Source organism: Juglans microcarpa x Juglans regia, chromosome 6S, assembly GCF_004785595.1.
Source record: "Juglans microcarpa x Juglans regia isolate MS1-56 chromosome 6S, Jm3101_v1.0, whole genome shotgun sequence".
In the NCBI taxonomy this organism is placed as follows: Eukaryota; Viridiplantae; Streptophyta; class Magnoliopsida; order Fagales; family Juglandaceae; genus Juglans; species Juglans microcarpa x Juglans regia.
In genome coordinates this window covers 20,050,147-20,110,069 of record NC_054605.1, presented here as the reverse complement: position 1 = coordinate 20,110,069, position 59,923 = coordinate 20,050,147, and the positions used below count along the sequence as shown (strand labels likewise).

At 33.9% G+C, this 59,923-nt stretch overlaps 5 protein-coding genes and 1 non-coding gene across 12 annotated transcripts; 3 read left to right on the top strand and 3 right to left on the bottom strand.

Annotated features, from left to right (window-relative positions):
* The first annotated feature begins 23,606 nt into the window (after positions 1–23,606).
* Positions 23,607–36,139, top strand: LOC121237200 (sodium/calcium exchanger NCL-like). Of its 2 annotated transcripts, XM_041133825.1 has the most exons (9): positions 23,607–24,216; positions 27,901–28,086; positions 28,760–28,941; positions 29,789–29,934; positions 30,058–30,334; positions 30,459–30,767; positions 31,281–31,546; positions 32,034–32,041; positions 36,103–36,139. In XM_041133825.1, exons 1-7 carry the CDS (start codon positions 23,817–23,819, stop codon positions 31,527–31,529), a joined length of 1,749 nt encoding a protein of 582 aa, XP_040989759.1. In that variant the 5' UTR covers positions 23,607–23,816; the 3' UTR covers positions 31,530–31,546; positions 32,034–32,041; positions 36,103–36,139. The 2 variants fall into 2 exon arrangements, with proteins under 2 accessions (XP_040989759.1, XP_040989761.1); XM_041133827.1 differs by lacking the exons at positions 32,034–32,041; positions 36,103–36,139 and having other exon boundaries at positions 31,281–31,829.
* LOC121237201 lies at positions 33,154–36,084 on the bottom strand. 2 transcript variants are annotated; one of them, XR_005934878.1, is made up of 5 exons: positions 34,757–36,080; positions 34,478–34,591; positions 33,928–34,081; positions 33,630–33,834; positions 33,154–33,529 (listed from the first exon to the last, which is right to left on the bottom strand). XR_005934878.1 is itself a non-coding variant. In XM_041133828.1 (3 exons), the coding sequence occupies exons 1-3, from the start codon at positions 35,378–35,380 to the stop codon at positions 34,069–34,071; spliced, it is 756 nt and encodes a 251-aa protein (XP_040989762.1). In that variant the 5' UTR covers positions 35,381–36,084; the 3' UTR covers positions 33,936–34,068. The 2 variants fall into 2 exon arrangements, 1 of the variants encoding a protein (XP_040989762.1); XM_041133828.1 differs by lacking the exons at positions 33,154–33,529; positions 33,630–33,834 and having other exon boundaries at positions 33,936–34,086; positions 34,757–36,084.
* A 6,156-nt stretch (positions 36,140–42,295) lies between the features above and the next one.
* LOC121236421 ((-)-germacrene D synthase-like) lies at positions 42,296–45,601 on the bottom strand. Its single transcript, XM_041132845.1, has 7 exons — positions 45,344–45,601; positions 44,703–44,988; positions 44,032–44,413; positions 43,644–43,862; positions 43,357–43,495; positions 42,981–43,229; positions 42,296–42,855 (listed from the first exon to the last, which is right to left on the bottom strand). Exons 1-7 carry the CDS (start codon positions 45,488–45,490, stop codon positions 42,562–42,564), a joined length of 1,716 nt encoding a protein of 571 aa, XP_040988779.1. The 5' UTR covers positions 45,491–45,601; the 3' UTR covers positions 42,296–42,561.
* Positions 45,602–50,767: 5,166 nt separating this feature from the next.
* TRNAI-UAU lies at positions 50,768–50,841 on the top strand. Its single transcript has one exon. It is a non-coding gene; the product is annotated as a tRNA-Ile (tRNA).
* A 153-nt stretch (positions 50,842–50,994) lies between these two features.
* Positions 50,995–54,843, top strand: LOC121236796 (protein IQ-DOMAIN 1-like). Of its 5 annotated transcripts, none has more exons than XM_041133257.1 (5): positions 50,995–51,144; positions 51,826–51,950; positions 52,983–53,210; positions 54,002–54,115; positions 54,209–54,843. In XM_041133257.1, exons 2-5 carry the CDS (start codon positions 51,876–51,878, stop codon positions 54,521–54,523), a joined length of 732 nt encoding a protein of 243 aa, XP_040989191.1. In that variant the 5' UTR covers positions 50,995–51,144; positions 51,826–51,875; the 3' UTR covers positions 54,524–54,843. The 5 variants fall into 5 exon arrangements, with proteins under 5 accessions (XP_040989191.1, XP_040989192.1, XP_040989194.1 ...); XM_041133258.1 differs by having other exon boundaries at positions 51,812–51,950; XM_041133260.1 differs by lacking the exon at positions 50,995–51,144 and adding an exon at positions 51,241–51,541.
* Positions 54,844–56,599: 1,756 nt separating this feature from the next.
* Positions 56,600–59,327, bottom strand: LOC121236795 (transcription factor TCP4). Its single transcript, XM_041133255.1, is given in 3 exon segments — positions 56,600–56,902; positions 57,014–57,346; positions 57,349–59,327. Coding segments are annotated over 2 exon segments (1,251 nt in total). The 5' UTR covers positions 58,306–59,327; the 3' UTR covers positions 56,600–56,902; positions 57,014–57,052.
* Between the last annotated feature and the right edge of the window lie 596 nt (positions 59,328–59,923).

Below are 59,923 nucleotides of genomic sequence, written 5' to 3'. Positions count from 1 at the left end.
ATAACAAGATGGGAAAAAATCTCGAATAAATAGGAACCGAAACCACATAAATCTCGAATAAATAGGAACCTAAACGACATACACAAATGGCACTTCAAAGACCAACGATGTTATGTGTGTGTGTGTGTGTGTGTGTGTGTATGTGTGTGTGTTTGTGTGTATACAATGCAATCAAAACTTACAATGTCTTTTGTGTCTAAACAAGAATTATCCTCCTTATCAAGAGATCTAAATATATAAAAGACTCTCCACTATTCATTTCAAGACCTGTAAGTGCCTTTATATATATATATATATATATTATTATATGTCACTACCTTGGAGACGTTTATTTCGCATTAAGTAGTTATTAATTATTCATTTAGTTTGGGTTGTGTGGAACAGTATTATCCAACGTTTAGAAGAATTGTTTGCTTCGTTAATATAATGAGAAGTGGTAAGATTGTGTTAATGAGTTATGTAGCATTTGTTTTCAAATAGTAATATTAGTTTTATAAAAGTTAAGCTTTGAAACTATTTTTTGAAGATCATGGAAAACAACCGGCGAAGAAAATCTCGTATAAAGATTTACCTGAAGAGAAAAAAGAAGAACTCCGTAGAAAACAGAGAGAAAGATATGCTAAAAAAAAAGCATCTCGAAGCAATTCCATCCAATTAAAAGATTCAGCTTCATTTGGGGGTGATCAAATGACTACGTCAATTGATGAGCCTTCAAATAATGATGTCCATCATATAAACATCATTCAGGATTTCACTGTTCTACAAAAAGTGTCAAAGAGACAACGAATTTTTCGCGCTGGTGTTGACATCGATGAATTGGTTTCGTCTCATGAAGTATGTGTTCCTCCTAGTGTTAATGTCTGTATAGTTAATTCAGAGGCAACTTCATCATTAAACAATGTGGCGAATCGTTCTGATTGTCCGAGTGATTCTATGGATTTCCTGACACGTAAATCAGGAAACACAAACATAGATGAAACGATCGTCTCTAATCAGTTTTTGATTCAACAGATTTTCTTGAAATTATTTTTTCATATTTCTTATTCAAGCAGCCTTATATTATTTTTTATTGAAATTTGGGAACATCCTATTCAAATAGGCTCCATGTGTTGTTCGGGAAGAGTCAAGTTTTGAAACAAGTATACCATCATCTTGTAGGGGTAAGAAACAAGTATAATTATATTATTCGTTCTTATTCCATTGTCAACTCTTGACACTCTTCCGACAGGGTCCTTAGCTAGATCATTCAAACAATTCGATGGGTTTACGCCTATCATTCAAACAAGTATACCATCGTCGCTTTGTTGGACGTAGACAACTATTGCAAGTTGTGCCATCTGAAGCATATTCCTTGCCATATGTGCCTTGTTGCAGACATTGTAAGGCAAAGCGATTCTATCATGAAACAAACGGATTTTGCTGTGCAGATGAGACAATTTCTTTGGCCACAAATGATGTCCCTAATCAGCTTTATGATCTTTTTACCTCCGATGCAGATGAAGCCGCGCATTTTAAGACCTATGTTCGGACTTATAATAACAAGTTCGCATTTACATCTTTTAGAGTTAAATTCGATAGAGATCTTTGCAGACGAAATAGAGGGATTTATACCTTCCGAACTCAGGGACAGATCTATCACTATATCGATGATTTAGTCCCTTTAAATGGTCGTCCTTCTTCTCTCTAATTGTATTTCTATGATACTGAGCACGAATTAGAAAATCGTATTTCTGATTCAGACAGAATGGACCCATCAATTATAGCTCAACTCATCGATATTCTTCGCATCAATCCATATTCTGTCTTTTTTCGATCTCTTGGTGATTTGTCAAATTTGGAAAATCAAGTAATCCATATAAGATCAGATGCTGGCCTAGATCAGCGTTTGTTCAATGCCCCGACATCTTCATAAGTTGCAGCAGTATGGGTTGAAAATGAAGATGCAGATCAGTTGGGAGGACGAGACATTTGTGTCTTTAGTCATTCTGGTGGAAGTCATATAGTTCAGTATTATTTTGGCTGCTATGATCCACTTCAGTATCCGCTCTTATTTCCTTTTGGGGATACTGGTTGGCACCAAGGTATTAAAAGGATCAATAGAGGAAGCACATTAATATGTAATGAAACAATCCGATCAATAGATCCTCACCAATCAATGTCAGCAGAAAAATTACTTACAAGAGAACAACAAGATTAGAGTGTAATCTTAATCTTCCCATTTTGTACTTAGTTTGTACACGTCCAATTTTGTAATATTGCATTCCCCTTCAACTTTTGTAGCATTAAACAGAAAAATGAAGGATCCAATTGTTTCGTGCCGTGAATATTATTGCTACAAATTACAAATCAGAGAAAATTTCAGACCAATTTTGTTGCTGTCTGTTGTCTGTTGCAACAATTCGTTGTTGATATGTATGTTAAGATCGAGACGTCAAGATTAGATTATTTCCGTAGCAAACAACAACATATTCGATCTGAGTTATATCAATGTATTGTTAATACCATTACACTAGGGGAAACTAACGCTTCTAATGTTGGAAAACGGATTATTCTGCCTTCGTTGTTTATTGGAGGTCCAAGAGACATGTGAAAAAGATATATGGAAACAATGTCTTTAGTTCAGCGTTATAGTAAACCAGACATTTTTTTAACAATGACATGCAATCCAAATTGGCAAGAAATTTCAAATGAATTACGTCTACATGAGGAGAGTCAAAATCGGCCTGATTTAGTTGCTCAGGTCTTTCGTGCAAAATTAGAAGAATTAAAGGATCGATTATTCAAGCAACAGATATTTGGAAAAGTTTCAGCATATGTTTATGTTATTGAGCACCAAAAAAGAGGCCTTCCACATGCTCATTTTTTAATTATATTTCAAAGAGATTGGAAACTCTATGCTCCTGAATCTTTTGATGAGATTGTATCGGCAGAAATACCTGATAAAAATACGAATTTGTACTTGCATAACGCCGTTGTCAAGCATATGATGCATGGACCATGTGGAGTGTTGAATCCAACAAATGTTTGCATGAAAAAAAAATGGTTATTGCAAAAGCCATTATCCAAAAAATTTTGCATCAAGTACGACTGTTGGAAATGATTGCTTCCCAATATATAGGCGTTCTGACAATGGAATAATTGTCAAAGTGAGATGTCATAATTTGGATAACCGTTGGGTTGTTCCATATAATCCGTATTTGCTTGCAACATTTGACTGTCACATTAACGTCAAGATTTGTTCTACTATAAAAAAAGTCAAATATCTTTATAAGTACATTTACAAAGGGCATGATCGTGTTGCTTTCAATTTGGTTTCTGAACAAAATAATCAACAAATTGATGAAATCCAACAATTCCAATTAGCTCGATAGATTGCTCCGCCTGAAGCTATGTGGAGAATATATGGCTTCGTTGTTAATGAAATGTACCCAGCAGTGTATAGCTTACATTTACATCTTGAGGATCAACACCAAGTAACTTTTCGAGTAAATGAAGACTTAATCAATGTTCTCAACTCTGATCGGTCTGCAAAATCGATGTTAACAGAATTCTTTGCATTAAATCGAGTGGATGAGAATGCCAGAACATTGTTATACAAAGAATTTCCAGTATTCTATATTTGGAGCCAACAATACAAAGAGTGGACTTGTCGAAAAAAGAAAACTGTTATAGGTCGAATTATTACAGCAAATCCATTTGAAGGTGAGAGGTATTATTTGCGGATATTGCTAAATCATGTAAGAGGACCTTTGTCATTTGAAGATCTTAGGACAGTTGATGGTATTGTGGCTCCAACTTTCGTGAGGCAGCAACTATACATAGTTTGCTACAGAGAGACAGTGGTTTAGAAGATTGTTTACAGGAAGCATCTCTATATCAAATGCCGTCTAGTTTGAGACGGCTATTTGCAACTATATTAGTTTATTGTAATCCAACCAATCCGAGAGAGCTTTGAGAATGTTTTGAGCAAGATATGTCAATTGATTTTAGGTCAACTGAAGATTCTATGTTGACTGTAAGAATGCAAGTTTTGCGCTCAATTTCTTTTACACTTGAATCAATGGGGAAATACATTAATTCATTTCATCTTCTTGATGACGACATTTGTTTTGATGAAGACCAATTCGAATCTAGGAAAATCGATGATGAATTGGCTATTGAAATTCCAGAAGAAGATACTGCTGCATCAGAAATCCTTAATAGTGAACAGCGACATGTCTATAATTCAGTTTTGGAAAATATTTTTTCAAACAAAACTGCTACATTCTTTGTTGATGGCCCTTGTGGGACAGGGAAGATATTCCTGTACAAGGCACTTCTCGCTGCAGTAAGATCAAGAAAATTAGTGGCACTTGCAACTGCTTCATCTGGTGTTGCTGCATCTATCCTTCCTGGAGGTCGAACAGCACACTCGCGCTTTAAGCTTCCACCAGATACTGATGAACATAGCATGTGTTGTGCCAGTAAACAAAGTGTCATTGCAAAGCTACTACGTGTAGCAAGGTTAATTATATGGGATGAGACCCCTATGTCAAGAAAATAACACATCGAAGCATTAGATAAAATGTTACGAGACATTAATGATTCAGAGTTAACATTCGGTGGAAAAGTTGTCGTTTTTTGTGGAGATTTTCGCCAGGTTTTACCTGTGGTTCGTAAAGGAACAACAAGAACAGGTTGACGCCAGTTTGGTTTCTTCTTATTTGTAGCCTACATTGTTCAAATTTTGTTTAACTGAAAATATGAGAGCAAGATTGGATCCAGTTTTTTCAAAATATGTGTTGGAATTAGGCAACAGAATGCCACCAATCACAATTGACGAAACTGTAAAAATTCCTAATGGCATGCTTGTTCCCTATGAAAATAACTGTACTTCTTTGGATCATTTAATAGATGTTGTTTTCCAAGATATTCATGAATATTCAATAAATATTTCAGCTATGATGAATCGGGCCATATTAACACCGAAGAACAGTTATGTTGATGAAATAAATACATTACTGATTCATAGGTTTCCTGGTGAGCTTAGGTGATATTATAGTTTTGATGAAGCAATAGATGCATCTGAACAATCAGTTATGGATGATTTTTTAAATACTCTAACCCCAAATAGACTTCCTCCTCATGAATTGTTACTAAAGATAAACTGTCCCATCATGTTGCTTAGAAACATTAACCCTTCAGAAGGACTATGCAACGGAACACGTCTAATTTGTCGGGCTTTTGATCGAAATGTAATTGATGCAGAAATCGCAGTTGGGCACTATAGCGGAAAAAGAGTCTTTATTCCAAGGATCTCATTTTTGCCAAATCTTGATGAAAATAGTGGTTTCTCATTCAAACGAACCCAGTTCCCTATCACATTAAGTTTTGCAATGACTATAAATAAGTCACAAGGGTAAACATTGGATTTTGTTGGGATATATTTACCTCAACCTGTTTTCTCACATGGTCAATTATATGTGGCTTTATCAAGGGCTAAGACTGCATCTACAGTAAGAGTTTTAATACAGTCAGTGTCGACTGAACGATCAGAAAAGAACTTTACAAAAAATATTGTCTATACAGAATTATTAAGATTAGCATGTTCAGATTAATGTTCTACAGGTAATGATTCAATTGTATAATTTGAGTTTAACTACTTAAACAAAATTATGCATTTTATAGAATTCTTTTTTCTGTATGTTTAGTATTGTGTACTTTATTTCTCATTGTAATTTTTTTTTAATTTAGTATTGGGTTACTATACTTTATTTTTGATCTAATGTAGAAAGTAAAATTTTGGATAAAGGCGAAGATAATAATAGTTGACTTGCGCCAGATATTTTTTCCATGTCATGTATTGGTTGTAATAAAGGAACTGGATATGATTACAATGATAGCTTCCTTTGTTACTATTGCAAACACCAAAGTATTTCCCAACCACGATATGTATCATTCAAATTTTTTGTTCTGTTTGATAATTTATGTGATAGATTTAATGTATAGCTTTTATTGATTCTAACTTAAAATGATATTTCCATCAATTTTATAGTTGTCGAGCATATGTTCAACTCAACGATGGTACAGGAAGACTATCTGCTGTTATGTTCGGTGAAGTTGTAGAGGAAACATTCGGTTGTTCGGCAGTTGAGCTAATGAATCATACTGGTGATGTATGTTTTCTTATTTTCTATTACCTTTATTGTTGTGAGTAAAAAAGTCCGTCTTAGAATTTTTGACATATTTACTACATTAATTTTCAGCATATATATTCTTTAAATTTTTATTAATCATGTAAGGTCATTAAAAATTTCTTTTGCAGGAACATTTGCCTTATATAGAAAATCTTGTAGCATAAGTTTCACAAAAAGAGTGGATGATTGAACTTTTAGTAGATCCCAATCGACTCAACCAACAACAGCACAAGAATTTCGATGTCATTTCTATTGATGCAGTACAAGAAGACACAAAATGATGGATCATAGTAAAAACATCAAAGGACTCATATTTTGAATTGATGTTTTTGTCGGGTTTGTTGCTAAAACTACCGATGTCATAAATATGTGTTAGACTATGTTATATTTTGAACTAATGTTTTTGTTGGGTTTGTATTAAACTTATCGCAAGTAACTTTGCTAAAACTATCAATGTTATAAATATGTGTTGGAGTATGTTATATTTTAAACTAATGTTTTTATCTTCTAATCTATGCAAGCATGTAATTATTATACTCTTCTTAACTATCATTACCCTTAAATATTTGCTAGATTTCACATTTTTTCTTATATGTCTTAATTTATTGATTGAAATAAACTTTTTTATGGAATATATATTATTTATTTCACCTAACTAGGCATTTTGACATAGTATATATATATATATATATATATATATATATATATATATGTATGAAAAATGTTAAATATATTTAAAAAAAAATTATAAAAAATTTACTTTTCTACATGTTAGTTATTTATATATTAAAAATTATGAAATTTAAAATTTAAAATTTGAATTTTAAAAGAAAATTCACAAAATGAATCTTGTAAATAAAAATGTAAATAAAACTGTAAGTACATATAGTATTACTCTATATATATACATGAGAAATGATATTTCATAGATTGCCTAAGCGTCGTGTATTTATTTTAAAAAAATAAGTAAATATGAGATTTATATAAAAAAAATTAATTTATTATTATAAATCGCATTCTTTTTTTAAAATTAATTCATGACGCTTATATCACACATAACTATATTTAATAATATTATGAGTTTAATTACCCTCGATCTGGAGTTTCACTGCATTCAGAATTGTTCCTTTTGTCAAGACCCATTCCATTCTACTGTCTTATTCACTCGATTATTGACATGTCACCAACCTCAAGAAATCCAAATAAAAGGCAGGAAAGGATTCCCACCACCCCCACAAGACCGTAGAGAGGAGACGGGCGGGTGCCCGCCGACCTTTATCTGACTGAGCACACCTTTTATATTTTTGCTAAAAAGTGATTAGAGAGGCTGAGAGAATATCTTTATATGGTTTGCACGAAAATTATTGTTATTTTAAGATTTATACACTATATATTACTTACGTGACATAGTTTAATTTATAATATAAATTTTAATATTACAAATTAACTCTTATAATTTAAGTGATGTGGATGATATATTTTACATACCGACTTGATAATAGAATAATTATTATACGAATTTTCTCTCATGAACACTTAAGAGTATGCATGTAGCCCTCACGTACACTTTTGTCAATGAGAAATTCCATGTAAACTATGTCCCAAAATCCCATGTTATAGTATTTTGAAAGAATATATTTACATAATTTTCAAAATAGAGTTTTACTCGATCGTGTTTATAAACTACATCATCTATTCTAAAAAAAAAAAAAAAAAACACTACATCATCTAATCATAGGTATATATGGGGTGTTACCTGCTCATGCGGGGGCGGGATAGACCAATCCCCACACCTTGCCCCCGTATGGATGGGGATGAGGTTTTCACCCGCGCACCCCGCCTTGGTGCTGAGGGGTGAACCCCTCATCCATCTCGTCTCCACCTACTACAATAGTGTCTATAGCTTATTGGACCCAAAAATTATTCGTAGGCTCAAAAGTGACCAAAAATATTTTTTTTTTTTATCCAAGTTGTAAATTTAAACTTGTCAATATGACCATAATTTAAAAACCAATAACATAATTTTTAAATTTTCTAGTACATATTTTGTGTAAGTTATAGTATGGCTTATAATGACCTTTATATAGGAGGCAAAAGCAATACAAGTGTCTCACTTAAGTAAGGCAATACAAAAATCTCATATTACTTAAGACACTTGTATTGCCTTTACCTCCTATATAAAGTCCATTATAGGCTACACTATAACTTGTACAAAATATACACTACAAAGTTTAAAAACTAAGTTATTAGTTTTTAAATTAAGGTCATATTTGCAAGTTTAAATTTACAATTTGGGTAAAAAAGAAAGAAAGTATTTTTGGTCACTTTTACTCCTAGGAATAATTGTATATTGATTCAATTATAAAAAGAGAAATGAAATATGCAAGCCTCAAATGCACAAAGAGAATAACTTTGGATCGGTCGGTCTAATAATCTTCAAATAACATCCCTCCAATGAGATGTTGACAATTAAACTCCATTCTAATTTTGACGTGTCTGCACCTCACGTGAAAACTTGCACCACGAAACCATCCTCTTCCCTCTCCCGCCGTTTCATTCTCTCACAGCAAAACCCACCCCCTCTTCCCCATCTTGTGCTCATGCATGAAAGTCGCTGCCACCGCCGCCGACCCTACGTCAAAACCCACGGAATCCGCTGAATTCATCTCCCCCATCTCCCATCCTCTCGCATGAAACTCACCCCCAATCATTTCGCAGATCTCAAATTGCCGTAGCCATTGTCTAGAATACTCATCACTGGAAGACTAAAAGGGCAATCTTTTTCTTTCTTCGCTCTCTTCCTGAGTCCACCCTTAGGGTGGCTCGTGAGGGACAACTCTTTAAGATCACTGGGGTACCAACCATTTCTCTCTTCCTTTATCTTTATTCTTTCCTTTTGATGGGTTAGTTACGATTTTTAGCGTGGCACTTTTCTAGTTTTGGTTTGTATTTGGTTGTTGAGAAAATAAGGCAGAATGAGGTTTAATATGAAATTGGCAGTGTTTAGGTAACTTTTAGTTTCATTTCATCAAAAAGCAAAGTAAAAACCATCAGTGTGGAAACTCCCGTTCAAAATAGAGAGGAAAATAACACATTTCCTTCTAACCAGTCATGGGTATTCTTAAAATGTTGAGTTATTCCTACTGGGCTCTCTCTCTCAATTGAAACTATTACTGGAGTTCTTCTTGGGTGCGTCTTTGCCTTCTTTCATTTGTCTAGTTAAATTCTCTGAGTTGGAGGGGTTGGCCTTATTTCGTACCATTGGGTTTCTTAAAATGTGGGTTTAATTTTTCATAGTATGAAAAATCTCTTGCATCTGTTGGGTTCATTGTGGCGGTGAGGAGAAAATGTTGTTCAAAAGCTTTCACTCGGGGCTCGAAAACAATTTATGAGGGGATGAGGAAAATATTTAAGAGGAAATTCAGTATAATGAGCTTATTGTAGTTTCTCTAGAATTGCTGATATGACGCACATTTATTGTTGACTGTTTATGCCTCAACAACGGATGGATCGCTTTTGAGCGGAACTCATGCACAAACTCAACGCAACTCCTTTATAAAAGAAGTAGATTTCATCATGAAAAAGTGTGAAAAATTCATTTTTTCTTGATGAGACTTGTATTTTTACAAAAGGCTTGTTCAATGCTTGTACGTTTGGGACTTGTACATAGCATTAATTTATTTATAAATTTTATTTTTTATATACCAAGTACATTGTTAGCTTTTCACATCAACTATACTAAAAAATAATTGTTGTTTTAATTTTAAAAAAATTACAATGGATAACACTATTAGTAGCGTGTTAATAGAGGACTTATGTGTAAACTACTCGTTCAATTAAATTAACCAACAAGTGTATATGCGGAGGATCACACACATATTATTTGTACTTGTAACACTTTTAAAGTATTATCAAAGAAAAAGAAAAAGTCTTCTCTTTATCGCTCTTTCGATAGCGTATGAGGAGAAGTGTCAAAGTTTCCTTTCTTTTAGTGGAAAGGGTGGCTTTTTGTCTGCTCTAAAGAATGCATGTGAGTACCGTGATTCTATTATGGATGAACTAGGCGAGGCATGGCAAAATCTAAATCTTCTTGACGACAAAAATGTGGGGATAGAGGTTCAGTTTGACAGTGCAATTGGTCTTGGAGATAAGGAGGTGAGAAGTTTGATTGGCAAAGTATGTATGGAACGATGAATAGGAAGAGAGGTACTCCGATCTACTATGTTGAAGTCATGGAAAGTTGAGAAGTCTATTTTTTTTAAGGAGATCTCTATGAATACTTTTGTCATCACCTTTGCTATTGAGAAGGAAAAAGATTGAATTATTGAGGGAAGACCATGGTTATTCGATACCTGTCTATTTGTCCTTAAGCCTTTTGATGGAATTACTCAACTATACCAATTGGAGTTTGATAGTGAACTTTTTTGGATCCAATTACATAACCTTCCCATATTTTGCATGAACCGTAAAGTTGGGGAACAAATTGGGTTGTCATTGGGAAAGGTTCATGATGTGGATGTTCCTGGGGATGATATTGGATGGGGAGATTCCTACAAGTGAGGGTTGAAGTGGAGTTGAGGAAAGCAGTGGCTAGAGAAAGAACCCTTAATCTTAATCACAGGAGTATGTCGGTTTCTATAAAATATGAAAAACTCCCCAAAATATGCTTTAGATGTGGGAAGATTTTTCATGGAAAGCAGGGTTATGATTCTGATTTTTCTTCCTCGAATCGGAAAAAAAAGAATAGCCTATTCCTCCGTATCTCATATGGGTTTCATAATTATAGGAATTGGCTCTATAAGTGATATGGGCCTCAATGGTGTCAGACGTAAATGGCATGCAGACTTTGTCAGTAAGGGGGATCATTGCAGCAGTGTTGGAAATTGTGTAAATCATACTTGCCATATTGATGCAGATAGTTCAAGGTCCCCTTCGAAGATTGATGATGGAGTTCAATGCAGGTTGCCTCAGAAACAGTTAGTAGTTAACATAGATTGTTATGGCAAGGAGGTTGGAGAAGTAACTGTCATACGAAATAAGGGGAGCAAGACAGATGAGTCAGGGGTATTTATGTAGGTTACATGCCTAGAGACAGTACCAGTTTTAAGGGAGTTACTCATTCAAGTAACTAATGCTTGGAAAGAATGTTGGTGGTCTGATATAATCAACAAAAGTAAAGTCTTTGAAGAATAAACTTGTGTGGAAGAGGAGGGCCAGAGGATATAGGGTAAAAGGTAAGTCTGATACTCATCAATTAAGCTAAAAACGTTTTAAGTCAATTTTGGTGGGTGAAGTATGTGAAATGGAGTCTAATAAACATATTAAAACTGATGTGGGTGATTTTCAAACTGAAATTAAGATTCTATTGGCGGAGACTACGGAGCAGCCCCGCCGGGAGCCATGATTGCCTTTAGTTGGAATAGCTGAGGGCTTGGAAATAATGTTTTGAATACCGTTTCGGTGACCATTTTGGTCGAGACATTGAAACAAGATATTTCGATACCGGTACCGTTTTGAAATAGTCTATATATTAATAAATTATATATAAATATATAAAAATTATATTCCAAAATAATAGTCTATATATGAATAAATTATATATAAATATATAAATAAATTATAAATAGTTTAATCAGAATTGTGGATCCAAAAATGAGGAAGAAATGAAAAAAAAAAAAAAGAAGTAAAGGTCGAAATGTGAAAAATCAGCAGGCAGCAAGTACAGGCTGATATGATCGAAATTTTGATCGGTACGAAACTCAGCCTTTCTCTATACCGGCTACCCGGCCGATATGACATATTTCGGCCATACTGGCCAGTACGAAACAAAATTATAAACCTAGCTTCGAAACTCTCGAACAGTTCATGATCATTACGAAATAATAACATATAAGTGTCCCAAAATCTTGTTCTTAATGGAAACTTTGTTGAATGGTTCTAATTTGGAGGGTCTGAGGAGAAGGTTAGGTTATGAAGGTTGCATTGAGGTTAATTTTGTTAGGAGAAGTGGGGGCTTGGCTATACTTTGGAAGTCTGACATTAACTTTGCATTACATAATTATTCTTTAAGATATATAAGTGGCTGGATCACAACTAAGGTATCATCATAAAAATGGCTTTTCACTGACTTTTGTGGCCAACCTGTTGCAAATAGAAGGAAAGAATCATGGGACTTGTTAAGGATTAATCCAAGGAATGTACCATGGTGTGTCATAGGGGACTTTAATGAGATTTTATCGCATTGAGAGAAGATTAGGGGTAGAGATAGATTAAAAAGTCAGATCGAGGGATTTAGATGTGCTCATGTAGATAATCAGTTAGTTGGTCTTGGGTGTAGAGGTAACTACTTTACTTGAAGTAACAAACAGTTTAATGAAGGTTTGGTCTAGGAAATGTTGGATAGGGCTGTTGCCAATATTTCATGGAAATCTTTTTTTACAAAAGTTGTGGTGGAATGTCTGCTAGCTAGATGCTCATATCAGAAACCAGTTATGCTCTCTTTTTAAATGAGGAATTTGTGTGATGAAAAAGATGCAAGTTGTTTAGATTCGAAGCTTCATGGATTAAGAAGGAGGATTGTGGAAAGATTATCGATAAGGAATTGTGTAATTTCAGACCTTCAACGAACTCTATAGGAAAAGTAGTTTATGCCAACTGAATGTAGTACTTCCTTGAGTAGGTGGACAGAAATACGAAAACAGATGTTGAGAGTATTATTAAGCAAAAAACATAAGTGTTAAAAAGATTGCAAGATGAGGAGGGTCCACAGAATGTTGCTGAAATCAAAAGCTTGCAAGCAGAAGTTGGCCTTTTGTTAGAGCAAAAAGACCTTAAATGGAGGCAGGGGCAAAACATAATTGGTATCACCAAGGGGACAAAAATACAAGATTCTTTCATGTATGAGCCTCTCAGAGAAGAAAGAAGAACCATATACTCTAAGTGTAGGATTCTAATTCTAATATTAGAAGTGATCAACAGGGTATTCATAGAGCTTTTTAAGACCATTTCACAAGTGTTTATCAGTCATCTTATCCTTCTTCACAGAATATAGAGTATTGCTTATCTCAGTTGGATAAACGTGTGACAGATGAGATGAATGTGTATCTACAGCAGGAGTTTACAAGGTTAGAAGTTGAAGAGGCTCTGCAACATATGGCTCCTCTAAAATCCCCAGGTCTTGATGGGTTTGGGGCCTTTCTCTATCAATCTTTCTGGACTACAATTGGAGATAAGGTTAGTGAGGTTGTCCTTGAGTTTTTAAATGGTGGTGCTTTGGATAAGTCTGTCAATTCTACTTTCATTGCTTTAATACGAAAAGTTAAGAACTCGGTTAGTGTTGGGGAATATAGACCTATTAGCTTATGTAATGTGTTTTATAAACTCATTGCAAAGACACTAGCTAATAGATTGAAGAGAGTGCTACCACAAGTAATCTTTTGGAATCAAAGTGCATTTATCTCGTGAAGATTAATTTCAGATAATGTTATTATAGCCTATGAAACTCTCCATACAATGAAAACTAGGCAAAAAGTGGGAAGTATGGCCACTAAGCTAGACATGTTAAAGGCTTATGATAGAGTTGAATGTGAGTATTTAAAGACAATAATGAACAAGTTAGGCTTTGGAGGTCAGTGGATTCATTTGGTTATGCAGTGTGTGACTACTATGCATTATTCAATTTTGGTGAATAGGGTTACAGGTCCTACTCTTATCCCTACTAGGGGTTTGAGGCAAGGAGACCCATTTTCTCCTTACCTTTTTCTACTTTGTGCAAAGGGGCTACGTTGTTTGATTAACAAGGCTTAGAGGGAAGGAAAGATAATAGAGATATCAATATCTAGATGAGGTACAAGTGTTAATCATTTACTCTTTACAAATGATTGTATTCTATTTAGTCGAGCTAAGATGCAGGATTGGCAATATTTTGAATGTTTATAATTTGGCTTTTGGACAAAGTTTAGACTTGCAGAAGACATCTATCTACTTCAGTTCCAATACCAGGGTAGAAACTAGATTTCAGATTGGCAAAGAAACAGGTGCAAGAGTCAGTGGGGATTTTCAAAAATACTTGGGTTTGCCTGTATTTCTTGGAAGACCAAAATATTCCACTTTTCAATGCATCAAGGATCGAGTTTGGTCTAAGATTAATAACTGGAAAAATCATTTCCTTTCTCAGGCTGGTAAAGAAATTTTAATCAAGGTTGTTATTCAAGCTGTGCCTATTTATGCTATGAGTGTTTTGAAGCTCCCAAAGAGATAGTGTAAGGACCTATTAGCTCTAATGACTCAATTTTGGTGGGGACACATGAATGTTGACAATAAAACTCAGTAGAAAAAATGGAGCATGATGGGGACTCCAAAGAGTGATGGAGGTTTGAGTTTTAAGGATATTGAGGTTTTTAATGATGCTATGCTGGCTAAGGAGTTTTGGAGATTGATCACAAATCCAAACACCTTGATAGCAAAGATTATGAAAGAGAAGTATTATAAAGAGGGTGATATTTTGTCTGATAAACTTGGAAATAGTCCCTCCCATATATGGAGGAGTATTTGGGGTTCAAAGTATATGATTAAAAAATGGCAAAGATGGAGAGTTGGCAATGGTCTTAAAGTCAAGATATGGGGTGATCAGTACTGGCTGCCCATACCAAGTTCTTATAAAGTTCATTCACATGTTAAAGTCCTTCATCAAGATTCGATAGTGAGTGAACTTATAGATCAAGTTAAAGGCTGCTGGGACTCTAAGCTAATTCAAGAAATCTTGAATAAAGATGAAGCTGAAGTTATTTGTGGGCTTCCTTTGAGTAAGTTGGGGTTTGAGGATAAAATGTTCTGGGGATTTAGTAAACACGGTTGGTTTACAGTTAGAAGTGCCTACTATTTGGCAGTTGACAGTTTGAAAGGCCATAAGGGTGAACCATCACAGTATGTTAATGCTACAAACGGATGGAAGATCATATGGAATTTACAAGTGCCTAATTCAACTAAAGTTTTTCTTTGGAAAGCAGCAAATGAGGCTCTTCCAACAAAAAGAACATGTTGGCACGAAAGGTCATTAATAATGGTTTATGCCCAATATGTGGGTTCGTGGAAGAGTCAATATGTCATACTTTATGGTCTTGTACTGTTGTGTTTGATGTATTTGCAGGCTCTCAAAGCCTGGTTCATAAATGACCATGTATAGAGGAACTCTTTGGGAGAAGCTGGTGAGGAGATTGTAGAAGAATGAATTAGAGGAAATAGCTTGTGTATTTAGAAGGATATGGCTCAGACGAAATGTTGTAGTTTTTTATGCGAAATCTGAGGATCCTACCTCGATTTATAATCATGCTAAAATTGAGTTGGAGGAGTATAAAAGAGCTCAGGTTTTATCAAGAAACTCTGTTAAGACACACAGTACCACAAACAGAAATGTGAAATGGAAGAAACCAGCTAGTGATTGGTACAAAGCTAATTGGAATGCAGCTTTGGATGTGAATATTGCAAAGATGGGTGGTGGGGTTGTAATAAGAAATTGTGAAGGTTCTTTAATTGCTACTCTATGTATGCCTCAGTTTTTTGTTTCTCATCTTGTGTTATCAGAACTCGATGCTTTATGGAGAGCCATATCTTTTTGTAAGGAAAATGGTTTAAGCAGTGTTATATTTGAAGGTGATGCTTTGAATATCATTAAAGAGATTCAATCACCTGAAGAAAATTGCTCCAGGTATGGTTAGCTTATTGAGGACATTAAGAAGGTTTTTTCTGATTGTAGCTGCAGGAATTACAATAGACACTGGGAAAGGAAATAACGCTGCTCATCAGACTGCAAAGCATGCTTTGAATGTTGATAATGAGATTGTAAGGCTGGAAGATGGCCTAGATGTTATTAAGAACTCTATTCTTGTTGAACAATTATGTGTAAGAGAAATGATAGTTTTAGTCGTGAGTGTACAAGTATCGTATAATTATTTTAAAAAAATAAATAAATACAAAATTTATAAAAAAAAAATTAATAATAAATCTCACATTTTTTTAAAATAATTAATATATAACATATAATATTACGGATAAATATTGATTTACGAATGTTCAGAGGAATCTTTATGTCAAAAAAAAGTGTATACGTGGACGAACGTTGCCGACTTGCCGCCCAACTGACAAAGTCGTTGAGGCCGACAGGGACATGCACGTGGCGGCCATACCCGCTCTTAATTTTAATATTGTTTTCTTATAGCTAATTGGACACCCAACTAAAATAAAATAAATATTATCCATCTATATGTATGTACGGAACCACTAGGGAATCGTGTTCTTTTGGGTACGATACAATACACAGAATCGTAACAGATTTTTCCGTTTTACGATGCAAAAGGAAAATATTAATGAAAACTGTTCAATTATTTTAATTTTCTTTTATTTTTTACTTAATAATTAAGAAATTAATTATTAATAAAGTTATTTTTTATTTTTTTAATAATTAAAAATATTAAATAATTAAATAATCTAACTGCTGGCCGGGCCCCTAGCTCTATTCGATGCAAAATTGACAAAATAGTACTTTCTTCAGTTCGGTGTCTTTTTCGGAGATCCTTGACATTAACACGTATCGACGCGTGGTACGGCCAAATGAACATTTATAGAATATATTATCTATAGTACTTAAATATTAATATTTAGTATGTAATATTTTAATTTTAAAATTAATTTTTTAAATTAAATAATGTGAATTAAAAAATTAATTTTTAATAATTAATTACACTATTTTTTTAAAATTTGTGCAGTATCTATTCCCATCACAATTAACATTATTCTTGATAAAATAGATTTGTTCTAGGACAATGCTAGGGTTGCTGTTGAGACCTCTCGCTCTTTTTTTTTTTTTTTTCTTCAGTGATTAAAAAAATATTATTTAATAATATTATGAATTTAATTTTAAATATTTAAAAGTGTTAAAAAAATAATATGAAAAAAACTTAAGTCTTAATCACTAACAAAAAAAAAACTAAAAAAAAAAAAAGGGAGCGGGAGCTCCGGATCCCTATCATTTTCCTTTGTTTTAACGTAGATTGCCGAACGGACGTAACGGTTTCACTATTCATCATTTCATAGAATCATACATACGTGTCGGGATCGCACACTGACACAGTTGCCCCTGATTTTCAATGAAAGACGACTTGCATATTTCCTCTTTTTTATTACGACAATAAAAAAAACAAATATTAATTTCGTCCGGATAAAAAACAATCTTATGAACATCAATCTTGTAAACAATCTTACGAGATATAGATTACTTATTTTACTCTTGGTCACACGTCTAATAGATTTGGTTTCTTTTAGGTGTCGAGAAATAGTATTAATTGATTGTCCACATGTTCAAAATGAGAAATTTCATTTGAAAGTTGGTACAGAGAACATTATTTTTATATTATTGACATTACGAAATTTGATTTATAAAAAGAAAATAAAGTTTTAAATCTTATAAATCGAAGTTTTCATATATATATATATATATATATCAATATGAAGGTTAGCTTGCACATTGAATTGTGAATAGAATAACTCATTAAACATAAAACTCTAAATCATATCATTTTACTATTTATATTGGCAATCTTCATCTATTTTGTTTGCCATAAATGTAATGTTTGGATGTATATCACAAATTCTAAGAGTATTGATATTGAATTAGTCAAATATCAGTGAAATCTAAAATAAAACTAAATTTTGTTCAAACTCACCTGAATTGGGCTAGCTAAACACGTGTAGGGAAGATTTTGAGTTATAGTAAATCCAAAGATAAAGTTATAGTTGGCGAGTCATTGTTCACCAATCAAATACATATTTGATTGAGAAAAAATACCAACTAAGCGGTTCTTTTTCCCACACTTTATTGTCTCTCAATTTTCTTTTGTTGAGATCAAAATGTAACCAAGTTAGAGCATCCTAAATGGATTAGCTAAAAGTTAAATTTATTGAGTATGTAACTATTAGAGAACAAAAAAGGATCACAATAGATTAGCTAAATTCCAATTACATTCAAAATAATTTCTAAATTTGAATGTTCCTGTACATAGATCAAATTCTTATTTTATGAATTATTTATTTCTCCTTCCTTTCTCAACAATGGCCCTCTTCCTTCCCTCTCAAAAAACCAGATGCTTCCCACCAAGCCCGAGAGCGTCGTCTTCGACCAGAGAGACCCATTACCGCATCAACACCGCACCACCACCCCAAGTCTTGTCGGCAACAATGCCACCGCACTCCGACTCTCGTCAGAAACAACCAAAACCCCATTTCTCTTGCCGATCTACTTCTCTGAAGCTCAGCTACTCTCTTTCTTCGTATAAGATTCGATTTTCTTTATGATCCCTAAATTTTTAATGCATCTTGCCGTCCCTTGCATTCATCTTCTCCAAACCGTAATCTTGATTGTGGATGGATTTAGATGTTGAGGCGTTGCATTTTCCGTCTCTGTTTATGATTGAGGGGTTGCATTTAAGCAAAAGACAAAAGGTAGAAGATTAGTTTGAGGGGTTTCTGTTTCTGATTGTGATTGAGAAGAGTTGGTTCCAAAGCTCGATTAGATGAATGGGAGAATTCAAATGTTTGGTTTGTATTCCTTTTAATTACATATATAAAGAGAATCCTATAAATTTCAAGATGATGAAAAATATTGCTCTTTTGAAAATATAGTTTACTACTACTCTTTACAACCCATATGTAATCACCATGTGTCTTTTGGGAGTTAACAAACTAAATTCTACTCTTTAATCCCATATTAAAGCTTATATTGACTAGGACTTTATTGTTTGAAGAGTAGTTTTTATTTACTTAATTGATGGCTGAACTTTTTCTTGTTTGAACATTACACTTTGCTTGTTTAATTGCTATTGCATTGCATAGCATTCTACCTCTCAGTTAGATAACTCTTTTGTGTTGATTATGTAGGTGCTGATTACAATATGGTGCTGGAAATACATGTGATTGGGCAGCCACTACGTAGATCACTCTTTTGCGATCTAGATGCTAGATGTATTTTGTGAAAATGCAAAGTCCTTTTGTGTATTTTGTGGATGTAAGACCTTGATGTATTTTGTGGATGTTGTTGTGGAAACATATTGTGGATGAAGCTGTCCATTATTATTTCTACTTTCTTGTGGTTGATTTGTCCATTTCTTTTGTCCATTGGCCATCTGATTTAGTGTGATTGTGCTGTCCATTGGTTGGGTTCATGTAGAATTTATGGAAAATATTTGAGTAGAATGAAATTCATGTCCATTTTACATAGCAAACCAACATGTTGAGTTTTTGGAAATATTTGTTGAATGGATACTCTGTTCATGTGCACAGGTTCATGAATAGTCTGTCCAAATTTGATGAAAAAAAAAATATAGTTAGATAAAAATTATAGAAATTTAATTTGTAATTGAGACATTTATATAGAATTTTAGATAGGTTTAATTAGACATTTGTGGTTATTAGTATTAAATAACAATTGAAAAAATATAAATTTTTAACCCATAATTTAATTAGAATATGATTACTAATTAACATTAGTAAAATATGATAAAATAAAATAAATTAATAATTAAAAAAATTAAATATTATTTTAATTATTAATTACTCATTAATATATAATAAATAAATGGATAATCCAATACGGAGATTTGATATGAATAGTCAAAGTTAAATTCATCTTATATTATTTTATTATTATATAATGAAAAAATAGCTATTCTAATATGAAAATTTATGTGAATGAAATAGTTAAAAGTCAAATACATCTTATATTCATAAAAAATATACTTTAATTTTAACTAATCTATTGAGAGTGCTCTTATCGCCATGTAACCAACAGTATTTTCATTTCACATTCATAATTCCTCAATTATGAAAATGTAGAAAGGGGAACGAGACGTCGCTTTATTTGGGATGCAATTATTATATATTTATGCGTTCACCCATTTCCTTGTTGTGCAATCCACATCCACGAACGCGATGATAGATTTTACGCGTTACCCGTGAAGAGTATATGATTTATAGCACATATCACCACCAAATGAGTATAAGATTTATTATTTTTATCATTTTATTTAAACACACATATATTTTATTAATAATATATAATTGATATATGGTGTAAGGCTTCTATGTAGAATTTTTCCTTAACGAAATAAATGTATCTCTAGCCATAACAACAACATTTTTTTATAAATGTAAATTTATAAATTGATATCATTTCATATGATTTGTTATATCTAATTTATAATAAAAATAATTTTACAATTTGACTTATCACATTAAATTATGTCAACTTCGAGATTTATTTTGATAAATTATTTTCGTAATCAAAGCATTAATTAATTAAATATTTTTTTATTTGAGTAAAGAAGTTTATTTGTGTACCCAAATATTTAGATTTGGTTCGAGAAAATCTGATTAACATTGATTTTGCCTATTTTCACTCAACCTTTTGACCTTATAATTTGCAGTTGTGCCGGTTTATTTATTAATATTAATAATATTATTATTTAATGAGCACCACTTATTACTCACACAAAGGCCACCCACTACTCATGATATATATATTTTGCATCATAATACGAAGGGCTTTATATTTTACACCTTATTAAACTATTAAAATCAATACATTTCATAAATCAATTAAATTCAGACTTTGCATCATGAACCAGTTAATAATTACTTTTTAACATTTTTTTTAAAGATAATTATCAAATAATCTTGAGTATAAGCACAACATGGTTGAAACATTTTTTTAATAAGTCGAATGAGCTAATATGTATACGAAGAAAGTATATATGTATAATAAATAGTTTAGGATGTAAAATGGCATTATAATAATCCTTATATAAATATATATTTATTATTATAATTTTAAGAATATAATATAAATAATTAAATTACTACTCGTCTAAAAATATTAAGTCGATGGAATGAGTAGATTTAATATTATAATGACACTTTACATCATAAATTATTTAATAAGTATTTTTTAACGTTTTCTTAAATAAATAATTATTATATAATTTGATGTTAAAATCATAGGCTATTTTCACATAATTTATTCGGACCCCTCAATTTCTTGCTTTTTATATAATAGTATTCAAGAGTTTTCGAGTTCGGTAGGGTATGATTTTTATTTAAAGCACTCTCAATAGCTTCTTTATCTTATTTTTTAAAATATATCACCAAAATTTACTTTTTATATTTTACATACTGACTTTTACAATGTGTCATACACCAGTTTATCTATTTTTTTTATATCATTTAAATATTATACTTTTTAATATTTTTTTATTTATTTCAAATATTATATTCTCTACGCATCATATATTTCAATATATTTCTCTATCTCTATACATCATATATTTTAATATTTGCAACTATTTCTTTATGTATAATGTAATATTTTAAATTACTTAAAAAAAAGTAAAACGATAAAAAAATACCCGTTTTTATTATTAACAATATCAAAACTTCTGCATGCATAAAAGTCGAATGAACTATAAACGGAGTGCTAAAGAGTATGTGAGAAATAAGAGAGTGGGGCATGTGCAAAAGTGATAAAATGATTAAAATGAAAATAAGATCAAAAGATCAAAAGAGGATGAAATGAGAGATAAATAATAAAAAATTGTTTAGAGAAATGAATAGTAACCTCTATATGTAAAGGATTTACTGTAGCTGAATGTAAAATAAAAATAGAATAGATGATCCAATCAAATGGGCTTTTGACTATCTTTCTTTATATTTTAAAGAAAATTGTATTTTACAAAAGTCATTAATAGTGCTATAAACTGCTATAGTCATGAAAAAAAAAATTATAAAAAAAATTTATAAATTAGTATGATTTTATATAATACATTAGATATACTTTAAAATAAAAATAATTTTATGATATAACGTATTACATTAAATTAAATCAATTTATAAATTTATTTTTATAGAATTTCTTTTGGTATTGAAGGGTGTGTGTGGATGTTGAAGTGAGTTGAGTTGAGTTGAGTTGTGATGATAAAATATTGTTAGAATATTATTTTTTAATATTATTATTATTTTGAAATTTGAAAAAGTTGAATTGTTTATTATATTTTGTATTAAAATTTGAAAAAATTTGTAATGATGAGTTGAAATGAATTGATATGAGTTTGGTAACCAAACGCACCCTTAAAGTTTGGTCTTGACAATTGACATAGACAAACAAATCCACACAAAAGGAAGAAAAAAGAAAATTGAAAGGACAGAAGAAAATCCACCCATCACGCAACTTACCTTTCCTCTTAAGAAATGGTGGGTCAGTGCGGTTGAGGTAGATCCACTAGATCAATTACAGAACTATTTTACAAAAACAATGTCAAACATTATTCTCAATTTTGATAGCAATCGACATTTATCGTTTTGTAATATTCAAATATTTATCATCTTCTCATTTATCTTATTTGGAACCATTACATTAATTAAATTCTAAATTGATAGAACATATATGGGACAAAATCTTTACGTAAGAATTAATGATAGGTACTTAGCGAAACTTATCGGTGATATTTCATAGGAGCTCTATTTTAAAACATCAATTGATGCTTTTTTAAGCTGAATAACGATTTCTCTACCCTATTTTATAATTTATAATCAGTTTACTCGCAAAATATTATATACTACATCTTTATTTCTTATAAATTATTAAATTTAAAAAATAATGATTAATTTAAGATTTGACAGACAATATCACGAATTAATTGCAATAAAAATAAAACGAGAATATCATATATAATATAACAATAATACTATATATATATAGCCATATATAGAGTCTGCAAACTTCTTACGCACCATTTGAAAAAAAAAAAGAGATTTATTATTAAAAAAATAATTTTTTTATATGGATCTTAAATTTATCTATTTTTTTCAAAAAAAATGTACGAGACTTGTATATACCAACACTGCAAATATCATTTATCATAATATAACTAATCTAAAAAATCGTAATCGTCATGCAAATTTATTTGTACGAGTTATTTTATGCTTAAGTCAGTGTGTAGAACATATCATTCATATCACTTAAATGATAAAATTTGATTTATAAAATTAAAAATTAAAAATTTATCTTCTAAATCAAATTATATTATATAATTAATACTTCGTTATACATGTTCTACTTGGCAAATTTGAGAATAATTTTTTTTTTATTCGTATATGGTATATATGTGTTGAAGGAATAAGAAATTTTATGATAAAAACTTTGATTTAGTAAATTTATAAATTGACGTTCAGCACATCAAATTATAAAATAGCTGTAACTAATTATCTGATAAAACCTTTTACTTTTGTTCTTTATATTTTTCAAAAGGGCGAAAAGTAAAACAATAAGCAAAAAAAAAGAAGAAGATGAAGACGATATGTTTAAAGTTCAAACATCAGACTTCCATAACTAAACGCCTAGAATACAAACAAATCACACACCATCAGAACACGGCTTAGACGCATGTTCTTACGCTGTCTCTCCGCTCTCACCGAGTCTTTTGTATGCTATTTTTATAACCACTCAAATCCAGAAGAGACGCTCTAGTCTCTCAGATGTGCAAGCTAACCACTCCCTGAATAATCCTTTCCCATCCCCACCCTTCTGTTTTGTCAGCCATGTCTAACCGCTTAATCGTCTCCTTCTTCTTCCTCATCCTCCTAGTCGTTGCTAGCCCCGGCCATGGCCGCTCCATCGCCCACCCTCAATACTTGTCGTCGTCTACTGATCTAGTTTCCGATGGTGTCCACCAGCTTCAGGGCCCACCTTCCCTCGCTCTCAACCGGTCCTCTGCCTCCGCTGAGTCGACCTGCGAGCAGACCTACGGGTTCCTTCCGTGCACCACCACCGTGCTCGGCAACCTATTCCTCATCGTCGTCTATGGCTACCTCATGTTCCTCTCCGCCACGTATTTGTCCCATGGGAGTGAGCTCTTGTTAGAGATTCTTGGCCCTGGTATTGTTGGCGGTTTGTTCCTCCCAGTCCTTGGTGCCCTTCCCGACGCCATGCTTATTCTCGGTAAGCACTTCATTCACTTTTTTTAAAAAAATTAAATTAAATTAATTAAATTTATTTATTTTTATTTTGTGGTTTGGATTTTCTATTTTCTTTCGCCTGTTTGGTTGGTGAGAAAGTGGTAGGTTTAAAACGAAATGAAAAATCTTGTCGCGTTTGTTGAAATCATATGCGGATATATTTGGTTATTGAAAGCGGAAAGAATACGGAAATTATTGAACTTGTTAACATTTTGGTGTTCTTTTATTTTTTAACCGAAGGAATCAAGGAAAAAAATAAAAAAACAGGTTGACCGGAGGTTTTGTTTATTGAGTTATTTCGATCAAATTCAATGAACTTAAATTGGGTTGGATTGAATTATATATATTTAAAAATTTGTATAGTTATAAATAATATTTTTATAAATTTAAAAATATATTGTTCACTTTTTAAATTTTATTTTATTATTTTTTCTCTCTCCTCTCTCTCTCTTTCCATCAAAGGATAGAATTTTAAGAAAAAAATATAATAGATGCTAAATAATAAATTTTGGTGCTAATTATAAAATATAAAAAAAATTAGAAAATAATTAGAAAATAATAAAATTTTATTATTATTTGACTCAAAGATGCATAATCTAACGTGAGAATTTTTTTTAATATGTAAAATCAATCTTTAAAAGATGTGACTTTACATATACATATAGAGAAACCAATACTAATGCTCTAATATTACCATGCCATCTTATTTTGTTTTCTCATTTTAACAATTTATGTATTTATTTATTTATTAATTAAGGAAGTGACTATTAATTTATTAGTATATTTTTTTATATTTTAAAAATATTAAAAAAAAAACAAAAAAAAAAAACTTGTCCTAGTGGTCAAAGCTAGCGGCATTGCCCATCCCCTTTACGTCCCCAGCAATTTAATATAAAATAACGAAACTTTGGATCCAAAACTGTTCAGTTTTCTCCTTTTTGCTTGGCCAAGATTCATATGGGAAAACATTTTTGAAAGCTGAATATCTCATTAAAGTTTGGTGATTCGGCTTGCTTCCCCCTACCTTCTTCTCCAGTGCTTGTACCGTTATGCTTTTGGCCGAATCTGTGATTTCTCGTGCCGGCTTCTTTTTAAGTCATGAGAAAGTCTACTACGCCACTTCATTATAACCGTCAATTTAACTGTTGGTTAATTTTTTTTATTTAATGATTAAGAAAGTAATTTTAAATATATTGATGTATTTTTTTATTTTTTAAAAATATTTAAATATATTAAAAAAATATGAAAATAAAAAATAAAAAGACAAAATCACTTGGCAGCACCCCAGCTGTAAGAGTGCACTCTGTAAGCTATTGACGGGGCTATTAAAAAGGAAAAATGATCTATATATAATATTTTATATAATGTATTGTATAATAATATTTTAAATAGGATGTAATTTTATAAAATATCTTATAAAAATAACATAATTTTATAAAAAAATATAATTTTTATAATATTATTATATAATATATTATATAATTTATTATGTCTATATCATTACTCATTAAAAAGAGCCATTGTCAATTTAAGACGTATTCAGCTTTGGACCCCGTGTAATGTACTTGCCGTTTGAGATACGGTTTAGGTCCGTTATATTTGAGTTGGTACTGGTACATTTATGCACTGCTGGCAATTAATTTGCTTTTTGAGTTTTGATGACGTTCACATCTTGCCTGGAGATAAGATATCTACTAGGGGTGGCACCCCTGCAGAGGTGGTAGTTCCAGGGGCGGCTCGATATATTTTGTGGCATAAGGTGACACAGTCTATGAAGATTTAATTTAAAAATGATAATAATATTAAAATGTTAAATATTAAAATTTTTTGAAATTCAAAATAAATATTAATATTATTTTGAATAATAATATTTATCAGTACTATAACAATTTTAAATAGAATTTAATTTTTCTGTAAATAGAGTATTATTCTTTATCCATATATATACTTTTTTTAATATTTCATTATGAAAATAAATAAGGCCATCAATATCAAAATAAACATCATATTTTATAAAATATTCAAGAGTAATATATCATTATAGTTTTGCTACTTCTATTCTAATTTCACTATTGTCTAAAAATTTTGTACATTTTGAGTAAGATTTTTTTAGTAAAACTTCTATATTTACTCTTTTTTTTTTTCTTTTTTTTTTACCAAATTTTACAATTTAAGATTGATTTTGGGGGGCCTAGGGGATGGCCTTAGTTGTCTACACCTTGAGCTGGCCTTGGGTGGTTCCAACAGTTTATTAATGAAACTAGGGGTCGGCAACGGAGCCCTGTACCCCACTACCCCGCCCCCTCCCCAGCATGGAGAAGGCCTGGCGGGGGCAGGGGGTAGGATGATCCAGGGCCCCGCTCCCCGCTTCGCTCCACATATATAAAGTTTTTTTTTTTTTTTATATTTATACGTATATAAATAAATATAATGTATATATATTCAATTTATTAAGGACTTGAAATTGTATTCAAGTTATTGGATTACCTTGGTCTCATAGGTCAATCTTTATATAGGAGGCCAATGCAATAAAATAGTCATACCTAAGAGGTCAAGACAATCCAAAATATAACTCTAATAAGATTAAGTTCTTTTTGTATTTATAAATTTAAAGTTATAATCTAAATTATATTAAATTTGGCTAAAAAAATATTTTTGGATCCAAAAATAATTTTTTAGACCCAATATTTTGGTCTAGGCGAGGGGGTGGGGTGGATGGAGTTTTTTCCCCTGCCCCCTGCACCAGTGTGGGGTGCGGGGAAGGGTCCCCCCGCCTCGCACCATGCGGGTAGCAACCCTAAATGAAACATTGACTTAAAGATTGCTTTGATCAAATCTGAAGGCATGGATTAAAATTTTAATAGAAATTATGGTCGTGGATTGTGTAGATGTCGTGTAATCTTTTTAAAAAGGTGAATAAATACATGACCCATATGACAAATATTAATTTTTTAATAATGGATCTCACTTTTTTCAAAAAGATTACGCGACGGTTGCACACTTCACAACTATATGTATTGTAAGTCATTTCTTGCTTAGTTGCAAATTAATATTTTTATAACATTAATACATCCATTTTCTTTCCTTTTTCTTCCCCTCTCTCTCTCTCTCTCTCTCTCTCTCCAAATTCTCACCATCCAAATCATACAAACACAAAACTGTCGTGTCACTGGATGCATGAGGATTCTAAATTATGTACCATTTTATTTTCCTGATGGGGACCATTAACAAGGATTGAAAATGTTCAAATAGGTTTAAAATGGAACTTATTGTAACAATTTATTTGAATTACATAAAAAAAATTATTTGTAAGGATTTGGAAGTTTACCGCTGGATTTAAGGTTGCATTAGGATGCTTTTAAGCTTCTCCTAGATTTGGAAGTCATTTATTTTCCTGATCCCGAGTTGGCTTAGATGCCATATATGCTAACGTGCAGCTCATTGTGCTTAAACAGTCTGAGCAGTTACTAATTAGTGTTCATATGTTGTCACATTGTTAAAACCTTCTCAATCTGTTCCTTTTTCAATCAGGATTTTTCTTACATAAATTTCGACTATGCTTTCTATCTCTTTCACTGATTACTGGGTTTTATCTACCAGCCATTGTAAATCATACATTTTATGGTTGATTTCTAATGCTTCTAATTAACTCTTTTGTCTTGTGAAGTATCTGGTCTTTCTGGAAGTACAGCAATTGCTCAAAGTCAGGTTTCTGTTGGAATGGGCTTGCTTGCTGGGTCAACTGTTATGCTTCTTACAATAATATGGGGAACATGTGTCATAGTTGGCAAATGCGACCTTGTTGATTCAGTTGCACAAGATGCAAAAGATACAAAAGGGTTTAGCTTAACTGGTATGTCCTTTGGATTTCGTCCTATTAATTTGCTAGTAATATTTGAAAATCAAACGAGTTGCTTTTGTAGCCTTTTTTTGGGTTTTTTTTGCCTACTTCAAGCATCAGACTGTCTTTGCTAATTTTTCAACCCACGTTGAAGTTATGACATATAAGATTTTAATAAACGGGTAGAAATTGAAAATATATGATCTAAAGCATGAGGTCTCTCTCTCTCTCTCTCCACATGAAGATATTGGGAAGCCATTGCTCACATGCCCACAGCGATGCAGGGTACAATGAAAAAAATCTTCGAATTTACTTAAAAAATGTTAAAACAAAACTCACAAACTACCAGACAATGTTATATTGCATTTGCAACGTGATCCCGAGGCAAGGATATGTGGGACCATTTTGCCTTTATCTATCTTAGACCATTATGATGCATAGCGAAACCTTCTATCTATTTTGGGATGTATTGTGTCATGCACAGTACCCATCTAATATGTGCAGATATAGATAAACTTTGGATCTACGGAACTGTATTGCATTGAGTTTCTGCCAGTTGGAGGGATGCTTAAGTTATTATCATACAGCTCCGGACCATTTGTTTATGTTTCCTGTAAACAATTCTGTAACTGTATGATTAAACATATTAAACGGTTTTTGACCCAATAAAATCCCTATATTGCAGAATCGGGCGTTAGTACTGATATCTGGACTAGCTATGCGGCAACGATAATGGTTTTATCTGTCATCCCATTTTTAATTGTGCAAATACCACAAATTCTGGATTCAACTTCGGGGAGGCACTTGGCAGTCTTGATTGCGCTTATTGTCTCTCTCCTACTATTGGTTTCCTATTGCCTTTATCAGGTGAGCATGCCTCTTTCTCATACTACTATCTGGTTTTCCTATTAATCATATTGTATACTTTGAAATTTGTGTGCTGAACGTTTTATACATTGCTATTAAACCCGTATGCTAGCTGTTTAGGATGAAAGACCCGCCTTTGGGCTCTAGTTTATGTCACAGGCCTGATAAGCAACTGACTTGGTCCACGATCAGATTTTTAAATTTGCTGGTTTCTGTAGATACCATGGTTGAAGTCGGGGTGTTGAGTTGTCAGGAGTTTGAAGTCAGCCTAGTCAGGTTTTCAGGAGCCATGCGGGCATTCTCAATTAATGAGCTATCCTCATTTCTTGTTGATTTATTTCCAAAGTTAATTATTTTCGAGGTATATTGGCTCGATTGGAAATTCAATTTGAGTAAATTTTACCCTTTTAGGATGGAATTTAACTTGGGCCTCTTAAGAGGCTTAACAGTGCCGAACCATCGAGCTACCTTTCTCTTTTCAGGAAAGCTTGTAATGGTAATAAACAAATTTGTGTGCTCCATAATTCTAAAACATAATTTAGCAGCTCAGCCAGTTGATCCACAGTTGAATTAGTGATCTAAGTAACCACACCCTTGACTGAAGTTTAGATCCTAATGTTTAGCATCCCATGGTTTAAAAGTCTGAATGATTGACATTACACCGTAGCAAGTGGTGAAATATTGTTTTATCAATGCACAGTGGTTCGCATGCTTTTTTTTCCTGCTGTGGAACTTAGCAGGAGAGGAGTGGTCCATTTAGCATATTCTCTAAGTCACTCAAAAGGAGTAATGTAACTTCTAAGGTGATGGGTTGTTTACTGATAGACAAAATGGAAAGCTTGTGTAGGTCGTTCAGCCTTGGATCCAGAAGAGAAAAATTGCTTATGTGAAGCACAAGCATGTTATATTAGGACTGTTAAGGCATTTAAGACAGCGTGCACTGGGAAGATTGTTAAGGGATGATGGTGAACCTGACAGAGATGTCATTGAAAAGTAAGTTCTTTTTTTTTTTTTTTTTTTTTTCCTTGTTCTAAAATAACAAAGTGGCAGAAAATTAAAATTTCATTTCTTAGTTTTTTGGGGTATTTTCTGAATATTTGTTTGGTATCATGGCAGGCTTTTTACTGCAATTGACGTAAATGGTGATGGACATGTTTGCCCTGAAGAATTGAGTGCATTGGTTGTTGGAATTCGGTTTGAGGAGATTGACCTGGATCAGGATGATGCTGTAATAAAAGTATTACAAGATTTTGATACATCTCGTGATTCTGTTATTGACAAGAATGAGTTTTTCAATGGCATTTCTAGATGGATAAAAAGGGCAAAGAGGACGCAGGTTGTCAAACCTGATCCTGGTCCTCACACAATGAAGTTTTTAAACGACTTTCATGAGGTATGGAACTGTTTTTCATTCATGACTCTTTCTTTTTTTGGTTAAGAAATTTTTATTTCGTTAAGTTCATTCATCATTTTCATATTTTAAGAATATGCTTGATTGCTTGGAAATCCATTTATAGGAAACAAAGAGAGAGCACGATTTATTGGATGTGGGGGATCAAAGTGATGAAGTAGTTGAGGAGGATGGTGGTTCCAGATGGACCTCTATCAAAGCAGTGCTATTGTTATTGCTGGGAACTATCATTGCCGCTGCATTTGCTGACCCGCTGGTAGATGCTGTTGATAACTTCTCTGATGCAACTAGCATTCCTGCTTTCTTCATCTCCTTCATTGCGCTGCCTTTGGCTACCAACTCTAGTGAAGCTGTGTCTGCAATTATATTTGCTAGCCGTGACAAGAGGAAAACCGCGTCACTAACATTTTCTGAGGTTTGTTTTGCATCACCCACTCCTTTATATCGATGTTTGTGTTATAGGCATCTTAGCTAGAGCCAACGAGATTTTGAACTAAGAGAGTGCTGGATCTTTTTGATATATATATATATATATGGAATGAATTTCCAGTTTTTTCTTAATACTTCCTTGGCGGTTGGAACCAAACCAATGAGGGCCCTTAATATGTTGCTTGGCCCTCGCATACTTGGAAGTCAAGGGACACGACCTGAAATTTGACAATAAACTTGCATTTATGGGTCTGTTGAAGGCTTCGTTAGCTGACTAATAATCAGAAATATGTGTAATTTGCTTTATGTCAAAATATGCATGTGATCATTCATAACTGGTAGTTAGTACTTGAATTCAATGTTTTGCATCTGTTGTACCTTTATTCTGACAATATTTGTTTATTTTAATTTTGCACTTTGGTAGCAGGAAACATTGATCCATATAACCTCTTCATTAATTCGAAAGTACTTGATATAATTCATCAATTTCTTTGTGCAGCTATATGGGGCAGCAACGATGAATAATGTTCTCTGCCTCTCAGTCTTCTTAGCCCTCGTTTACATTAGGGGGTTGACATGGGATTTCTCATCTGAAGTGCTGGTTATTGTTATTGTCTGCGTTGTGGTGGGGGGTTTTGCTAGTTTCCGCACCCATTTCCCACTCTGGACAGCTCTTGTAGCTTTCCTACTTTACCCATTCTCCCTGGCGCTGATTTATGTTCTTGATTATATTTTGGGCTGGTCATAGATTCACGGATGTGTAAAGAGAGAACCGCAGCTTATTAGATGTCATTGTTTATTATAAAGTAAACTTTTGAAGAGTTTGCGTGTCTATCATTACTCTTGCTCATAACCCGTTTATCCCTTTCTTTGTTGTTGGTGATATCACTGTTATTTTGGCACCCAAAGTTGAGAGCTTGAAATCTGTAGCAACACAAAATTTTTGGTTCTGCTTGTGGCTTTGTATGGAAAGAAATATACCAATCTTATGTACGACTCTTATATTAGTTTTGAAGTGTTTTATTTTTAAATAAAAATGTCTTTTCAGGTGAGTGATTAGTAAATTGAGTTTTGCTATGTACAAGTAAGTTTGCGTACCAATCTACGTACTAATGTTGTTACCTTCATATTCTAAATTTAAATTAGCATTGTTTTCAATAAAGTCTACTTTCTGACCAATCATATTCAAATGGTGTGCGTATTAGTGCGTAGAATCGTTTACAATTAGATTTTTCCTAGTAGATTTGTTGAGATTTTGATGGATGAGACTAAAGACTGGTTTGGTTGCTCAAAACCAAACTATTTCATCTCATCTCATATAATCATTATAATTTTCTCAAACTCTCACAAAAATATAATAAACAATTCGATTTTTTCAAATTTCAAAACAAAAAATAATATTAGAAAATAATATTATAAAAATATTTCCTTAAAATTTTAAGAAAACATCTCATTTGAATTGTGTAACCAAACAAGGTATAATAATATTTATAAGCGATGTAATTAAATTTACTATTTATCAAAAATTTGAAGTGTAAAAGCTCAAAAGTTTTTATTCGGCCTGATTGGGGTTACAGTAGGAGTCTTAAAAAATGCTTAAATAGTCTTAAAAGCTTTTTAATGAAAAAATTAAGTTATTTAGATATTACATATTAAAGTATTTTTTAATTTTAAATAAGCTAAAAAGTACATTTGATGAAAAGCATCATTTTGATGTCTTTTCTCAAACGTGCCTTTTCGAATAATACAGAAGATAATTCAAATTTTTAAAAAACTGTTAATAGGGGAAAACATCCGTACAACTTTCAGGTCAAAAGGCAAAACTTTAACTATCTTAAAATTGTATAAGTATTTACTCTATTGATAGTCTTTTTTAAAATTCTAACTATATTTGGCATTATTCAGAAAAGTGCTTTTGAAGAAAAATATTTTTCTCTATTAATACTTTTTTTCTTTTTTTGAATTAAAAAGTATTTTAATATACAACAAGAAGATAACCTAATTTTGTCATTAAAAAACTTTTGACTTTTGAGACTATTTAAGTACTTTTTACTAACCTATCATATGATTGCAACACCGTAAAATCCAGACAATTTAGTATTTGACGAAGAAAGAAAATCGCACACATACATTCTCTCTCTCTCTCTCTCTCTCTCTCTCTCTCTCTCCGGGTACAGTGGAGCCCTTCCTGTGGTCACTCATCTCCAACGACAATGAAGGTCAGATATGAGAGGACCCCAGCCAAACAAGGAGAAGACAAAGCACAATCAGATTCCCACAATCCACTTGCAAATGATTGTTACCAATCTCGTGCCTGACCCATCCTCCATGTACCAAACCAACCATGACTTCATGAGACAGCAAAACATTCAAACAAACAAAATCTACTTCTCCCTATCTTCCTTTGATCCTCAAGCTTACATAAGCATATTTTGTTATACATTGAATTTAACCTGTTGCAATATCCAAAAGAAAAACCAAAAAAGCTAAAGATTATCTCTGGTATTGTCTCATACAGAGGAACAACCAGCCTGCCAAACAAACCAAAAGACATGGGCAGAGACAAATGGACAAAGCCATTTATAACTTCAAATTGAGATCAATACTTTCTCCTACTCCATTACAATTGTTCATTGTGGTTGTTGCTTGGCCAATTTGCACCTTTGCTGGTGGGAGGAAGCAATAAAAAGGTTGTTGCTGATCCAACTGACTTGGCAACTGCTGGATTATAGGGTCTTCCACAGTTCCCTTTAACAAATTAATAAATTCAACAATTACGGAAAAACTGAAATATAGTGAAGCGTAAAATTTCTAAAATCAGATATGGCTTTTTGTTCTTTGATCTTACTTGATATGGCAGTGATTCAAAATCAGGGAATATGGTGTCTTGCAATGCTAGACAAGCTGAAAGTGGCTTGAGTTTCGAGCTTGGACATGTTGATGTGGTTCTGGGAGGAGATAGCGAGAGAGACTTTCCTTCCGGAACCTCATTTCCTTTAATGCTTGTGTTTGACTCCATCTTGGAATAGGAAATTGAGGATGAAGGGCCTTCTCTGAATTGTGAAAAAGAAAACAATTTACGAGATCAGACAACAATTTTAACATTACTAGTAAAGATCAACATATAGATAAAAAATTTGCTTCACCTTAAATTCAATTTTCTGGCCTTGAAATTAAACTGTCCTCCGTTTTCAGATGAGGCTGATTTATCTGATCTGATAAAGGTAGGTAATTTATAGTTGAAAGGGGGCCTGGAGAATCGTCTAGAAAGAAGGGATATGGTCTCTTCATACCAACCATCTATACTACATTTAAACAATTAGTCCATGAGAAAAATATCCATATTTTAGATGTTTTAGTTGAAAGAATAAAATGAAATCCCAAGCATTGCATGGTAACAGAGTCACATATATGTGCGAGCATGCGAGCGTGTGTGAAACAATTACCATGTAAGCTCTCAATTCAACCAAGGAAAAGGTTTTTGAAAATTTATATTGAAGCCATTCTACTATTAGCTATTTACCTGTAAACCAGAGAAGAATGGAGAAAAATAACAGCTAGTTTGAAATGTTACTATACGAGCGAGACAAGGCATTTATACCAACTTCCATACAAGACTACAAAAACTTGCCACTAGAACTCATGGTTCCATGTTTAAAAGATTGGGATCGCCAAAAGTATGCAGGTTTGATGTACCTTCTCTTCCTCTGACCACGAAGTTGTATAATTGCCATAATAGCTTTGGTTTGAAGGGGGCTCCATCCGAAAACTTAGTACTGACGATGATGAAGTTCCTGATGAGACATTCACCTGCACGTTTCATACACCAAAATCCTCTTCAAATCCAAGATTAAAAGGAGGCGCAAAAGCAAAATGGAGTAAAAATGGCATAGTTGAAGGAATGAAAACCATTATTTCTTTTTTTTCCCAAGGTTAAAAAATGTATATACATAACACAGGAAGCAGATGTTTTACCATCGAATGAGAAGGATGCTGATATTGCTGCGTTCTTTGCATCAAACTAGGGGGAGGCCAAAAATGGTTGTCCGATTCATAAGGCAAATTCAAATTCGACCGAAATGCCAATCCTAGATCCAACCCAGAAGTCTCCTTCTCCGGATCATACTCATTAGTGTTCCACAATTTAGGCACACAGCCATACCCAGGAACCGAAATCCCAGACCAACCGGCTTCAAACCCGCCGCTAATAACCGTGCTTGAATTTCGTACATCGATGTTTTGGACCGGTTGAGGTGGCCTGATCATCGAATCTAGCGATGAAAGATGAGCCGGGGATGGAGAATGAAAGGGAATTGAGGATGAAGATGGATTTGAATGGTGGTAATTTGGAATTGGCAAAGATATAGAGGAAGATTTGGTCGGTGAGACTGAAGGTGGAGATGACAAAATTGCGTCTTTCTTTCGCTGTTCTTCTAGCCTGATCTTTTCAAGCTGTGCCACGCCAAGTCCTCTCTGCGGGGCTTTCTTTTGCTTGGGCTTTTTGGAAGATCTAGCAACACCTCCAATATCAATACTAACACCAACACCAATACAACTACTGCTCTTGCCACACTTTTGCGGTTGTTCCACCTGATCCATTATTGTTCTTTTCCATCTAAGTTTATAAAATCTCAAAATTTTTGAAACAAAGCCAGATGCAAAGTTACAGAGAATGACCAAAGTTTTTGTTTTTCATGCTTGTATTGCTTTACTTCTGTTTCAGTCTTTTTGAGCCATCGTCTCTCTCTTCCATTATCGTTTCAAGAAAATTTGAAGCAAATACAAAGATTTTAGAAAGAGAGAACCAAATCCTGATCTTCACAAAGTCATTGTTTTGAAATCAAGAATTGGAAGTAAATCTTATATAAAAATTGAAGAATCGAGGCAGGAAAAAGTTACCCAAAATCTCGCTGGTTAACGAATTTGAGGAACAATCCCAAAAGCGTAGCCAAGTTTTCAGCAAAGACTGGAGTGGGATGGTGAGAGAGAGGGAGAGAGAGAGAGCAGAGTGTACAGAGAGAAGTAACTGAGAGGTTTCTGATTTTTCACAGACCCAGTTGTTTGTCTGAGAGACAGATCAGAATCATCAGATATAGATATATGTCAACAAGAACAAAGAAAAAAAAGCCTATATTTTTTCATAATTCAAACCATGCAAATCTAAAGCCCTACGCATATGATTCTCTACCATTTATCGCCCAAATCCTCGCTCCACTCCTAGTTTCCTTCCTAGACCGACTCTCATGAGCTCTCACGCTCTCTCTCTCTCTCTCTCGATCCAATTATCCAAAGGCCAATTTACTTGTATACTTTATGCCCTATGGAGCATATATATATATATATATATATATATATAGAGTTAATTTGTGAGTTTTTTTGTTATCATTTTTTTTTCTTAATTTTTAATTTATTTTTTAAAATATTCTTTTGCCAAATAAAACTATTTTAAATTTAAAACAGATTAGTCGATACTGTGGCCTGTGGGAGATGGGAATTGCACTTCTTTCCACTTCTCAGTGGGGACAGCCATTTTTTCCCAAGTTGTTAAACATTTTATTTATTTTCTAGGTTCATAAATTTGTTGGGTTTATGCAGTAGGTTTCTCTTCTAGTTAAGTATGGTAGCTATAGCATTTTCGTGTTTTTTTTTTTAATTATATTTATAAATTAACATAGTTTTATGTGATACGTTAGATTACTTTACAATAAAAATAATTTTACAATCTAATGTATTATATCAAGTCACGCTAACTTGTAAGTTTATTTTCGTGAAATTCTTAAGGTAAAAGTATTTCTCTTTTATTTATAGTTTGGCTCTTTTTGCCGTCATTCTAATTTTTTTGTTTTTAGATTAATTAACTGAGTAGTTATTTTAAAATGATTTTAAAACTTCCAAAAAACATTTTGATATCATTTAACGGAAAAGAATAAACAAGTCCCATAAAACCTAAAGAAAAACTACAAAGTGAAAAATGACAGTCCAAAAATCAAACTGCATGATAAGTAGCTGTTTCCTTTGGGCTTGGCCGCTTGAGGTGTTCTGTGACTTTTGTCCCATTTGGGGGAATGAATACGCTGGGGTCCAAATTGAGTGGGAATTGGACCATTTCAGCTGGATTCGAGCTGGACCCTTACTCCTTAGGGCCTTGGGGAAATCTCTACTCATCACTGCATAATGCATGGTAGGACTCAACTGTAGAGGCCCCAATTTGCAATTACCATTAATAATAATCTCAGCCTGTTCACTTCACAATGACTCTGTATATATTACTTAGTATACATCTTTCATTCTATTAGTACTATAGCATGATTGGATTTGTTGGAAAAATTTTAAAATTTAAATCTTACGAATTAAATCTTATCACGTAAGCAGTGTATACGGTATGCCATTCGGATACTTATTAGTTTTTTTTTTTTTAAATGAATAAGTTCAAAATAAAAAACCAATTCATATGGAGCAAATTCTGATCTAGCTGTCTTTGTGGCTACAAAAGTGAGGCTCAAGTTGGTACAAATTTATTACTGGAATCCATCACATGAATTTTCCAATCTTAATACCTTTTACACACTAATCAGACATTGATAAGTTTCGCTATCACCTCAAAAGGATAGGCCCACCTTTTATCAAAATAATAATTCATGCTTATGTACTGGAAACTTTAGATCCAAACAACTAGAAAGGCATCATATCAAAGGTGGAAAACAAGTTGGTACAAATTTATTACTGGAATCCATCACATGAATTTTCCAATCTTAATACCTTTTACACACTAATCAGATATTGATAAGTTTCCCTATCACCTCAAAAGGATAGGCCCACCTTTTATCAAAATAATAATTCATGCTTATGTACTGGAAACTTTAGATCCAAACAACTAGAAAGGCATCATATCAAAGGTGGAAAACAAGTTAGAGGTCTAAATTATTGGGATTTCATATCTTTGATAAGCATGCCAAAGAGTAAGAGATGCCAAAGAGTAAACTATATTACATAAAAAGATTTGAGAGTGTAAATTTAATAAGATTCATGTGTAAAAACATTTAAAATGATAAATAAATTTCGACGTTAATAGTATGAGTGGTGCTACATCCATAGGTGCATGGATTCCACCGATGGGTGCTATCGACAAGGTCAAATGGATTTTTTTATACATTTTTTTATACTCTTCAACATTTTTTTAAAAAAATACAACATTATTAAAAAATATTTTCTTAATGATTAAATAAAAACAATATTAATAAAAAAATTAAAAAAATGATCGGTGGACTAAGCATTATTCTAATGATATAATAGTGAGTGGCTACTACCCTATTAACTAGAAAAGTAATATATTTATTATAAGAAAAATGAGTATTTGTGAAGTATTATTTGTGATAAGAATGATTATTTGTGATGAAAATAAACTCATTTTAATAAAAAATAATTATTTTTGCAAGAAAGAGTTGGTCATAAATAAAAAATTTTCTTATAGTGAATGTACTGAAATGCATGTCATTTAATTTACACAAATATAATGTAAATATCTTGCATGAGCTTGATATGTATGATCATTTCCTGCAGTTCCGTCATCATTGAGTCCATCATTCCCATGCATAGAGCTATTTTCCTTAAATAAATTATTATCTATTGTAAAAAAGGGCCATTTATTGGGGCCATTAATATGTTTGGCTAACTACATCAGTTAATGTCCTATACTTTCAACGTACAAAAAATTAGAATCTTTCTATTCCATCTATTTCACAAGCATCTAAAGAGACTCAGTAATATTGTTAAGTATTGTTATCAGGGATTGGTATCTTACTTTGACAAGTATTAAAATTAAACCAACCTCAATTTTATTTAGAAAAGTCACTAAGATTTTTATAATTATAATTTGAAATAAAATCAATTCAAATGAAATTTTCAAAGTAGAGAAAAGTTATTGTTTAATGATTGAATCAATGAGAAAGAGTTTTTAGGAAATCAATTTCACCTAATCCCTCACAATACTTTTCTCATCTAACTAATTGAAATTAATTATCTCTATTTGTTAGGAAATTCTCCAAAGTAATCCAAAAGCCTCTTTCATAGTCATTTGGAAATATTCTTATTCATTATTTTACATAAAAATATGCAAATTAATAAAGCAAGAAAGCATTAAGACCAACGATTTTAAGACTACATAGGTTCATATAAGTCTTTCAATCTCTACATTTATTTATGCTGAAATATCCAAGTTCTATCTTATAACTCCCTCTTTTGTTAGCAAATCACAATATCAAAATCACATAATTAATGGACAGTCAATTAGAATCAATAAGCTCAAAATAGCTTAAAATAAATCAGACTTTGAATAAAAGAAATGAAATGCGGTTGATTTTGAAAATATGCATGTTTGTTTTGAAAAGAAATATGAAAACAACCTCAAATATGTGTTCTGCATATGCATAAAATCTGTATAAGAGAAAGTATTTTTTGTCATGACTAGTGTAAACATGAGCTAATTTTGTGCATTATGTTTTCTGACGAGAATATGAAATTTATGAAAATTTGTGTATGTGATGAGAAGATATTCTAAATTTGTTTTTGAATACTTGAAATGATCTGAATTTATTTCAGTACTCTGTTTTGATAGGATGTGGCATCTGAAAAACCTTTGGCATGACTTTCTGATTTAGTTCTGACTCTGATTCTGGTTCTAATATGGTGATTTTGATTCTATGTTGCTCTGATATATGGCCCTGTCACGGGAAATAATAGTGACTTCTAATCCTGTCACGGGATATAATAGTGATTTCTAGCCCTGTCACAAGATATAATAGTGACATCTAGTCCGGCCATGAGATATAATAGTGATATTTGGCCTTGCCACAAGATATAATAATGATCTAAGTTTTTAGTGGAATCACTTTGGTAACATGGTGATTTATGCTCTACTTGGCTATCCGCAGAATGCACAACCCTAACAATGGGATTAAACATGGTCTCTATTCTGATATGATAAGATAAGATGAAGAGGTTCAGTCATGTTGTGCAAAATGGATCTTTGAATATGAACAGTTAGTTTTGAATATGAACGGTTTGAAATATTACTTTGATTTTCTGATAGCATGTATTTTGAGATTTGCATATTGAAACTGAAATGTTTTAATTATGCATTCCAAACTCTGTGAAAATGTTCATATTTACATACTAGTATATGTTGTCTGCTTACTGAGTTGTTGATAACTAACCTCTTATCTCCAAACATTTTTCAGATGATGTGGATGGTTCAGGTGAGGACCAGGAATAGAAATTATGATCAAGGCTAAGCTAAGGATAGGGTGTTGGATACCTTAGGGTACTACTGTTAACAAAAGATTTTTGATGTCTTTTAAATATGTTTATGTTTTTGGTTTAGTAAGACTTAAAAATTTATCAGTTCATTTATGTTGAGACTATCGGGAGATTGTAGCCCCTTAGGTTTATGTTAATTAATATAGTGATGACTTAGAGGAGATTATTATGTGTCTATTTGAAAAATATGAGATTGATTATTTTTTTTGAAATCTTTTTTGGGGATTTTAGATGTATTGAGAGACAGGTTTATAAGTGACAGGCAGTAATTCTCCGACTCATCCGAGACCGGCTCTATATATTACTTAGGATACCTCTTTATACTATTATACTATAATATGATTTGATTTGCAAGAAAAATTTAAAAATTTAAATCTTATCTATCAAATCTTATCACGTAAGCAGTGTATATGGTATGACATTCGGATAGTAATTAATTAATTTTTTAAATGAATAGGTTCAAAATAAAAACCAATTCATATGGAGCAAATTCTGATCTAGCTGTCTTGTGGCTACATAAGAGTGGCTCAAGTTGGTACAAATTTATTACTGGAATCCATCACATGAATTTTTCAATCTTAATACCTTTTACACACTAATCAGACATTGATAAGTTTCCTATCACCTCAAAAGGATAGGCCCACCTTTTATCAAAATAATAATTCATGTTTATGTACCGGAAACATTAGATCCAAACAACTAGAAATGCATAAGATCAAATCATGCGGAAAACAAGTTAAGCATGCCAAAGATTAAGAGATGGCTTCATCCCATCTTATCCCATTATTATTATTTTTTTAAATTCACACATAAAATATAATCAATAATTAAACTTTTTTAAATTTTAAAATAATATTAATATTAAAAACTAATATTCTAATAATATTTTATTCAACTTATCTAAAACCATCTCATCTCCATCACTATCCAAATGTTCTCCAAAGCCATTTCTACCTTTTTATCAAAGGACCCACACAAGCAGCTAGCTACAGCAAACCGTCTCTGACTTACTGATGAAACAACTTTAGTCTTCAAGATTCTTGATCAGGAGGACATGCAGTGGAGCCTCGGCTTGCATCGATCACAACATGACGACCTCTTTGTCATTTAAGGTGCCAAGATTTTGTTAGCGACACAGGATATATGCAGGTATCTGATCTTCATTTATGATCATTCACTTCTGGTACAGTACCTGCATGTTTGTTTCGATCTTAATTCCTTCCTTAATTTCTCTTATACAGTTAATCAACTTATTTTAATTCATCTCATCTCATCTCACTATCCAAATGTTCCCCAAAGCCATCTCTACCTTTTTATCAAAGGACCCACAGCTACAGCAAACCGTCTCTAACTTACTGATGAAACAACTTTAGTCTTCAAAATTCTTGATCAGGAGGACATGCAGTGGAGCCTCGGCCTGCATCGATCACAACATGACGACCTCTTTTGTCGTTTAAGGTGCCAAGATTTTGTTGGCGACACAGGATATATGCAGGTATCTGATCTTCATTATGATCATTCATTCCTGGTACAGTACCTGCATGTTTGTTTCGATCTTAATTCACTCCTTAATTTCTCTTCTGCAGTTAATTATTGGTGATATAGGCTAATCATTTGTGGAAACATGATTTAGATCATCCATTGGTGGGAAGTTTTTCAAGTTGATAGGATAAATAATTTAGAGGAGGAAATATCAATCTTTAATTATTGTAGTTATAAGTCTCTATGTAGATTGGATGCCATATATAGAGACTAGCTATTTATATATATATAATATATATATGCTGTTAGGAATTAAGGCGATTCATTGCTTGCATGCATGCAGTTGGTAGATGATGAAAATTCCCCAAATATGTTAATTAACTCATAAGGGTGCATGTCAGCTTAATAGTTTTTAATTATTTGATGAGACCAAATTGAAGCCAAAAACCCTCACTTATTCTTATTCATCTTCTACTGAACATCATGAGTACTCTTGGTCGGAGCTCCATATTCCTCGACCGTGCCCAACAGTCTCATAATTTTTTGGTACATGCAGTTGGTGGGTTAGGCTCAGCTAAGAAGGAAAGAAAAGGGACGACCAAGCAAGCCTTGCAAAATCGTTACGTATAGGGATCCGATCGATCGAGAATTTACATGCATAATCCTATATACGATTATTCTTTCAGAAAATATATATAGTTCTAACTTCTAAGAACGGCAATAACTGTGGTCCTTTATTCATTGCATACAAGCATATAATACAAACAACCTGCATATGATACAAGAAAAAAAAAAATAATACAAACAAGCATTAATATTTAACGTGTACAGGCGCCAGGAGCAAGCTGCATATTACTCTTTTTTCTTCACTTTTTTTTTACATGCACACAGATCATAGGGAATTCAAACACGTACGTACGTATTAATATCACTTAGTTGATCATGGAAGGACCACTTAATTAGATCCATATTCTTGATCGTGATCAGATGAGAAGAGGATTGACGAGCAAAGAGGTAATGTAATCTTTCAGCATATGAGAGTTGGTATATCCATCATCCTCCTTGTAAATAACATCGATTACACGAGTAAAATTGAGAACTCGCTCCAAGATTGGCATCGGGACAGCAGTCGGCTTGAGGAACCCTTGATTGATATCTTTCCATGCATCGGACACTTCTTTTTGGAACAGTTCGTATACCTCTTCCTCTGCTGAAACACCATACTGTTTCATGTAGCACTCAACCGCTGAGGCAACATGTTCTCTCTTTTGCTCAAACTACAGGACATACCCATAAATTAATGTGCATTAATTGTTACATAAAAAGTACGTACTTATGTATAAGTAGTGGGTGAAATGTCGAGGGGAAAAACGTCATGATAATATTGTTGAGTTTATTGTACCTTATGGGAGGCAATGTCGTCCATGAGCCTGCAAATAATTGTTGAAGCTGTAACGATTTTAGGGCCATTGGAGATCCATTCAAAGACCTCTCTGTTTGCAATATTTCCCATGCCAACGAAGGAAGTTGTGGCTAGCATTGAATAAGCTGAAGTTACGAGGGCAATACGCATGTACTCCTCCATTGTTGGAACGAAGCTTTCATGACACCACTTGGCTTCCACATGGTAGGCTTGGACTACTTTTTTCATCTGCAACGCACACAGTAAAAATAAATTCATGTAAAGCATCATATATTCTATTTAAAAATAATTAAAAAAAAAAAAGATTCTCAGGTAATTAATATTAATCTAGAATTATTATTGGGAGCTAGCTTACTGCTTCCTTTGCATAATGCACACAGAATGATCTTCCCTCTTTTGCAGTCTCAGCCTCAATTTCATCGTAAATATCTAACAATGCCCGATAAATTGGCTTCATATACTCGGGAAGTAGATCTATGGCGCTAACATCCCATCTGAAAATGTAAATATATAACGAGAATTTCCCTATGACCATTATTTATCTTTAATTTGTTGGACTATGATCAGAAAACTAGCTACCTATATTATATAATAATATGTCGTATTGAAACTGAAATTAGATACAGAATATCATCATGTAACCTTTCGATTGCTTCCGTAAATAGCTCGACTTCTTCGTACGATGCAAAGGCATCGTAGGTATCATCAATAATGGATGTCATGACCATTACTTTTATCAGAATCCTTCTTGCAAGGGAATATTGAGGTTCAAAATACACTCCCATGATCCAAAAACAGCACTCTACTATTCGGTCTCTCGCATAAGGCAGCTTTGTTGCAAAGTCTAAGTTTTTCCACCACCTGAAAAACATTCAACTCAACTTTTTAGTATAACAATTTAGAACAGTCTCCAGGGACCCAAAAAAAATGCTTTTTCCCTCGCATATAGATCAGTTTTACCATCATCTATTACATAATGTACTAATTCAAAATCAATCATGTAGTTTATGATCATGCGAGTTGAACTTACTTTGTAATGTTGCATACTTCTTTCTGGTGTTGTGCTTGTACGACATTAAAATCTAACTTGGCAAAATTCAGCAGAGTTTTGTTATGTGAATCTTCCTCCTGGTAGATGGAGATGTAATGGATTCCCTCTAATCTCGGTAATCCTTTACGGATGGGCCGGTTCAGAGCATGAGTTACTTTCTTTTGCAAATTACTGGCCGCCTTGATATCATGACTCACAGCTGACTCAAGATGAGTGGTGGTAAAAGCAAGGGCTTCATCAAGAATATCTTCTCCATGTAAGCCAAGATGTGCAGCCTCGTACAAACTCAGCATGCCATTCACGTCAGAAATTAAGGATGCCTTGAAATCACCTTTCTCATCTTTGAACTCGTTGAAAATATCTGTTTCATAATTACTACGTCTATGTTAATAAGCACTCAAAAGACAAGAAATCAACTTATGCGATTGCTTTATGCCGAATGAACATTAATTTGAATGAGCCAAGAAGAATTAAACCTAGCTTGGACACACCAATTACTCCTTGTTTTCCTAGTAACCAACCCTAATTAGAACAAAAATCTAATTGATGGTAATTTAATGATATGAAGATCATAACGTTAGTAGTGCTGGTTATAAGACCTTTTTCAACGAAGAAAAACTGTAAAATTTGAAGGACAAATGAGAACGTACCACATGAAACATTATAACCTTGTTGTCTAAGCAATCGAAACCAGAGAGCAATAGTGCAAAGGTTAAGGTCATCGTCCTTATCGCTGTTATCAAAGCAAGGAGGGTTCGTGTGCACTTCCTGCAGAATTTCGTCAATCTCACTTTCAAAATGATAAGAAACACCTAAGCGCTGAATTGCATCAATCAGGCCCAGTTTTTCTGAAAGCGTTTCAGTAGGAGCCATGAGCATTCTCTTCAACTCTTCCTTCGATTCTTGGAGTTGCTCCATAATGTTATTATCTGCTTCCTACACGAGTAAAATTAGTTCACATCATCATGGGTTCTAGATCATCGAGATCATAATAATTAAGTTTTGAAGAATTTTAATTCTAAAATGTGAAAAAAGATTGCGAGATCCTTTAGCAATGACTATATATTTTGTTATTTGCAATTATGGTGCGAGTTAGATCAAAGATTGGACATATAAGAAATCCATGACCAGTCATTTTAGAGATCAAAGTTGGCGGTAAATTAATATGGTAAAACCGGCCATCTCGACCACAGTATATGATATCTGCATGTAAACACGAAAAAGGGCAGAGCTAGGTCGCTTATATATATATATATATATATATATATATATATATATATATATATATTACCATGTTGGAGTCATGATCATCAGAAGCGTAGGATAGGAAATGAACACCCCAAATGGTAGGATGATAATCCGCCAAGCTGCGATTCGATTTGTCACGAGTGGCAATATTTTGGATTGAGGCAGGAACTGCTGAAACCTGGATTGACATCCTAGTACTTCTTTTCTAAGCTGAGAGGGTTTTGGTGATTAATGCAGTTAATGGTAGGGATGAGTTTACTGCAATATTTTTGTGCTTCAAAAGACAAGTGTGACTAACATAGGTACCATGTCCGCAGATATTTATAGACATACTCGCGTAGGTAGCTGAAGATTGTAGGAAATTAGCACTGCTCCCACGCGATAATAACGGGATAAATTAAAAAGAAATATTTTTTAGAGAAAGTCTACTTTGCCTTTCCAATTTGACACCCCTATTTGACCACTAGTTAAAATTTATTTTTTTTTATTTTTATTTTTTACTTAGTGGTTAAGGAAGTGATTTTAAGTGTATTGGTCTATTTTTTTTTATTTTTTAAATATATTTAAATATGTTAAAAATGTGAAAAGAAAAAAGAAAAAAAAAATTTTACGCTGGGCGGTATACCCAGCGGTCAAAATGGGAGTAGCCACCCCCTATTTTTTATACTTACAAAAGTGTACGTGACTTAATATAATACGTACTACAAACACTTTGTTATAAACTATATATATTACATAAAAAGATATATACGAGTGCGTAAATTTAATAAGTTTCACGTGTAAACCATTTAAAATGATAAATAAATTTCGACGTTAATGGTATGAGTGGTGCTACATCCATATGTGTGATTCCACCGATGGGTGCTACCGACAAGGTAAAATGGATTTTTTTTATAAATTTTTTTATACCCTTCAACATTTAAAAAAAAAAAAATTAAAAATTTATTAATGATTAAGTAAAGACAATAATAAAAAAAATTAAAAAAATGATCGGTGGACTAAGCATTATTCTAATGATCTAAGAGTGAGCGGCTACTACCCTATTAAGTAGGAAAGTAATATATTCATTACAAGAAAAATAAATATTTGTAAAAGATTATTTTCGATAAGAATAATTATTTGTAATAAAAATATACTCATTTTAATAAAAAAATAATCATTTCGTAAAAATTACTGATTATAAATAAACAATCCTCTTGTAATAAACGTACTAAAATGCAAATAGAATGTACATATCTTGCATGAGCTTGATATATATGATCATTTCATGCTGTTCCGTCATCATTAAGTCCATCATTTCCATGCATAGAGTAATATGTTTGACTAAGTACATTAATTAATGTCCTATACTTTGAACTTTCAACAAAAAATTAGGCATCTTTCTATTCCATCTCTTCCACAAGCATCTAAATTAGAAACTCAATACTGTTAAGTTGAAAGGGAATTTGCTACACATAAATGATCATGATGATTTTCCACAAGCATAATGATGATTTTCACATGCAAGTCATGCACACTACAACAAATAAGCATATTTCCGACGATTAGTTTAGCTGCAAAAATCCTTCTAAAGCGCCGCAAATAAGTAATTCCGGCTAAAATAAGTTGCCCAGACTTCGCCATAGATAAAGAGCCAAGTAAAGATTTTTCGGATGATTTATGAGAGTGACAGAAATACTTCCTTTTACCTGCAATGTTACTAGCCGGAAATAAGAGATACAATCACTGGAAAATAGATCGCCAATATTGTTTATTTAGTCACTAAAGGACATTCCCGGCGAGTAATAGTCGTTGCAAAATAATAATATTTCCAGCAAATATTTGTTGCCGCAAATATTAAGCACATTTATGGCAATTCTTCCCTTTCGCCGCTAATGTCACTGATGGATTTTTCGGCGATAAATATTCACCGGAAGTTATTTGCGGTGGTTTTGTAGTCGCCACAAATTTAATTGCGGTGATTTATTTTCGTCAGAAATAGTTTTTTAACACCGTGCATGAATTTGTTCGTATTTTGTCCTACGTGGTTATTTTTTCCTGATATATGCTCCTTTCATGACAGTTAGTTGCTTGCCTATAAATTAAAAATACTAGATTTGAAGAAATTTATATTTGATTGACAGCCTATATGTCAGCATCATTCAAATAACCTTGATGTACATATTTTAAAATACACCAAGATTTAGTCTTAAGTTTTACACAATATCATCCAACATATCACAATGGAATATAAATTTACAAGTATTTTTATTTCTAACCATAAATGTCTAGCTGACATTAAATTGTCTTCATGATCATTAAATACGATCATATATATCGTATGTATAACTATTATAATAAGCTTTTCGTTAGGTGTACTTGTAATGGGAGACTAGAGAATTGATCGGTACAAAATTACAAGTGTACAATATCGTAGATTTATAGTAAAATGATAAGAAGATTATCGTTCTCAAGGATTGGTATCTCACTTTGACAAGTATCAAAATTAAACTAACTTCGACTTTATTTAGAAAAGTCACTAAGACTTTTGTAATTGCAATTTGGAATAAAATCAATTCAAAAAAAATATTCAAAGTAAAGGAAAGTTATTGTTTAATGATTGAATCAATGAGAAAAAAGAAACTTTTAGTAAATCGATTAATTCACCTAATCCCTCACTATGATTTTCTCATCTAACTAATTGAAATTAATTATCTCTGTTTGTTATCAAATTCTCCAAAGTAATCCAAAAGCCTCTTTCGATAGTCAATTAGAAATATTCTTGTTCATTATTTTACACAAGAGTATGAAAATTAATAAAGTAAGAAAGGATTAAGACCAACGATTTTAAGACTACATAGATTCATATAAGTCTTTCAATCTCTATATTTACCTATGCTGAAATATCCAGATTCTATCTTATAACTCCCTCTTTTAATAGCAAATCACAAGATCAAAATCATCTAATTAATGGTAAGTCAATTAGAAGCAATAAGCTCAGAATAAATCAGACAAACATAGAAGAAAATTACTTCAAATTATCATAGAAAAACAAGTATAGTTTGAAACTAGATTATATCGTTTTATTTGAATAAAGAAAATTTAGTTTATGTTAAAAATTAAATACAACATTAATAAATTCACCATAATTTTTCCGAGAGGAATAATGAAATTCCAATGCCGTCGTCGTCCTCTTCAATTCCAAATCCATTGCCGTCCTGTTCAATTCTTTTGTTTTTTCAAAACTTCTCTCGCCTTCTCACTTTTTTTTTTTAACTTCAACATTCACTTTCATCCGTTCTTTTTTTCATTTGCTTTCTTTTTCAACTTCTCGTCGTTCTGTCTTTTGTTCCTTTTGGCCTCTTTTGATTTCCATCTCTTGATAGTCTTCATCTGCTTCCCAAGGAAATACGCTATCTAAAAATCAAAATTGTACAGTTATCCAATTAAAAAATATGTCATTTTTCTGGTTCCAATTTCTTCTGCTTTACAAAAATTCAACTTGATCTTTATCTTTATACCCTAAATAGCACCGGTGACTAGCTCTTATATTCAAATAAAATCTTCATTTAAATGAGAGAGTCTTTAGACGATAGGCTGCTGAAATTTGGGTCTTTTTTTTATCAAATCTGAAATAAAATTTAAATGACAACAATGAAGCCTAATATCAACAAAAATAAATAAAATTGGACTAAAGTTTAAAGTTAAGAAGTGATAAACTATACTAAATTATGCAAGTCATCAAGAATGACAATAAATTAAGGATAATGTTAAATGTATTTAAAAAAGATTTATAAAAAAATTATTTTTCTGCATGTCAGTTTTTGATATGTTGAAAATATGATAATTTAAAATTTTACATTTGAATTTAAAACAAAAAAACTAACAAAATGAGTATCGAAAGTAAAATTGTAAGTACATATAGCGTTACTTATAAATTAAGATGATGTTAGATGCAAGTTTGCAATCTTCGCGTACTTATTTTGAAAAAAAAAATTGTATCAATCATTAAAAAGATGATTTTCTTATGGAGGTTTTAGATTTATCTACTTTTCAAAAAGGATTACACGAGATTTGTATACCTTAAAACTACAAATATCATTTCTTTTAAATTAAATATAGTAAAAGATATAAAATTGGCACTAACTATTACATATCACTACAAAAAAAAAAGTATTTGTGACAGATTATTTGCGACGAGAATAACCATTTGGAACAAAAATAGACTTATTTTAATAGAAAATAATTATTTTTGTAAAAAATAGTTAGTTACAAATAAGTAATTTTCTTATAATGTATATATCACATTGCAATGATTAGAAATGTAATAGTACTAGTGACCCTACACACCCACTAATTGCATGATCTTTTTATTATGATATAGACCATATGTTTTCAAATGCATACACGGGTACGCATCAATAGAAGCTGGCTCTAATTTGAGGACGCATTCATTTTATGATTTCTATGTCGACCCTTACCACAGATGGCCAGATACATTAATTTGTATTTGTAGTATATATAGGTAGACCATACTTATTTCTTTATGTGGCTTAGGGCGGCTAATGTAAATGTCAGTTCAGGTTACTCGTGTTTCATGAGATAAGAATGTAAATGTCAGTTCAGGTTACTCGTGTTTCATGAGATAAGAATGGTACTTTCACTACAAGAAAAAAGAATATTTGTGACGGATTATTTATTACAAAAATGACTATTTAAAAATAAAAACAGACTTATTTTAACAAGAAATAGTTATTTTTGTAGGAAATATCTGACCACAAATAAACAGTTTTTTAATAGTGTCTGTCGGACCGAATATGAGGTAAGGAATTATCAACACACGACCAAAAAACTATATATTTAAAAAGTAATAATATTGTAGACTTAACGTACGAGTTGTGTTGATAAGAATTATATTTTCTAGTTATCGTTCATGTGTAGGCTAATCTTTGGGTAATGAGATAATTTGGCATGGTTTCGATCAAGCCTATAGCATTAATATTGCCCTAAATTCAAAAGCTGATGGATAATATCACTAAATGAAATAGAAAACTAAGATAAAAGTGTAACATATAGCATTTCGCATATATACAGACGAACAAACGTAGTGATTTTTGAATGTATATATGTAGGAATTTTGTCCTAGCTTAATACTTCCAAGGCAAGGTGAATCCTAATTCATATATACATGACATTAACTATAAGAGAAAATAGGGAGTCATTCATTCAAAGCCATCCTTCATCACTTGGCCATCTTCATGCTTGGAAATGACAATCGATCTAACAATTGGGAGACAATATATAATAGCATGCAACTAGATCTTAGACAGACATGACCCATGAGTCAATTGATTCAATACGTATCTTTAAAGGTAGGAGACACACGTCATTGCCAGAAAGATGAAATTTATTAGATCTTGAAATAATAGGATTGATTCAATTAGTAAAATACAGTGAAATATAAAGAAGGAAGATATGGTTCACAATTGGTCCCGTAGCTCAGTTGGTTAGAGCGTTGGTCTTATGAGCCGAAGGTCGCGGGTTCGAGCCCCGCCGGGACCAATTTCCTTCAGTTTCCTCTCTGATTCAAGTTTTCAACACTTCCAGCATCAACGCACTTTACATATATGCCACAATAGTAGATATATATATTTTTTTTCACAGATAAAACTGTTGGATCTTGACCCTGTACTGACATAATTGCTGACTGGACCTTCCAGAGATCAAACATCAGCTTCAGTTTAGTTGGGTTGTCAGTTGGGAGTTGGTACCCTGTAGAGTGAGTTGGTTCCCTACGCAAAATCTATGAAACTACACAAACTTTCCCAGAACACCTCCCAAGGTCATATGTTTGCCTCTACTCTGGTATGCACCCCTTCAACCAGCCACCTTTACTTCCCATTTCTTGTCATTATTGGATGATAAATTCCTTTTTCTTTTTTCTTGTTTTGAATTGGGCAGCATTGAGATGATCTGTAATGTAATCTATCTAGGGGATGGATGTTTTGTAATGTGCATAGGCCTAGAGAATATTCTCTAATTGCTTGTGATGAAGCATATATACATCTTTGTTTTTTCTTTTCGTTGGAAAATATTTCTACTGGAACTTTAGCACCGCGACACGAAGGCTATCGAGATTACTTGGGTGACTAGGTGGTGCATTATTCAAGTAACAACAGATTCAATAACTTTGTCTGATTGCTGAATCAATACAATGCTGTTAGCCTATTGTTTTGTTGATCTTGTTTTCTTTCTGACAGAGGTAACCTCCCTCTTACGCCCTTTAGGCTTCGAAATAGAAAATCCCCGTTGTCTTCTGTTTTAGCTATCTAAATTCTTGTGCTGATGAGGATTCCCGTCTTTACTTTTTTTTTTTTTTTAATGTGCCAACGTATTACTACACTCCACAACACGATCTGGAGATCATGAGAAGCTGCATTAATGTTGTTATTAATTGTCTTTTTGCCCCCACAATCTCGTTGAAGTTTCTCTCATTACTTGCATTCATTAAATCTGTTGTATGGCTGAGGAGACTTTTTGTGATAGATCTGCATTGGGCTTACTTCCCATCATCTGCAAGATCAGGATCAATACCAATGGGTTCAAGAGACTGGTTTAGGTCAATCATTTGCATAAAAAGAAGGAAGGAACACAGATCAAAGCAAGCAAAGGTAAACAATTTGATATGTTTATTAGTTTTGGTATGTATTCTCGCCCGAATGAGGACAAAACATTCAAGGGGTGGGAAATTTTGTGTGTAATCATATTACAATGCTTGATTTTGGATCAAGCTCACACACAGAAATATCACATAGTTTTATGCCCTTGTTTGTACTGTGTTATATTATGATCTGGTCCCCATTGATCCATTAATGATACATTTATGTGGAGTTTGGTTGAAAGATTATGTGAGATATGACCAAACCATGGCAACTTCCCACAGGCTTTAGACCAACAAGGAATCATGTCAAAATATATACTTACTGATTTGGTCTTATCTTTATGTACCTATTCATTCAGTTACTTGGTGTGTTTCTGTAATCTGGAAATAATATAGAGATCGTAATTCTTAAGTTTATGCTACAAAGAATAATAGTATCTCACCACAAAATGCCATAAACCCAAAGAAATCAATATCGCAATAAGATATCCACTCTGATTAATGCCACTCTCTATGGTCATAGTACCCAAAATCATCTCTTAGAAAAAAAAACATCAATTTCTCTTTGAAGAGTCATTCTCTTTTCTTGAGTAAGCCAAGAAAAACTCTCTCTCTCTCTCTCTCTCTCTCTCTGTTTTAGACAAAAAAAAAAGCTTGTGCCATCTGTATTGTGAAATCATCACTTGTCCCAAAAGTTTAAGCTAAAAGGAAGAGATAAATTTTATTATTTATTTTGTATCTTAACACTCTCCTTACGTGTGGGCCAAACTCCCCCTCAATGAGTAGTCCCAACACGTGGAATATTTAATTAAATAGGGTAGAGTGTAGAGTCGGGATTCGAATTCAGGACTTCTGCTCTGATACCATATGAAATCACCACTTGTACTAAAAGTTTAAACAGATTGGAAGATATATATTTTATTATTTATTTGGTATCTTAACATGTATAATGGTACCTGCATATCTGGGCATGAGCTCGTCAAGTCCCACTCATCGAGAACTTGTCTCATCGTCGTAATTTTCTTTCTTGTTACTTATGCAGGCAAGTAAAAAATTGTGCCAGCTGAAGGATACAGCGAGATTTCAGAGCCTTATTCAGGATCACACTTACATGAAGCAAGCATCAACTGCATTGAGCTATACACATTCATGGTGTAGAATACAGGACCAAATCAGAACTCGCAGACTCCGTATGGTACAAGAAGGCCGAATTCGGCAAAAGAAATCGGAAAATCAGTTAAAACTTGAAGCTAAACTTCATGAGCTAGAGGTACTGTGAATCTGACTGTCTCTACTTGTCATGGTAACATTTCTTTTATTGCCTATTTGTTGGGTATTATTCTGCCAGGATCTTTCATCGGCGTTTGATCGCTTGGGAAACCTTTTGACCTTCCTCATTGTGCATCTTATGTCGCAGAGATGGTTCTGTTGCGAATTGGTGCTTGTAGTCCTAAGAATCACTAAGTGCACTCCTCCATTCAAAGTTTAGGACTAAGAGCCGAACACATCGAAGTTAAACTAAAGGTTTTCAATAGGGTTTGTGCACCAAGGATTCTTCAGAGAACCTGGGTCGTCGTCGCTTCCTAGTTTCCTAACGAGGTTTTCCTAGTTTCCTCCAGTTCGTACCAGTTCTGTGCATTCTTGTAGTGTCCATTCTCACGCTGCAATCATCCCGTTGTTGCCCTGCGTTGCTGTTTTCAAGCACATCCAAGTGCCAACTTCTTAATCTTCTCTTTGCTATAGAACAGAAAATTAGATTGTCATGTCGGACCCAGTATTCAGAATCATATTTTGGACCGGACATGTTAAATAGATGTTGGCAGCTCTGCAATCTCTAAAGCTTCTGATCGCAAGTAATGGCCTCATGGTTATGTACGATAAAGATTTTGGAGAAGTACTTTCCATGCTTCCAAAGAAACTTTCTTTGCTTATTCATTTATCTATTTATACTCTCTTAAGCAGCGTTTAAAAGCAATTGAAGTGCCTTAAAATGGCTAATCAACCAGATCCTGAACGTTGGGGATGGATGGCCATTGGCTTAGCAATTGTTAATTTTTACAGGTGGAATGGTGCAGTGGCTCTCAAACCATGGAGGAAATCCTTTCCAGGATACAACAGCGAGAAGTAGCAGCAATTAAGCGTGAGCGAACCATGGCATATGCATTCTCTCATCAGGTCAGCCAACCCATGACAACCTTTTTCCATCCTCACTTCACGTCTAATACTACTGGATTCGATTGAGAACTTATGGATGAATGTGATTTGCAGTGGAGAGCCAACTCCAGCCAATATCTTGGCCAGGCTTCTTACAACATTGGCAAGGAAAACTGGGGTTGGAGCTGGATGGACCGCTGGATTGCTGCTCGCCCTTGGGAGATCCGGGTTCATTCACATTCTTCCGATTCAAACAAAGTGCAGACCAAGCAAAGCACATCATCTCATGTGGCCAAGCAGCCAAAGAGAAAATTATCAGTTTCAGTTAAACCCGCTATTTCGAATGGGAAAGGAACCACGAAAGCAAAGACAGTGTGCAGACGACGGCTGGAAGATAAGCTGCCTTTGAATCAACATATGTTGTTCTGAAATACTTTCAGGCACCCAGCTCATGCTTCAGCTTTACCAATTAGTGACACGAATTGGTTATGGTTCTTGTGTATGTGTTCTTAATTTTCCGGTTCGGATTCAGGGTGAATATCTCCTGGTGTGTAAGGTAAGATAGCAGACTTCATATTCTTGATTGTCAACATCGTTACTTTAAATACAATGTATAGGTCATATTAAAATGCATGTATAAACTATTCTGATGTATTGTATCTGGTGAAGGAAAATTCTCAACTCTATTATCAGGAATCTGTTTGTTTTTTTAATGGAAAATGATGCTCAGTACCTCTTTTGACAATCAACTCAAATAACTTTTTCACCCTTTTTTTTTATCTCAAGTCTTTGAATTTTCTTCAATGGAAAGAAAAAAAAAAAGTGTTGATGGTTATCAAATATAGAAGTCAAAAGAGAGGCTTCTTAGAAAGACTAGTAAAATGGGACCTTTAGCGGGAGGGGTCCAAATGGTCATGGCTGGAGAGTAAGCAATTAATGAAGCAGAGGCATATATGCTCCAAGTTTTATATCCCATCGCACTTGATAAAAACAGAAATCAACAGAATATAATCCCAACTCATGCGTCCATCACCACTATCCTACAATTTTTTTTTTTTTTTAATCCTACAATAATACATACTTCCTTTGCTTGCTTTTAAGCATTTGAAATGCAACAAGAATATACCTCCTCTCCTTGTCCTCTTCTCATCTACACTACCACTCTTCTCATCTACACTACCATTCTTTCCCCCACTAATCTAAATATTCTTCAGCACAGCCACACCGGACCTTATGACTATATTGCTCTCATCTAAATACAGAGATTCAGTAGGCAACTAAACGTCCTGAACACTAAAGGTTCCACAGCACCTTCCATTGATACCCGTATTCTAAGTGCAGTATCAACAATACATAAGCCATGCACTTCTGGTTTCTTTCTCTTTTCCTAATCCCCTAAAGAAACCAAGAAAATTCCAAGCTAGACTAGAGATTTTTATTACGCACTGAGATTCAAGGGGGTAAGGAACCAAAGCCAGATGGCCAACTAGGACATTTTTGGTAGTATACATCTGTGCATTCTTCCATAGTTGAGCTTATTGGGTTCAATCAATTTCATTTTCATGGTTCCTCCTGCAGATGTACTGAATCCAGTTAGCCCCACTCCTTGTAGCTGCTACAAATATTTTTCTTTCTCCTCCAGATGTACTGGATCCAGTTAGCCCCACTCCTTGTAGCTGCTACACATATTTATCTACCGTCCTCATTATTGTAGACCATGATCTTAGATTCCAACCTAACCTTGATGTTAATGCCAAAGTGACCTTGACAACTGATATAAATCTATTTTTCTGCTGCACATCCAAAGAACAGCTTTTTGAAAACTAGCTAGTAGCTATACACAGACCAGAGATTCTCCTGTAAATCTATTCCTCTGTTGCACTAATTGGGTTCTCAAGATTCATCCCCGTTTTGTCTTCCCTTCCATGACTCAGGTCTAGCAATTTCAGTCCTAGACGCTTATCGAGTCAGTTTATGTATACTGAAAAGGCAAAGATTTCCAGCAAGAATACGACACTTCAAAGACAGAAATTTGCTATTATTTCCTTTTCAGTATGGGAGGAGAGAGAATTGTGGAAGAAACACATTTACTTATCTTAACAACAATCTACTGTTCATGGAAATTGACCTCTCTAGTCTGGTGCTCCCAAAATCTGAGCAACGAAAGAGATGTAAAAGATAAGATAGTCTTTCAATTCTTCTTGCAGGTTTAAGGAAGTTCTTCGAGGGGCAAATCGAACTGTTTCGGTGTAAAGTATTAAAGGAACAAAACAATCAAGTCACCAATTATTTAAAAAAAAAAAAAAAAAAAATCGCTTTCATGTACTAAACAAAGTGACCATTTTTAAAAGAGAGATGAAAGTGAGAGAAACACATTACTTGAACTGGTGTTGCCGGGTTTTATGACCATTGTTCGAAACAGTGCCATATTCTGCATTTGGTTTCAACTTTCACCAGCAATTAGAACAAACTGGTTGATGTTTCACCAGATGAAGCTCATAGAAATGAAAGTGAAAGCAGACGACTTGACATACAGATTCTCACAACAGAAACACGCAGAAATCCAACAAAGCTTAAACAAAGTCGAGCTTTAACAGCTCACTCAAACATCACAACAAAGGTAGAGCATACTCAGGTGATAGAAACTAAACAAACCGGGGACAGAATAATAGCCTGAAAGGAACTTAGATTTTTTTCTATCCGCGGAATATGCCATCGGACCAAATTGACTGAAAATTCCCTCTCTCCCCATTCTCAATTGACATCATAGCTAATTTCCTTGGTCTCCTTGTAGACAATAGAAGAGCCCTGCGAAAGTATTTTAATAAACAGGTAGAGATTTGCGGGAAAACAACGTTAAAAAGTCGGAAAATGAGACATATTTAGATGAATTTGAGAAATGGGTTTTGAAGACAGCACCTTGCAAAGAGAGGGAAATCGGTTATTTTATTTGGTCGATCAATGGCGAGAATCAGAGGAAGCAGAAGACGGCTTCTCGGAGATGCCGTCGTGCTCCTCTTCACCCTGGATTCGCGCTGGAATTCGAAACCCGGAGAATCCGCCGGAGGCAAACCCGATGCCCGACATCGAAGGCTGATGGATTGATGGCGGAAGTTGATGGTGATGGGCGGAGACGGTGCCAATTGACGGGTCTATCCAAGCGCGAATGGAAGGTGTGTTGTTACTGGACTGAAGGGGTCCCCTCTGTGGAAAAAACTGGTTTTGGCCGAGGAACGGCGGTGGGGCGGCGAATTGAAGATGAATCCACCACTGCCTCCACTGCTGCCACTACCAGTTTCTGCACCAGCAGCATTCCAAGCTATCATTCTCTGGAACCGGCCAATCTCTGCTGGGTTGTGGTGCTCAGGCCACCCGGCAGAGGATCCATCAAAACCCAACGGGGTAGTTCCAGAGAAAAACAGCACCGGCTCATTTTGATTATGATGGGTTTGAGCCTGGTGCTGGTGTTGGTGCAGGAGATCGATTGGGTCGTGAAAAGACTGAAGTGAGAGCCGCAGATCTTGGCTCTGGCTGCTAGTTCTTGACAGCAAATCTGGTGGGTAATTCTGAAAATGTATCGGCGGAGAAGAGTGTGCTGTCTCGGCCGATGCACCCGTTGGGAAAAAGGACTTAATTGTGTCAGCAATAGAGTCCGAGTCCAGCGATGGTGGAAGAAAACTCGAACTATTATTCGGGTTCTCGCCCATTTGTGGTGGTTGAAGGTTATGCATATTAATTTCTGAAACTCTGCCACCATCGCAACCCACCGTTGCAGTTCTACTTCCAGAAGCAATGGTATCCACCGCACCACTCCGGTGGATAGCAATTGCGTTCTCGTTCTCGTCGATGATCTGCGGCGGCAGGTGATGCTGCTCTTGTTGTGAGGTGGTGGAAGTGGTGGTTGGGTTCCATGCTGGGAGCTCGGCAAGGTCGTCGATGGCGGCCTTGGCCTTTTTTATGAGCCAATCCACTGCCTTGCTGGGGCGGTCGTAGCCAAGGCGGTCCTGGACATCGTAGAACTGGATAGCTGTGTGGGCGGAGAGACGGACACGGCGGTCCCTGGGCCCCTTGGCGGTGCAGACCTTGCTGTGGCGGTCCTTGCGTCCAGTGGAGCGAACAATGTGGCCTCCTTGGACCTCCACTATCTCGCCGCCTCCACTTCTTATCCCCAATCTTGACGATGTTGTGGCTTGGTGGTGGCTCTCCCCCATTTGTCTTGCATATTCGATGCAAGCTGAAGGAGGAGTAAAATAAGAGCGTTTCTTTGGGGGCTGCGGTGGCTGTGGTTGTGCGTCTAATCCTCCATACAAATGTTGGGGATGGTGTTGGTTTTGATGGGGGTAGTGGTGCTGGAAATAGAAGGATGCCTCCTGCTGTTGATGATGGTGATATTCTTTTTGTTGCGACGGTGAATCTTGGTCTTCTTCTTCTCCTTCTTCTACATGCCTTGAATTTAGAACGAGGTTTTGATGGTGATGATGATTCCTTTGAGGATCCAGACTCAGGCCCTTGTGCTTTTCCCCTTCCAGCTTTTAAAGGAGCAGCACGCTTTTTCTCAGTGGGTTGATGATTCTTTACACTCCCTTTGCTCCCCACTCTATTCTTATTGCTTGTGCAGCTGCCACCACACTGAAACCTGATTCTACTGCTTCTGCTTCTCCTAAAAGGCTCTGCCATTCAGTTTTTCCAGTTTCCATTACCCAACACCACAAACCAAAGCCCTCTAGGCTGAAAAAAAGAAATACTACAAACCAGACCCAGAAGGCTAAGACCAGCTCTATTTTCAACCTAACCCATCTCTCTCTCTATACACAACTTTTGATAATTATGCCTATTTGATGTACCTAGCAGTAAATACACCCCCAGCCAAACTGAAAATATGTCAATCGGTTAATATTCCCCGCTTGACCGAGCAAACTCAGGGAACTAGAAACACCCTATTTCAAGAGGGATTTTCTTGGGAAACCTCCTGCAATTTTTCCATACTGAGAGAGAGAGAGAAGAGAGAGAGTGAGTGAGGTTTGTGTGGAGGTGGTGAAACAGTAAATAAAGGCTATAGGGAAGAGGAATTCTTTCTGAGCCTATAGGAGCCCTTGATGATGCCAGTGATGAGGGCGGCAGTGTTTGGTCAGAATGAGGATTAAAGATCTCTGTGATCTCATCACTGCGTCTGCTGTTGTTCTTGTACTAGCCACCCTGCACAAAACTCCAAACCGAACTCTTTCGTTTTGCTCCCCCTCACCCTTTCAACTTTCACCCCTCCCCCTCCCTTGTTCAATCAACTAGATGTTCTTCGGTTGTTTTTTTTGTTATTTCTATTTTTTACTTCCTGGTTAGAAAGCTAGAATCGTTCGTTGTTAACATAGCCTTGTTCAATCAGGATGCTTCGGCGGATTAGATCCTTTATATGCCACCACCATCACGCCTTCTGAAAGTGACCCAGCCTGACACCTCTCTCTCTCTCTCTCTCTCTCTCTCTCTCTCATGCTTCACTCAAAAGACATAACGTCATTTCTCTCTCTCTCTCTCTTTCCATCTCTCGGTCGAACGATCTTTTCCCTTGTGCGTTGGATTTGGATTAGTACTTCAAACTGCATCTTAACGACTTGTCTTGTTCTATTTTTTTTTTTTATCCTCCACTTACAAACATAATCATATCTTATATGTTCTTAAACTACTTGTCCTCTCGTGTCTTGCAAAACATACATTATTGTCAAAAATATACCAAACCGTACAATAATTTCCAGTCCTTTTTTTCTTATTTAATGCTTGGAACAATTTTCTTCCTTATCGCACCATCCATCCATCATTTTGAAGATCGTTGATTGC

Excerpts from the sequence above, each read along its gene's own strand:
- LOC121237200 (XM_041133825.1), top strand. The coding sequence starts at position 23,817 with ATGTCTAACCGCTTAATCGTCTCCTTCTTCTTCCTCATCCTCCTAGTC. Across the intron at positions 28,087-28,759 it reads AAAAGGGTTTAGCTTAACTG|AATCGGGCGTTAGTACTGAT; the intron begins GTATGTCCTTTG and ends CCTATATTGCAG. Across the intron at positions 29,935-30,057 it reads GACAGAGATGTCATTGAAAA|GCTTTTTACTGCAATTGACG; the intron begins GTAAGTTCTTTT and ends GTATCATGGCAG.
- LOC121237201 (XM_041133828.1), bottom strand. The coding sequence starts at position 35,380 with ATGGATCAGGTGGAACAACCGCAAAAGTGTGGCAAGAGCAGTAGTTGT. Across the intron at positions 34,592-34,756 it reads AGCATCCTTCTCATTCGATG|GTGAATGTCTCATCAGGAAC; the intron begins GTAAAACATCTG and ends TGAAACGTGCAG.
- LOC121236421 (XM_041132845.1), bottom strand. The coding sequence starts at position 45,490 with ATGTCAATCCAGGTTTCAGCAGTTCCTGCCTCAATCCAAAATATTGCC. Across the intron at positions 44,989-45,343 it reads ATGATCATGACTCCAACATG|GAAGCAGATAATAACATTAT; the intron begins GTAATATATATA and ends TTACTCGTGTAG. Across the intron at positions 43,230-43,356 it reads TGCATTATGCAAAGGAAGCA|ATGAAAAAAGTAGTCCAAGC; the intron begins GTAAGCTAGCTC and ends TGTGCGTTGCAG.
- LOC121236796 (XM_041133256.1), top strand. The coding sequence starts at position 51,705 with ATGAGAAGCTGCATTAATGTTGTTATTAATTGTCTTTTTGCCCCCACA. Across the intron at positions 53,211-54,001 it reads CTAAACTTCATGAGCTAGAG|GTGGAATGGTGCAGTGGCTC; the intron begins GTACTGTGAATC and ends TAATTTTTACAG. Across the intron at positions 54,116-54,208 it reads CATATGCATTCTCTCATCAG|TGGAGAGCCAACTCCAGCCA; the intron begins GTCAGCCAACCC and ends TGTGATTTGCAG.